At 30.0% G+C, this 72,089-nt stretch overlaps 8 protein-coding genes, 1 non-coding gene and 1 pseudogene across 11 annotated transcripts in view; 5 read left to right on the top strand and 5 right to left on the bottom strand.

Annotated features, from left to right (window-relative positions):
* The window catches only part of COI1 (coronatine-insensitive 1), a 5,792-nt gene extending 2,803 nt beyond the window's left edge, over positions 1-2,989 (top strand). Inside the window, exons 2-3 of the mRNA NM_001247535.1 lie at positions 893-1,400; positions 2,085-2,989. Of these exons, the coding sequence (NP_001234464.1) occupies positions 893-1,400; positions 2,085-2,906 (1,330 nt within the window). The 3' untranslated portion in view covers positions 2,907-2,989. The remainder of the gene's footprint in view (positions 1-892; positions 1,401-2,084) is intronic.
* A 2,680-nt stretch (positions 2,990-5,669) lies between these two features.
* On the bottom strand, positions 5,670-7,876 carry LOC101257376 (transcription factor DIVARICATA). Of its 3 annotated transcripts, none has more exons than XM_026031250.2 (4): positions 7,682-7,876; positions 7,373-7,418; positions 6,461-6,902; positions 5,670-6,254 (listed from the first exon to the last, which is right to left on the bottom strand). In XM_026031250.2, the coding sequence occupies exons 3-4, from the start codon at positions 6,847-6,849 to the stop codon at positions 5,912-5,914; spliced, it is 732 nt and encodes a 243-aa protein (XP_025887035.1). In that variant the 5' UTR covers positions 6,850-6,902; positions 7,373-7,418; positions 7,682-7,876; the 3' UTR covers positions 5,670-5,911. The 3 variants fall into 3 exon arrangements, with proteins under 3 accessions (XP_025887035.1, XP_004239940.1, XP_004239941.1); XM_004239892.5 differs by having other exon boundaries at positions 7,354-7,418; positions 7,682-7,875; XM_004239893.4 differs by having other exon boundaries at positions 7,354-7,418; positions 7,606-7,843.
* Positions 7,877-12,162: 4,286 nt separating this feature from the next.
* Positions 12,163-12,235, top strand: TRNAR-CCU (transfer RNA arginine (anticodon CCU)). Its single transcript has one exon. It is a non-coding gene; the product is annotated as a tRNA-Arg (tRNA).
* Positions 12,236-12,829: 594 nt separating this feature from the next.
* Positions 12,830-16,141, bottom strand: SBPASE (chloroplast sedoheptulose-1,7-bisphosphatase). Its single transcript, NM_001247656.1, has 8 exons — positions 15,965-16,141; positions 15,370-15,489; positions 15,088-15,273; positions 14,389-14,470; positions 13,954-14,175; positions 13,771-13,871; positions 13,573-13,644; positions 12,830-13,414 (listed from the first exon to the last, which is right to left on the bottom strand). The coding sequence occupies exons 1-8, from the start codon at positions 16,082-16,084 to the stop codon at positions 13,133-13,135; spliced, it is 1,185 nt and encodes a 394-aa protein (NP_001234585.1). The 5' UTR covers positions 16,085-16,141; the 3' UTR covers positions 12,830-13,132.
* A 4,417-nt stretch (positions 16,142-20,558) lies between these two features.
* LOC101250601 (putative serine/threonine-protein kinase-like protein CCR3) lies at positions 20,559-23,406 on the bottom strand. The gene has a single exon (XM_004240178.5). It carries the CDS (start codon positions 23,194-23,196, stop codon positions 20,812-20,814), a length of 2,385 nt encoding a protein of 794 aa, XP_004240226.1. The 5' UTR covers positions 23,197-23,406; the 3' UTR covers positions 20,559-20,811.
* Positions 23,407-25,847: 2,441 nt separating this feature from the next.
* LOC101257861 (uncharacterized) lies at positions 25,848-32,101 on the bottom strand. Its single transcript, XM_004239894.5, has 6 exons — positions 31,342-32,101; positions 28,571-28,699; positions 28,363-28,483; positions 28,186-28,267; positions 26,413-26,566; positions 25,848-26,305 (listed from the first exon to the last, which is right to left on the bottom strand). The coding sequence occupies exons 1-6, from the start codon at positions 31,669-31,671 to the stop codon at positions 26,165-26,167; spliced, it is 957 nt and encodes a 318-aa protein (XP_004239942.1). The 5' UTR covers positions 31,672-32,101; the 3' UTR covers positions 25,848-26,164.
* Positions 32,102-41,790: 9,689 nt separating this feature from the next.
* Positions 41,791-44,950, top strand: LOC101258155 (zinc finger CCCH domain-containing protein 29). The gene is made up of 2 exons (XM_004239895.5): positions 41,791-42,006; positions 42,542-44,950. The coding sequence occupies exon 2, from the start codon at positions 42,548-42,550 to the stop codon at positions 44,633-44,635; it is 2,088 nt and encodes a 695-aa protein (XP_004239943.1). The 5' UTR covers positions 41,791-42,006; positions 42,542-42,547; the 3' UTR covers positions 44,636-44,950.
* A 2,613-nt stretch (positions 44,951-47,563) lies between these two features.
* Positions 47,564-47,706, bottom strand: LOC112941608 (U6atac minor spliceosomal RNA; annotated as a pseudogene).
* A 7,450-nt stretch (positions 47,707-55,156) lies between these two features.
* LOC101250893 (xylan O-acetyltransferase 1-like) lies at positions 55,157-60,113 on the top strand. Its single transcript, XM_004240179.5, has 5 exons — positions 55,157-55,746; positions 56,485-56,656; positions 58,252-58,451; positions 58,847-59,005; positions 59,497-60,113. Exons 1-5 carry the CDS (start codon positions 55,244-55,246, stop codon positions 59,843-59,845), a joined length of 1,383 nt encoding a protein of 460 aa, XP_004240227.2. The 5' UTR covers positions 55,157-55,243; the 3' UTR covers positions 59,846-60,113.
* A 2,460-nt stretch (positions 60,114-62,573) lies between these two features.
* On the top strand, positions 62,574-67,278 carry LOC101251186 (endoglucanase 13-like). The gene is made up of 6 exons (XM_004240180.4): positions 62,574-62,833; positions 63,583-63,996; positions 64,651-64,737; positions 65,144-65,299; positions 65,627-65,914; positions 66,828-67,278. The coding sequence occupies exons 1-6, from the start codon at positions 62,639-62,641 to the stop codon at positions 67,146-67,148; spliced, it is 1,461 nt and encodes a 486-aa protein (XP_004240228.3). The 5' UTR covers positions 62,574-62,638; the 3' UTR covers positions 67,149-67,278.
* Positions 67,279-72,089: the final 4,811 nt, after the last annotated feature.

Below are 72,089 nucleotides of genomic sequence, written 5' to 3'. Positions count from 1 at the left end.
TATAAGGTGCCTACTACTAGTGTCTAAGCCGTTTGTCCATGAATGATTTTTCACTTTAATTCAAAATCCGTGTAGAGGTTAGAAAATTCCAAATCCAACTTGTAGTTAGATTCCATACTTAAAGGTGCTCCAAACCTGTTTTCCAATTCAATCCTTATAAGTTCCAAATAAAGTGGAAAACATTTGGAATCCATGGCCATGCCTACTTAAATTTCAACCATTACAGTCAACATATCACTCTAAGAATTTGTGAAATTGATCATTAGAGTCTACTTAGCTCACCTAAAGTAGGACACAAGGGGTACTAAGCATGTTATCCTCTAACGGATAGACGTGTACACGTGTTCACTAGATGTCAGCTTGTAAGGTGGAGACAACTGGTAATTATTAAATATGGTTGGAGACAACTGGTCAGATGTCACAGGTCATGCTGAAAGGTAAAGCTGATGAATGTGAAAAAAGTTGCCTGTTTTTGTCTTGTAGGATGGTCAAGTGATCTCAATGTTATTCTGGTGAAGCTGTAGGCCTAACTTAATTAATTGTCCTATGGTGACTTTGCCATTACCATTGCAGTGTAGTGTGTGATGAACCTATATTATTGTTTAGTTGATTGGAAGTTTGTCTTGATAATTGAGCTTGATTGATGTTGAAGTTGTTACGCTGAACAATTTCTTATATGGGAATCATATCACATGATAGGGTCTGAAAAAGTCAATTCTTCTGTGCATTATTTATAATATGTTAGACATTTTTTAATCATTTGCACAACTTGCTATGTTTTTGTGTTTTACTAAGTTATCTTTTTTGGGAAGTTTTAATACAATTGAGTAGTCGATTGAATTCTGTTGCCTGTTTTGTCTCAATGGGTTCTCATGTAGTCTGTGTCCTGCAGGAACTTAAGAACTTTGTTAATGGAAGAGAGTTATATAATTGAGAAAGATGGAGAATGGGCACATGAACTAGCATTGAACAACACTGTTCTTGAGAATTTGAACTTTTACATGACAGATCTTCTGCAAGTTAGGGCTGAAGATCTTGAATTGATAGCAAGAAATTGTAAATCTCTAGTCTCTATGAAAATTAGCGAGTGTGAAATTACGAATCTTCTTGGCTTCTTTAGAGCTGCGGCTGCATTGGAGGAGTTTGGTGGTGGCGCATTTAATGACCAACCAGAACTTGTTGTTGAAAATGGCTATAATGAGCATTCCGGAAAATATGCCGCACTAGTCTTCCCTCCAAGATTATGTCAATTGGGCTTGACATACTTAGGGAGAAATGAGATGTCCATTCTCTTTCCTATTGCGTCTCGTCTGAGGAAATTGGATCTTCTTTATGCACTTCTTGACACAGCAGCCCACTGTTTCTTACTGCAAAGGTGTCCCAACTTGGAAATTCTTGAGGTTAAGTCTCGGAAGCTTTTCTCACCCTCTTTTCTTTATGCCAATATCAATTTTATATTTAACGGGCTCACTTATATTGGTGCATAACACCAACACTCACACTGATTTTGTTGTGATTGCACCACTTTGATATCAGAAATTTAGGGTTAATGAAATTTACAGTTAGAAGTCCCACATCAGTGTTGGGATGGGTAATTTCTTTATCATAGTGTCAGAGCCAAGCCCATCCCAATTCTTTGTTCACCGCTGTTGGACCCCCATATTATAGAGTCCATGCTCCAGTTAACTAGGTCTGGACATGCTTGGGAGTGTTAGAAGTCCCACATCAAGTAGTTGGATAGGTAATTTGTCTGGGCAATTCTCCCCCGAGTTAGCTTTTGCGGATGAGTCAGGCTCAATTTCCATTTCTTATCATTCATTAACAAAAAAATATTTTTCTGTGGAACATGTGTCAAAGTTTTTATGCTTGGCAAGCTGTATTTTTAAACCTTGTATAATTTGATATATACCCTAACTTGATACTTCAACGCATCACATGGCTGTTTCTATAGAGAGCATTCTCTCCATCTGAATGATACCACTCCAGAATTTGGAGTGAAAAGAAGACTAGTAGATGAGTGGAAAAGATTTCTCTGAAGTTTATAACCTAATTCAGTTTTCTTTCTGTTATCATGTTTGAAACAGACTAGGAATGTTGTTGGGGATAGAGGATTGGAAGTGCTTGGCCAGTACTGTAAGAGGTTAAAGCGGCTCAGGATTGAGAGAGGAGCTGATGATCAGGAGATGGAGGATGAAGAAGGTGCGGTTACACACAGAGGATTGATTGATTTGGCAAAGGGATGTCTTGAACTAGAATACATGGCTGTTTATGTGTCAGATATTACTAATGAAGCTTTGGAAGTTATTGGTACATATCTGAAAAATCTGAGTGATTTTCGGCTGGTTTTGCTTGACAGAGAAGAAAGAATAACAGATCTGCCACTTGATAATGGTGTGCGTGCTTTACTAAGAGGTTGCCATAATCTTAGAAGATTTGCCCTCTATGTCCGGCCTGGGGGCCTTACTGATGTAGGTCTCAGTTATGTCGGGCAATACAGCCCAAACGTGAGATGGATGCTTCTGGGATACGTTGGGGAATCCGATCATGGCCTTCTGGAGTTCTCTAAAGGATGTCCGAGCCTGCAAAAGCTAGAAGTGAGAGGCTGCTGTTTCAGTGAACGTGCATTAGCCTTGGCTACCTTGCAGCTAAAATCGTTAAGGTATCTATGGGTACAAGGATACAGGGCATCTTCAGCTGGTCGTGATCTCTTAGCGATGGCTCGCCCATTCTGGAATATTGAATTGATTCCTGCAAGACGAGTTATTGCCAACGATGGAAATAATGCAGAAACTGTAGTCTCGGAGCATCCAGCCCATATACTTGCCTACTATTCTCTTGCCGGACAAAGAACAGATTTTCCAGACACTGTCAAGCCTTTGGACCCAACTTACCTTCTCGCTGAATAGGTTTGTAAATATAACTTTTCCTTGAGTGAAGTTGTTCGAGGTCTATTTGCTTCCTTTTTAGGTGTCTTGTCCATATGTATGCCTCTTCTTTTCCTCCCCTTTTTCCTTGATGAGAGTTTTTTTTCCACATTGATTTTGATCTTCTCTTTTAGACATGCATTCTGTAATAAATTTGCTTTCCTTGGGTTATCTGTAATCTAACATTTGGTGATCTACGTTCCTAATCCCCCCTGATCTCATCTTCTTCTGTGCTTTGGGTTAAACTAAACATTTGGTCTTCACTTGTTCGATTTTAAGGTAGGGGTAAGGTCTACCTCCCGGGACCCCTCTTGAGGGATTACACTCGGCATTGTTGTTGTTGTTGTTGTTCGATTTTATAAGGCTAGCCTATGATAAATGATGAAGGCATTAAGTTTTTTCACAAGTGGAGATAGAATCAAGTGTTCTTATTACAAGTGTTTTACTGTTTTTTCTCTATTTGACTGAGCACTGCATAGAGAAGGAAAATATTTGTGTCTTCTAATATGATTTTCACTTGAGTAGACTTTGTCAGCCCCTCTACCTCTCAAAGCAGTTAGGTGTACGAACACACTACTCTATCCCGATCTATATTGTGGGACTATACTGACTATGATAATGTTGACTACTCTTCGTCTAAAAGGGAGGAGGTGAATCTTGGTTATGAGTGATGCCTTGTTACCTTAAAAAACGTTAGAATTTAGAAAAGGAAAAATTACCTAAATACACATCTTATTTTACCATAATCCTTAAACTCTAGCCCATGTAAGCATCAGAACATGCATTCTCGCGATCTATACAGTCCTTATGGCTTGCTCCCGAAAAGAATAATCAAGCAAAACCTTCTTCTTCAGAACATACATTTCATTCTTTGCTTCCTCTCGCTACTACATCCTTTCCCCCTCGTTGATACATCTTTTCCCTATATATCTAGATGTCTTATCCCCTCTTGGATACATCCCTCCCTCGTGTATTTAGAGTAAAGTGATGTACACGAAATACATAAATTATAGGGGACTTTTGTAACTTAAAAAAAAGGACGAAAATAATGTAATTAACTCTCAGCCTTATGAGAGTTTTGTAATTTGAAAAAGATTAGGGAAATAATGTAATTGGTTCTTAACACTACGATATTTTCGTAATTTAAAAAAAGAGTAGGAAAATGATGTAATTAGCTCTTAAAATTTAAGAATTTCGAATATATCACTCAACATGTTGATACATCGCGTTTTGATTTTGGATACATCACTCAACGTCTCGGTACATTGCATCTCAGTTTCAGATACATCATTCAATGTTCCAATACATCTCATCCTGGTTTTGTATACATCAGTCAATGTCTGATACATCTCGTCCTGATACATTATCTTTGTTGATACTGATACACTTATCACAATGTATCACTTCATATCCCGATAGATCACATTTCAATACATTACCTTTCTTGATACAAGAAACACTGATACCATTGCGTACGAGTGATATATCCAAGAATAGGACAGAGTAGAGATTTTTATAAAAAAATTTCAAATGGTAGAAAATTTTAAAAAATATGGTAAAATACGTTGTATATTTAGGTAAATTTTCCTTAAAAGTATGCCCACATGAATATGCCTACCATTTGTGTAACAATATATATATATATACATATATTTATTTATTTATTTTTATAACGAGGATTATATCATTTCTAAATAACAAAATTAAGAGATATATCAAACCTTTTCGGGTATATACTATTTGAGTTAGGGAGGAATCTCAAATAAGTGGAATGCAGACTCAGCAATATTGTAAGCACCAACCTGGAAATAGGTAAGCAAATGAAATGAGAATTAAAAAATCAGACAACTTGGCCAAATTGAATGTATTTTTCCTTTTTATCAAATTCCCCTCATCTCAATCCAAAAAAAAATAAAAAGGAAAAAAAAAAACAAAAATTGAGAAAAAGAAGAACAAGAAAAGGAACCACCTCCCAATCAGATTTTTCAAATAGTGCTAAATGACACAACCCTAAATAAGCTAAATCTTGTCAGATAATAATTTATGTATATCGATTAGAAAAAAGTAATACATATGTACTTCATATATAATATATGTATATATAGTAAATAGTAAATTTGATTGTTTTATTCGATATATTAAAGCTGAACTCTTTTAAAAAAATAAAAAATAACGCTTGGTGCATATATGTAGAAACGAAACAAGGTTGTTAATAATCTTACATCATTTATAGAATGATCAATTGATCTCTTTATATAATTATGCAGTTTTAATTTCATAAATTAATTTTTGAAATTGAGTTAGAACACGAAAATACTTCCCTAACAAAGGTTCACTTTTCCTTTATGTAAAAGGAAAATACTATGCACTAAGCCACTAATATAAAAGTGGTACACCTATTGGCTATGTATGAAAAAATCCTTGGGAGTTGGGCCCAAGTACACTAGTTCACTAATGGAATGCAAGAGAGACATCATCTATTCTTGATAAGATGAAACAATACATACAATAATATAGATAAACAACGTAATTTCATAAGTGAAATCTGAAGAAGATAGAGAGACGGTTTTTAATAGATATTTATTAAAAATCAAGTATGTTAATGTAATTACCTCTAAGACAATTTTTGATAGACTCTTATAAAAAATCAAGTATGTTAAAGCAAATATAGTAGCAAAGAAGGTATATTGAAAACAATTGAAACGAGAACAATTACAACAACAAACAATAAAATAAGGATAAAAGAAAGGATAAATTCACGAAAATTTGATTGAAGATTTAAATGTGTGAAGTTTGAAAGCACAACAAAGAAACTAGGCATATAGCAAACTAATTAAACCCTTGATTTACATTAATACACTAAGATTGAAAACAAAATCCAAGATTGAGGTGAGAATAGCAACATTAGTTCAACATCCTCCAACGAACAATAGAGGGCTCTGATCTGACCACAATCAATCAGTCTATTTGTTCTGGTTCTTGAGTTGTCACACAAATTGACCAAATGCCATTAGGTCTTCATCGATCGAGTTGTTCCAACAGCCGATTAGTAAGTCTGTTGTGCTTGTTGAGGACATATACAACCTCTCTTCACACATGGATTTTTTGTCGTCGTTGTTGTTATTATTGAGAAACTCATCGTTTGTGAGATGAACGGTGGTGATATCGTGAATACTAGGTCTCTTCCTCTCTTTCTCCCTTGAAAGTTGCCTCAAATAGTACTTCTGAGCATGACTAGCCACTTGTGTTGGAGTTTTAGAGATCACGAAATTCCTCGATATGTTTCTCCAATCTCCTTTACCATATTTCTCTAACCCCATAAGAAATCGCCTATAATGCAACAACAACACTACTAATGTTAACATCAAGAATCAACTCAGATGATAAATAGAAAATGCATATATTGATATCTTCCAAAATATCAATACGTGCATGTCAGATTTCTTTACAACTGTGACATCATTTCTAGGAGTTCGAGCAACATAACTGACTACTACTAAAAAAAAGCAAGAATACTTATGAATTGTATGAATTACCTATGTTCTTCCTCTGTCCATGGTACGCCTTTCTTTCTTTCGTGATCATAAGACTTGCCTCTCTTATTAAACGTTTGAATGTTACGATGATCAACAAATTCCAACGCAAAAGAAGACGTATAACCACGCCTCGTATTTGGGAGCAATCCAGCCTCTATGTTACTAACATCTGCAACCAATTCTTTATACTGCATTATCACATCAAGAACTGATTTCCCAGGGATAATTTCTGCTACTTTAAACCATCGATTTGGTGTAGTCTCGTCGTATATTGCAAGTGCACTTTCAAATCTCTTGTTCTCTTCTTTAGTCCATTCTGTATTACTCTTACTCTGTTGCATAATCCAATTTGAATTTGGTACAAAACAAGTTGGATATAAAGTTTCCATATCCAAATCAAGAATCCTCAATTTTCTTCAAACTTCAAAAACTAATAATCTTCCTGTCAATTTTACAATGATTTAGTGGATTTTCATAAAGCCAAAAGCAAAAATTAAGTAAAATATTTAATTTTTTTCTCACCCCGAGCAGGGGAAGGAGATTACAAAATGGGAAATCGAACTCTCATTAATAAGCTAAAAGTTCAGATAATCAACCAATTGAGCTACTAAAGTTCAGATAGTCAACCAACAGAACTATTCAAGTTCAGATAGTCAAATTGAGCTAAGTTCAGATAATCAATCAACTGAGCTACTAAAGTTCAGATAGTCAAACCAACATAACTATTCAAGTTCAGATAGTCAAACTGAGCTAAGTTCAGATAATCAATCAACTGAGCTACTAAAGTTCAGATACTCAATCAATTGAGCTATTAAAGTTCAAATAGTCAACCAACTGAACTACTAAGATCTCTAGCAAAAAGATCACTTTGTTCTTGATAGTATTTTACTTACTCGGTAGATAGGAACATACTCTGGATCAGAATCGCGACGAGTACTTCTTGATCAACTCTATAAACCTACAAGCAGCAAGTAAAGAGAAAAAAAGATTACAAATTAAACAAAAATAACACAGATCAAACAAAAAGGTTCCAATTATTGGCCAAAATAGTAAGAAAAATTTCCAAGAAATGAAGGTAAAAACTAATATCAAATTTTCTATTTTAATTTTTTTTTAAAAAAAACAAAAAAACAGGGGAAACAAACCTTAACTGAACAATAGACAATGATTGAATGAATTAAGACCATATAGATAACTTAATACAATATAATAATAACATACCGTGTAATCTCACACGTCGAATATGATGATAATAATGTTTACGAAGATCTTATTTCTCTAAATAAAAAGACTATTTCCGATAAACTCTTAAATAGTCGAACTTAGAATCATAGAAAGAAAGTTCTATCTGTTTAATTTTCAATCTTTCTAGATGTATAGGAGTATATATATATATATATATATTTTTTATTTTTTGAAAGAAAAGGAGAGTTGAGCAATATATATAATAATTAAAAAAAAGGTGATGCCGAGTTGTCAATTAATGATTGGTTAAGAATTTATTTTATTTAATTAATATACATGTTACATGTTAGTGTGCAATTATTCTATTTGTTGGTCTTTTAAGGATTAATGTGACTGCTACTAAAGTGTGGTCTAGAAAATCACACTCACTTTTTAAAAAAAAAAAAAAAAAAAATCACACGTAGCAAGATTTATTTTTAGAGATTATACATATTTTTAATTAATTTTTATTTTCGTGTTCGAAAACTCAACCTTTAATTAAGATGAAAAAATCTCAACCGTCTTTTAACAATTTATGTTGATTATCTTAATTATTTTTATGTTAGTGAAAAGCATTACAAAATTAATTCCCTTTTTTTGAATTAAGATGAAAAAATTTCAATCGTCTTCTAACAATTTATGTTGATTATGTTAGGACCGAAAATAAGCAGGTGTAAACGCGGAAGCTAGCAAAGCAAACCTCGAAAGACCACGAGTAAGAAGACAATGAGAAATATACCAAAAGACACAAAGATTTAACGTGGTTCGGTCAATCGACCTACGTCCACAAAGGAGATGAGCAATCCACTATAAATATGAGAGTACAAAATACAGAGGGAAACAACCTCAACCAATTCACTCGAAATACATGAGAGGTTCACAAATTCTCCCTCTAACCAAAACTCTCAAAGCCCTTAAAACTACATTGTGAATGCTAATTAAGTTAGAAGTAACATGCCTCTGTTTATAGAGTCCTAAACCTTTTCCTACCCAAAAAAGAATATTCAATTCAAAACCTTTTCCTAAAAGAAAAACCTATTTATAGTAAGAAATCAGGGCAAATAAAACCCAACAGATTATCATAATTATTTTTATGTTAGTGAAAAGCATTACAAAATTAATTCACTTTTTTTTCTTTCTTTATGGGGACAACATTTTTTTTAATTTCTTTTATGGATCGTAGAAAAAGTTCTTATCTCAAATGGAATCGCCAATTGAAGAAAAGAACGAATGGGACGATTCGTCATTGAAATATCTTAAGAATAATTTGAATTTAAGTTTTATATATTGGTAATATAATTTTAAATTTTACAAGGCCGTTCATAGAATATATTAGAAAAATAAGTATATATATATACTTATTTACTTTTAGAAATTATATGATTTTTTTATTTGTTTTTATATATTAAACCCATAAATCTAGTATTTTGGATTATTCAAAAAAAAATAAAAAACTTTAGGAGGACCTTCGTAATGAGTGAGGGGAACATTATGTTTAGTCACACCATTTTAAAGGCATAAATCATATTGTAGCATTTAGGAGCGTACTTTTAAGAATTAAACAACATTCTTGTTTTTTCGTGTGTATTAACTCATGGATCTAGCGCCTTGGAGACCTAAAAATTTTATCTGAAAAAACTTTAAGAGGACCTTAGTAATGAGTGAACATTACACATAATCACACCATATTTAAAGGCATATTTTCATATTTACAAGCCCACTTTCAAAATTTATTGATTTTCTTAATTTTCGTGTGTATTAGCCCTTGAATTTAAGAACATTCAAATTTTTTTCGGAAAATTTTTATAACAACCTTCATAATGAGTTAGGGGAGCATTACATATAGTCAAACCATTTTTAAGGCATATTTTCACTTTTATAAATCAACTTTTAAGAATTATGTTTTTAATTTTTTTTGTATATATTAGTCCATGAATTTGAGGCCTTAGAGGGAAAAAAAAGTTCTACAAAAACTTGAGGAATTTTAAGAATTATATTTTTAATTTTATATATATATATATATATATATATATATATATATAACAGTAACTAAAAAATAAACTCAGCATAATTAATTTCAATATTATAAATATATCATATTAAATACTAACTTTGTAAAACAACATATAAATTACTTACTTTTCAATAACATAATTATTCATAATAAATATGATATGATAACCACAAAAAGCAAAGCAAATAATTTGTTAAAGAAAAAAAGGAAAACGCATCAACAAGAAAAGAAGATTATTCCACACCTTTGAAGGGGAAATTTAATTCTACTTTCTTTTGTAGAAAAGGCCTATGTTTTGAACTAAAATTTCATCAAAAATTTACATAAATATATTTGATCCTTGTTATTAATTGAGGTTAAATTCAGACTATTTCATAATATTTTTCCTAATTTATTATACCATCAAATTAAGTTACTTGCAATAATATATAAAACCATTGTCCACTCATAACAAACACAATATGAAAACTTTGAAAAAAACGAATTTAATTTAACATATTAAAATTACATAAATAGTTTAAAGTTTCTTCGTACTATATAGTGTATATATAACTTAAACTCGTAATATTTTCGAGCAAAAGCCTTGATCCAAAAAAGATATTTTATTTTTTTAAGACTCCCATTACGTAGACAATACTTTTAATCTTAACCAAAAATTAAAGAAAAAGGAAGTACACATCTTTTTTTTTTTCATACATAAAGGAGGGGATGTCTTTGATTGTTGAAACTTTATGATGCAAGTATCATTTCAATGGGAAAGCTATATGTTTTCTGCATCCCTATATGATCTTTTTTTTTTTTTTTTTAAATTTGTCATATATATATATATATATATATATATATATATATATATATAATTTATCATTTTATATCTGTTTTATAATTATTTATTATTTTAGAACAAACTTTACGAGATTCTTCATAAGGAATTGGGGGAGTAGTACATATAGCCTCATCATAATCTCAGGCATTTTTGGATATTTTGTAGGAATTAGGTGTTTTTTTTTTAATTTTGTATGTGTTAGCCCATGACTATTTGGTGAAATAACTTATTGGCAAACTTTTTTTGATTTTTTTTTCGAGACTCTCTTTAAGAAGTTGGGAGAACTGCGTATAGGCTCACCATGATCTATGACATTTTTGGGTATTTAGGAGTCATTATGTAGAAATTAGTTGATTTTTGTAAATTTTTCGTGTATGTTAGCCTATGAATATATGGTGAAAGGGCTTTCGTGCATTTTTTTTTAAAAAAAAGTTATGAAACACTCCAATATGAATTGATGAAAAAGTACGTATAACCTCACCATGATCCGCTGTATTTTTTGACATACAAGAGTCAATTTTTTCAATTTCTTGTGTATGTTAGCCCATAAATATATGGTGAAATATCGTCTGAAAAATTATTTTGGAAAAACCTTACGAGACCCTCCGTAAGGAGTCAGGGGAGAAGTATCTACAATGTCATCGTGATCGGCGACAGTTTTGGGCATTTAGGAGTTATTTTATATATAAAAATTAAACGATTTTTCAATTTTCGTGTGTATTAGCCCATGAATATTTGGTGAAATGATTTGAGGGCGATTTTTTACGAGACTCTCCGTAAGTAGTAAGGGAGCAATAGTATAACCTCACCATGATCCGCAATATTTTTGGGTATTTAAGAATCATCTTATAGGAATTAATTGATTTTTCGATTTTCCTTTGTGTTAACCTATGAATATTTGGTAAAACAACTTCCATACAATGTTTTTGAAAAAAATTTACGAAACCATCCGTAGGGAGTTTTCAGAGAAGTACATATAGCCTTATCATTATCTGCGATATTTTTGGGAATTTATAAATCATTTTATAGGTATTAGGCAATTTTATGTGTTAACCTATGAATATTTGGTTAAATGACTTTCGAACGATTTTTTTTCAAAAAACTTACGAGTTCCTCCCTAAGGAATGAGGGAGCAGTACGTATAGCTTGATCATGATCTGCGAAATTTGTGGCATTTAGGAGTTATTTTAAAAGACTTAAGCGATTTTTAAAATTTTTTGTGTGTATTAGCTCATGAATATTTGATGAAATTATATTCGAATGATTTTTTGAGAAAACTTTACGAGACTCTCCGTAAGAATTAGGGTGAGCAATATGTAATTCATGTGTTTTAGCACAAAATTATTTAATGAAATCGCTCTAGACCGAATTTATAAAAAAAAAAACATAAAATATGTATATTGATTTAGAATACCGGTGATTTCTAATATCTAAAGTTAATGTAATAAAATTATCATTTTATTTGTTATGTTTAAGGAGTGTAGTTAATAATATATGACAATTAAAATGGACGGAGAGTGTATTATATTTAACTAAATTATAAACGAGAAATATTCATATCAACGTCTGTATGAAAATCTAATTTTCATTTTAAATTATATAGTAGTTAATTACAATATGCAATAAACAAATACACCACAAGCGCCTGTAGCTCAGTGGATAGAGCGTCTGTTTCCTAAGCAGAAAGTCGTAGGTTCGACCCCTACCTGGCGCGGTTCATATACAACTTTTTCTTTTAAGACCAAAAATCTGTGAGCTTATACGTCACACCGACAAAACTTTATCATTTCCTAGGACCAAAAAACGGTGAACATATAGGCCACCGATCCCTACCTGGCGCGATTATAATATATCCTTTTTTATTCTAAACTCGAAACCGTAAACTTATACGTCACACAGAAACAATTTTATGATTTTCGAGGCCCACAAAATCGTGACCTTGTGGGTCATTGACCCCTAGCTGGCGTGATGATATTATACCCTTTCTTTAGTCTAAACTCGAAACCAAAGACAATTTTATGATTTCCGATGCTCACAAGACCGTGAACTCTTATAGGTTATGTAGAGACGACTTTATGATTGAAACCGTGAACTTATACGTCACACATAGGCAATTTTATGATTTTCGCGCCCCACAAATCAATGAACTTTTATAGGTCGTGGGGAGACAACTTTATGATTGAAACCAAGAACTTATACGTCATACGGAGACAATTTTATGATTTCTAGGGTGCACAAAACCGCGAACATATAGGCATGTGGAAACAACTTTATGATTGAAATCGAACTTTATATATTAGAATAGTAATGAAGCAATAATCAGACAAGTTGTAATACATAAATTTATCTTACATAATACTACAAATTATTTGTCTTTTTTTTAACCTTTTATATCTGAAATCCAGCATATTGAACACCAGTTAATAGAAACAACAATATACAAAAAAAAATGTTCCAATTCCCATTTCTTTAACAAGACCTTGTTGTCTTTAACCTATCTCCCTTTTACAACCTGATGGAACAGCATTTTCGCGATGCTCTAGAAAGAAAGCGCGAAAAGAAACACAAACAAACATTACGATTTACGAGAGGGCTGCTGCATTCTCAAGCCTCAAACAGCAGCACCAACTGGTGCACCAGCCTTAAGCCTTGATGAACCGTAGAGTGTTTCTTCAAATCGAATGATCTCATTCTTGGAACCATAAGCAACTTGAGTCCGGTCATCAAGATTAACGATCACCTTATCAAGGACGGATTGTTTCCCATCGCTGCTGTAACCTCCAGCTTTTTCGATCAAGAATCCTAACGGTGCCACTTCAAACAGCAATCTAAGTTTCGCCTTAGCTGTTGGAGATGTCACGTTTGTGAATATACCTTTCTCCTTTACAATTATCTGTCAGAAATCGAGAAGGGAATTCAACAACTTATACATATATATGTAAAAAGAATCATTTAGTATAATGTTCAACGCCCCGTTGCACCACTCTGCCTCTGCCTCCTGATCACATATTTGCAAAACGAGTAAAAAATGAGAAAAGAGATGACACATACCTGGTTTACATCAGGCACCATTCCTCCGGTGTATCTCAAGGTGTATTTCTCCTTCACATAGTATTCGATCAGCTGTTATCAAGAATCAAGAGTCAGAACGCGGAATTTCATTTTAGTAAGAAATGCAATTTGTACAAACACACATTCGAGTACAGATATAAGAAATTGAAGACAAAAATACGAGAAATGATAGTAAACCTTGGCGTAATCAGGATTGTCAAATGTGGCTCTTAAATTTCCAGGGGAGAACATCTTTCCTTCTCCGATTTCTGTTGTATCCTTAACATGTTGCCATTTTCCTATGAACATAAACAAGCATCGATATTGAGACAACTCGTAGCAAGAAAAGTCTAAACTATTACAAATCGATGTATGTCAAACCTTCGTCAAGGAGGAGGAATTCATGGGTCCCGGGAACATCTTTAAGAGCAAGAACGTATGTAGTTCGCGGTCCAAATATTCCCATAGCTGCTGCAACTTGCTCTCTTCCTGTGATCCCGGTTAACTTATCCCCGGGCCATACACCAAAGATGGTTCCAACTGTAAAGTTCGTGTCCACAATACTAGAACCATCAAGTGGATCAAAAGCAACACTAAATCCTCCTGTTTGATACAAATAGAACTCATCAGTGTCTTCAATACTATTATGTTTCTTCAAAGTAGTACTTGAAGTTAAAAAGTCGAAAAATGGTATTTCAAAGTTGACATTTTGTTTAGACATGCATTTTACTTGAAAAAAAAAGTTGACGTTTTCAAAAAATTCTAGTGTATAATCAAACAAGTCGTAAGTTGTTCCGAATTACATAATCTGCTAACCTTCAGCAGGGCCCCCCATGTCTTGGAGCTCAGGAACTTCCTCAGAACAAGCATATTTGCAAAAGTGTGAATATGTCAAGGCCTACACATCAACAATCAAAAGAACAAGTTTTTGTCAAACTTAGATAAGAATTACATCCACTGTTTCAATTCGTTTGTCTGGTTTTGACCTGACACGAAGTTTAAGTAAAGAAAATTTTTGAATATTGTGATTTTAAACTAAAAATACGTTAAATGTACCAAAATGTCCCCTTTAATCCAGTGATTTTAAACATGTCAGGTGAAAAGTTAGAAGTACAAAGTTGTCAAAAAAGAGAAGAGACGTTCTTCTTTTAAAACGGACTAAAAAGTAGAAAGGAAAATAAGACAAACAAATTGAAACGGAGAGAGTAACGCACATTGTAGAGAATCAGTTTATCAAGTAGCAATAGGCATAAGCCTCTTCTTGTCAAATAGGGTGGAGCAATATGTACTAAAGGTGATTTGATTGAAATCCCTTCATCGATAAATTATACTTTATAAGTAAAGTAAAAACAAATCGTTTAGTACATATTTAAACGGTTGAATCCCCTTGACATCAAGTATAATATCAAAGGTGGTCCAAAAACTTGTTTTTGCTCACACGTTGCGAATGTGTATACATGCATTTTTTTTATAAGAAAAATAAAATCCTGGCTCCGCCAGTGTATAGTTTTGTACCTCAAAGAGAAGCTTATCGGCAAGCATATCGACAGCAAGCTGTTCATCACCAAAAGAATTGACACAAGCTGTTCCTCCACAAGAAGCTGTTCTGACTTTGAAGGCAATTGTTCTCAATGCTTCTCCCATACACATCATTAACCTGATTAACCCCTTATCTGAGGTTGATTTTGAAAGAAATTCTTCCTATAAAATACACCAATTATAACAAGTCATTCTCATTAATTTCTTGTATAACAATTACATTAAATAAGATTAGTCAACAAACATGATCAAACTTACCAAGCTATCACCAATCTCACATTTTGTCACCAAAGAAGAATTTTTTGTCCTAGACACCTTTAGTGATGATTTAGGCGCAACGCGCAATGATTCCCCAAATAATGAGCTTGATTTCAAACTCTGCAAGAATCTCATGTCATACTTAAAAAGACAGAAGCGAATTCAGAATTTTAAAGTTATGAATTCTAAGTCCTTGGAAAGAGTCCTTAATAAATTATTTATACATATAATAATAAGTAGATTAAGGTCTAAGTCAAAGCTACTAGGCTATGCCAAATCCATAGACCACAATAAACTTTGAATTAAATGGTAATTTTACCGGAGATTAGTATGAAAATTCGTATGAAACTTATTTTCCTGCAAATTTTCATTTGCATACTAATTCCTAGAAAAATTCCATGTAATTCACATTTTTCTTATAGTGCGACAAGACTCATAGCTCTACCGTTGCTTATAGCTCATCTATACTTGCTTTGTTTAGATGTACAAGTTCATTATATCCAAGATATTTTTGAAATTTATGATAGTGTCCTAAATTTATTTAATTAGTATAGAAAAATGAAGAAAAATCAAATGGAAATCAATTAAGACATACCCTTGAGTTGAATGAAGGGGAAATGGATCTTGAAGTTGCAATTGAAGTTGAGTATTGTTGAGATGAAACATTTGGGAGAAGAGATGTTACTCTTGCACAACATGTAACACCAGTCTCCATTTTGTGTGTTTAAAATTAAGAATTTTGAGAATGGAGAGGGCAAAATATCAAACAATGAACAAATATAAAATTTTTATCTCAAAGTTGTTGCTATAGTTGAGTTAGTTTTAGCCTCTAACTTTTTTGGGGCATGGGGTCTATGGGGGTGGGGGTGGGGTATTAGATAAGTAGTTAATGAGACGTTGCCACGTGGATGATATTTGTATAGATAGGTTGATATAAAGGGGGTATGGGTGAGATTAATGACCATCACTCATATTTTTGTGACTCAATTATCTTTGTTACTAAAGAGATATGGTTTCTATTGAGTAATGACCTTTCTTCATTTTGTTTCTATTGGGCAACTTGACATAGCCCTATCATGCTTTTTTTTGGTTTAAACGATTCGTGTTAATTGGGTCAACTTCGTTTCAAGTCATTTTAAATGAAATTTAGTTTTTGAGTACCATCTATTCAAGCTACTAACAATCAAACTTTTAGATTATATAGTCGTTTCTTCTGATACTTTTTAATTGTGATAACTAAATGTTATTATAAAGAATAATATAATATTATATGAAAATTGAAATTTAAAGAAATTAGGCTATTTATAGGTAAATCTATAGAAAATGATTGTTATTAAGATATCTGATTATATATGTCTCTCTACCTACTTACACCTTGTCAAATGGATGGTTGTTATATTATTACATCGTACTTTTATTTTACTGTATTATTTTGATGAATATAATATCTGAATTTATACTGTTTTCTATCGTTACATAATACTTGTCATATCTCAACAATTTAAAAGGATAAGCATAAAAAAAGGTTATATGAGGAGCACCTCCCCAATCTAAGCACAACTTTATTATTTGGTTTGCTATGCAAAGAAGGTTGTTAACCGAGGACAGACTTTTTAGTGTCACGGACTTAGACTTCTACTAAGTATATCATATTGTATTTGATAACTTATTTACGAATCTTTAGAATGTGGCGGATTATCACATGAGGCTACATATTCCAGTGGGTACTCAAGTTTGTTCCCTATGTTCAAGTTGTGAAAACTCATCTAACATTTATTTTTTTGATTGTGAATATTGGACCAAGATGGTCCAATGGGCTTAAATAGTTAAGCAAGAAGATTTCATAACAAAAAAGCCCAAATAAAGGTGTAGGTAATCTTTATATTAATATAATTACCAAAAACGAAAGGGGAAATTGTATAAAATAACAAATATTTAGCCTATATTAAGATTATAGCTACAGTTTGAGAAACTAGTAATTTGTGGCTATAGTTTTTCCAATTCTTGTTATTCGCCTGATTTTTATAAATTCAGAATTTGCATAATTCGGTGTGTAATCATATAAATTCAGTATTTTGTTTATGTTTACCGTAGCTATTTATATACGATTTATGAAAAAATCATTATAAATTACCTTGTTTGTATATTGACAAGCGAAATATATGAACGAAGTTCTGAAAAATCCTAAATGTATAAATACAGAATGTCTATATACTTACATTATTTATATATTCTCGCAAGCGAAATATAAAAACGGAAATAAATATACAAACCGCAACCTCTATAGAAAACGGAGCTATGGAGCGCAATTATCAATACTATCTATTATGTTTGTTATTTCTAAAATTTTCTCAAAAACGAATTACCTAATCATTGTATATTAAGTTGTTTTAATATAAATATCTAATATGAATAAGTATTTATAGAATTCAGAATTATATGAATTGTTATATGTATTATTTTATGAATTTTTTAAAATATGTGATTGATTCTATTTGACTTGAATTTTATAGATCCTATGGTAATTACTTATTAATAGCATTATTTTTGAAAGACATGCATTTTGGAGTTTATGTGTCATGAAATAAGATTTTAGTTTTTTCTCGATTTTTGTGTGCATTACTTCATAAATTCATCAAAATTTGTGTGACTGAGTCGTTTTGAGCTCAAATTGTGTCCATGGGTGACGGTCTGTTAATGATATTTATTACTTTTAAATATCAGATATCACTTTTTTGAAATTACGAAATTGAAATTTATAATTGTATTAATTTTTCGTATGTATTAGTCCATGATTTTTCTGAAACATGTGTGACCGACTCTGTCTGAGCTCAAATTGTGGGTGCATTGGTGAGGATTTGATATTCATTATTTTTGAAAGACATATATCCTTTTTTTAAAAAAAAAAATTATATGGCACGAAATTGAAATTCAGAATTATCTTTGATTTTTCATGTGTATTAATTAGTCCATATTTTTTTTTAAATATGTATGATTGACTCTGTTTTTATCACAAATTTTGGTCCACTGGTGAAGTACCTATTAAAACAAAGTTAAATATTTGACTATTATCTAATTAATGATACCATAGAAAATTGAATTCCTTCAAAAGACTTTTTAGGGTTATTATATATAAATAAAGGACAAATTTTTAAAAATAAATTAATATGAAAATGATCGCTTATTTTTTAATTAAAATAAAAGGCTATGTTGATACTTACGCGGTACAATTTTAATTGTCGTTTTGTGTTTTTTAAAAGTTAATTTAAATAATTTTTATAGCTAAATTATATTTAATTAATGTGACATAAATAAAAAATTTAGATATTTAAAAATTAAATGAAAAGTAAGATAAATTGTAACTTTTTGTATATCAATATAATGAAAAATATATCGTAAAATATTAATAAAAATTCTAATCATTTAACTCTAAAAATGAAAAAAATTATGACAGCTAAAAATAAACGGAAAATAGTTATTAATTATTATGAATTGGAATAGAAGTATGTCTCATATACACTGCACTAATTATTCTAGCATGAAATATTTTTGCTCTTGGTAATTAGTGTTGATGACTAATCTTTGGAGCTAAAATCATTAATCTTCATAATTAAAATAATTCAATATTTTAAATTTAAATATTTAAAAACTATATGATAAATAACATAAGTTGCAATGTGACTTTTAAATAATGAAATCTGACAAGTAAAAGTAAACGGACGGAGTGTTACGTTGTTATAAGATGCTTCTTTCTTGACATTAATCCTTCAATTGCTTATTAAAATGATTAACGCCATTAATAATAACGTAGCCTAATTTTACCTTCTTCCACACGTTAAAATGATTAATTAACATCATTAATTAATTTATTACCTAAATAATTTAAAGTACAAAAACTAATAATCCATGGCCAAACGGTCATTGACAAATTCCAACATCATTATTAGTCATCAATTTTGCAAAAAAAAAAATGAACTTTGCATTAATATTACATATTAGAGTATTAATTTTAAGAAACAATATTATTTTACGAGTCAAACTTATATGAATTTGACTAATATTTTAAAATCAATTAGTCATTAACTTTTTAAAAATAAAAAAGTATTTTTTTTCTTTTTTGTTTACTATTAGTCATCAACTTTGATATATAATTTATCCAAAAGGGGCTAAAGGCAATTTTTGGTCCACAAGAGCTACATCATGCCCTATTTTCTAGTGACTGTCTTTAATAGAATGTTCAAAGTCAATATTTATCATCTACTTCTGCTCAACCAATAAAAAATAATTAATAATTTGTTAAAATAACTAAAAAATTTAAAATCTTGGACCACTTGTAGATTACTATTGTCTACTACATTAGTCCATCATCTCATGACATGGAAATCTGTGGAGGATACGAATTAATGGAGTATAAAATTACTTCACGTTTTTCTTTTTGGTAATGTATGATTATATCTCTTAACAATATGAAATTCGTACCTAAATCGTTACTAAAAAGGGGTTTAGGATTTGTATACTCGGTAGATTTGAGAAGAGGCGATCAAATAAGATTTGACATAATATCAGCTCACTAAGAATATATCTTTAAGATAGAAAGTTGTGTTATTGTGTAGGACATGAATTAGGGTAGTAGTGTGTTGTCCTATATTTTCCATACTAGTAATTGCAGTATTGCTCATGATGTAGTTTATTATCCTTCGATTTTTATTTTTCTCTGGGTTTTTTTTTACTTCGATTATGGTAATATTTGGCTTTGTTATGCTTTCACTTCTATTACCTTTTTTTGGACTATTTTTTCTTAAATCGAGAGTATCAATAACAACCTATCTACCTTTTGAGATAGGGATAAGGTTTGGACTACACCGAATATACTGTTGTTGTATATTCAATAGGTTTTTGAATACATAAAAAGTTTAAGCTAAAATTATTGAGATCAGCTGAACCCGTGACATCTATACATCCAACCCTAAGATTTAACAAATATGACATATCTGTGGTAGTAGAAGATAGGAGTACTCTCTGTATGTTAAGCTGATTCAAACACCGCCGTCATTTTTTGAAAAATAACAAATTCATTTACTGAGATAACTTATAAGGTTCAATAATTTCAAGATTGAAACATTCTCCTATGTACAACTTGCCTTTTGGCTTGCTGCTATTGCTCTTGAATTGTCTTTTCAACAATTGGATTTTTGTGCATTAGCCATCTTTACAAAAAAAGAACAACAATGGCAACAAGTCAATTACTCCAATCAAGAAGATGCTAAACACAACATAGTGAAGATTGTATCCTTCTTGGAAGAAAAGAACTTCATTCCGGCTATCGATAATTTACAGTTTACACTAACAACAAATTGTTACACGAATCGTACTATTCTAACTACCAAAACGTATCGTCTACTGATACTGGTGGGAGTCTTTCGCGGACATATACGTGGAATGTCAATCTGATTTAATGGAGTCTGGACTACTAGAGATGCTGTCATGGCTATCATCACATGCAGCCAAAGCTCTCTCTAAGTTAGAAACAATGTCAGTCATTGTAGGTCTATGTTTTCCTTCCAAATGCACACAATGCATTGCAGTGTATGCCACTAATTCGACTCCCTCTGCTTCCGTCAACTCTGGCAGCCCAACTCGGGGATCCAATATCTTGTTCAATTCTCCAGCCATGATTGCTGGTACTGCAAAGTCGACAACACTCATTGGCATGTCCCCGTTTTCACTAGTTTTGGATAAGGCTCTTTTTCCGGTCAAAAGTTCTAACAATACAACCCCAAGGCCATAGACATCACTCTTTGCTGTCAAGACATTTAGTCCATAGTATTCTGGATCGATATACCCAACTGTGCCTGCTGCCCTCATTGGCTGACTGAAACTGGTATCAGTCTCCGGCCACATTAACGATAATCCAAAATCTGACACCCTCGCGATCCAATTTGCATCGATCAAGATGTTGGATGACTTGATGTCCCGGTGAATTATAGGGGGAACTGCATAATTGTGAAGGTATTCGATGCCACGAGCAGCATCTAATGCAATCTTGATCCTCATTTTCCAAGAATTCACTACACTACTACTCTTCTCCACGTTGTTCTTATCGTGTAAATGATCATAAAGCGCCCCATTCTTCATAAACTCATAAACCAAGAGCCTTTCATCCATTTCTTCACAATAACCAACCAATCTAACCAAGTGTTTATGGTGTAGTCGGGACAAAAACGTCAATTCTGATTCAAAAGCCCTCTCTTTCTCTAAGAATTTCTTCATCTTCGGACTCGTTTCACCACGCTTAATTGCAACCTCACGGCCATCAGCTAATTTTCCCTTGTAAACAACCCCAAAGCTGCCAGCACCAATCTTTTTCTTTAAAGAGAAATTGTCCGTAGCTGCAACAAGCTCCGAAAACAGAAACTCCTCTGCTCTGTCACCATGTATAGACGAAGTTCCACTCCTTTGACGCCTCATTAACCTCGACCCTTGACGCCTAAGAGTAGACGATCTGGAAATTTGACCACTACTATAACATTGTTGAGCAGCATTATTAGTACTAATAGTAGGTTGAACAGAATTATGAATTTTCTTCTTCCCAAAACAAACACCAGTCCATAAACAATAAACAACAGTACAAATCCCTGCAATAGCCCCAACTGATCCAACAATCACAAAAGCTAACAATCCCTTTCTCAACCCCTTAGATGGCGACGATGGCACTATAATAAACACCCGTGGTGATGGTGGTGGAGCTACTCCAACCGAAAAATCACAAGGCCTACATATATTACCATTCCCCGAACACAACGTTTTCGATTGAGGATATACACCACAATCACATACATTCTCAACACATGGACCTGGAAGAATCATTGGTAAAGGAAGCTCAGTACCTGATGGATACATATTACTACTCCAACCAGGTCCCCAACAGATAACAGAAAAATTCCCACTTGTTAATCCACAAGTAAAATCTAAACCAGCAACAATTGATTCAAATGAAAGATCTTTCGTTAAATTTGTCGAAAATTCACCATTCCCACCCCAACAAACAACTGTATAATTCATTCTAAGAACCCCACAAGTATGATTTACCCCTAAAGCTAATCCATTATACTCATAAGCAAAATTAGATGGAATATCTAATTGACCATTTTCATTATCTCCTTTGCAAATTAAAAAACCTGTAGAATTCATCCCACAAGCATGTTTTCCACCTGCAAATATATTCATCACTGTAATATTACCAAAACCAGATTGAATAGCTGAAGCAATATCGCTATTGTTTCCCCAGCATATAACCCTATTTGAACTTTTCAAAATTCCACAAGAAAATCCCGACCCAGATGAAATTGACATGAATTGTGACGACCCATTTGGTTGTTTACCCAAATTCGAGTCATCTCTCCAACATTTAACATTTTGGGTACCGTTTGTTAAGCCGCAAATTTGAGTATCCCCCATTGTAACAGATGTTAACAAAGTTGAGCGACTGAAGAAAAGTCTTTTGGGTTGAAAAGTTGAGTTCCAGAAGAGAAGGGAAAACCCACCGGCTTCAACGCCGGTGAAGCCGTTAACTCCGCCGGCGATGGAGTTAAAGGAGACGTTAGGAGATATGGGGATGGATTCTGATTGATTTTCTGACCAGCAATGAATTCTTTGGATTGGTTGAGAAGCTACTATGCCGCAGATAGTGATGTTGGCGCCGTATGCAACGGCCAAAGTGGTGGCGGAACTACCGAGAGCATGAGAAAATGGTAGTAAAACAGAAGTTATCAGTACAATTACGGCGGCGAATAAACCGGCGCCGGTGCCGGAGATGGATGATGTCATCAGAGATTTTCTCTCATTTGTACCGAAGCAATGGTGGATTGTACTGTATATGCGTTAACAGTAGCTAAGCTTACTAAGAATTTTAATTTAAAGAATTCAAATTCAAAATATAAAAAAAATGGTTGGAAGGACTTATTTTAATTTTTTTTAAGACACAATTTGGTACCGAAAAAATAAGTGAATATAAGTAAAAAAAAAAATATTCCAAAAATATTTATACGTTATCTAGCAAAATATTATGAAAACATGAATCAGGATGAATCGATTGGGTGTTTGAAAGTGACGGATAATGCTCGAGGGGTGGAGGTAGGGGGATTAGGAGGGTGGAGAAAAAAACGAACTTAAAATATCACTTATGCAAATTATTATTTCAAATGTATGAAAAGATTTTTCAGGTACTTGATTATTTATTTTTTTACAGGCATATTAAAAAATCATGAATAAAATACATAATTTATTATTCAATTCATTTTAATTTATTTTCTTACTTTTCTTTTTAACACATTTAGGGGAAAAAATCTCTAATTTTGTTTATTTAATTTCAATTTTCTACATTAAATATTTAAAATGACAAAATTAAAAAATATTAAATAATACATTTTACATATTTTTTAAATTTATGATCACAAAAAAATATTTTCTAAAATTGTAATATCAAGTAGGAATCAGGCAAACCAATTAAAATGAATTATCGCAAATTAATTTGAGACAGGGACGGCTACGCCATTATGTTTGAATCGTTCTTTTTTGCAGAGTTCATATATGGTACATATCATAAATGCAATGTTGCCATATGTCTCTTTTTTCTTTTTGTTTTTAGGTAATTTTACAACTTTTTGTCGTATCAAATAATATGTTTTGATTTTTGCATTCTTTAAAAAATGATAGTTTTCTAATTTTATTTTATACGATATTATTTAATTTAATATGATATTTAAAAAAAAAAGTTTAAACTTATAATTTAGAACAATTCTTTGATATTTGTATAGTTATAAATTATTTTATTAAGATAACAGAGATTTTTAAGGTGAATTATTTCTAATTATAATAAAAAAGATTTTATTTTTTTGGAATGTATTAAAAGGAAAGAATGTCACAAGATTGAAGGAGTATTACTTTTTTAAAAAAAAAATTCTGTTTTTCTTTTTCTTTTTAGTTTACTTTTAAAAATAAATAAATTTGATAACTTTTTAATTTGAATTTTCTATAAGATGTACTAAAAACATAAGATTAAAGCATATTTTGATACACCTTGATATTTTACATATTTCAAATTTAAAATTACAAATTCAAAAATATTTGCTTTTATGTTTTTAAATTTTGTACGAAATTAAAACTATATAAATAAATTGAGACGGGAATAGAAATAAGAAAGATTTTAACTATTTTACTCTTCATTGATAACTGAACATCATAGCATCACTTCAACAACAATAATTATAAGCATGAAATTAATTAGTACTTTTTCCTGAACTTAAAAGAAAACAAATCATTCGAAATAACTACTTCTAAAAAATACGACAAACAAATTTTAACGAAAAAAACACGTCTCAAAGTACTAAAACTTTTTTTTATCAAAAAATGTATCTCAACCTACTTTTCACTTAGAAGTTTAAAATGATATCAATTACTAAGAATCATTTGATAGCTAATTAAAATTATACATATATTAATAATACGGATATTAGTTTATACGATATTTATTTCTTTGAAGTCAAAGGTTAAGACGGTGTGTGAAACGTTGACATATTTTATATATATAATTAAGTATGAATTGAAATAGGCAAGTACTTGAGAAGATATTGTGGATCCAAGAGTAAATATATACCACATAGTGCAATATGGTTGTTATATAGGGCCACCGGCCTCATTATCACACAACATATCTATAATTAGGAAGGAAGACAGGTATTTGATAGAATAGTCGATGGAGATATAAAACTTAGGCCTTATTATAGTAATAAAAAACTTATTTAATCCCATAGTATCATTAAAACTTCAAATTTTAATAATTTTAGTGATTATTTTGTTAGTTTTATCCCATCTTGTGCATCGTGGACTTATGGTCAACTAGCTTATTTAAGAAAATAATCATAGTAATTGAACTATAGGTTATGAATACCTCGATTAATTTTACAAGGTATGTGTTATCTCCCAGTAGCATAAATATTGTAATTCTATCCGCTAAAGTTTCAATAGATGGAAGAAACCATATCTAATGATAACATTTTGCCTCCACTATGATTTACCTTGTCCTCAACTAGCTTTATCATATATAGAGCCTCAAGGCTCAAACACAATCAATGGCATTGGAGGTCCATTCCTCTAATCTTTTGATTTCACCAGAGAAACCTTGATTAAAAAAAAAACGAAATAATCACTACGTATTTAGTTGTGCCAATAGCCTTGATATGTTTTTCCCAAGGGTGTATCAGAAACAACCTTTCCATCTTACAAGGTAGGGGTAGGTATAAGATCAACACACACTGCACCCTCTCGAGACCTCCATTGTGGAATTACATTGTGTTTGTTGTTGTTCTTGTTGCCTCTGGGGATTTTAGAAGTTGAAAAAATACACTTGCAAGACGAGGATAATATTGTAGCCGCTAAAAATATTTTAAGAACTGAGAAGGTATAAAACAAACTAAGACTTAGCAAATGCTAAAGGGAGCTACTACTCATCAAATCTATACATGAATTTTTGTGAGTGAAGTTATAAATATTGGAAATCACTATTTATAATAATTGCGCATACATGAATTTCTTCTCACAATTGGAAGCTATAAACAAAGTTACAAAAGAATCTATAGATAAGAAATTTGGGTCTTCATAGAAGGCGGATACTCCTGAACAAATAATCTATACAGAAATTTGTTCTTCCGGTGAAGAGGTACTAACCTTGTACAACAAATTTAGAGTATAGGTGTGTTGCACCTCCTGGAATAGCAAGAATATTTATTTGCCAAGATCATCGTAAATTTGTGAATTCACAAGTAGGGATTCCATGGTTTTGGAACCATTCGGGCATTTGAAACCTTTCGCGAAGCACAGGCCTTACATCCTTCTGCTCAGATAGATGCTTGAGAAGTGGAAGGATTTCTTCCAAAAGCTAATGTAGAAGATGAAAATGAAGTTCAACTCAGGGTCATAGGGGATCAAAGTAGATTAAAATTTGAGGAATAGACCTAATAATTATTTTCTGATCATTACTTATACCTGGTTGTCATAGGGTTGTCCAGGAGAAAATGAAATGCACGGGATTCCATTTAAAGGCTGTAACAAGAAACTAAATGGGTTGTTATCAACAATGACAACTCGGCATAAATCCTCTGATATGCATGACAGATCCTTCACATGTTCCCGGAATTCCCTGTGATGTGCATTTAGTGTCAACTTTACCGTAGTTATATTAAGCAGAAACGACAGTGACTTAAAACTATTTCAGCTGTTATAGGTGCATCAACAAAAAAGAGTTCACAAGGGGAAAAAATGCAAGAGAAATCAACTGATAGTAGTACGAGTGTTCATAATTCAGTAAAAAGCAAACTACCAAAATGAACTGAGCAAATTGGAACTGAATTAAATCAAAAAAGAGAAGAGGAAAACCATACCATACCGAACTTAATTAGGTTTGGTTCTGAATCCTATTTCAAGTAGCCAAAAGTACCAAATTAATATTTTCCGGATCCGTACTATCATCTTTAGTTTAAATTTCACACAGAATAGAACATATAAAAAACAAGAAACACATAACACAATACTCAGAAACCGTTCATCATTAGTGGAATACCCATATGAAATAAAATTAAAACCTATTAAGCAATCAATTTGGAAAACGTCATATATTTATCAAACCTCAACATCCACATGTATTCGACGTGGCTGTCATGTCATCTAAGCCGTCCTTTTTAAGGTGATGTCAACATGGTGTGCCATATCATCATATCCATTGACTTATCTACGTCCATGTTGCTCCCACCTCAACATGTAGTAGTGTTGTTTCTTTCAACATGGCTATTTTGAAAGAATTGCCCACAAAAAACTCTACTACAATCTGACTTCATTTATCGATGAGTGTTTATTATTGGCTATAGGTGGCAATATTCAACTCAATACCACCCTCGTATTCATCATGATGTATAACTTATACACCCTTCGTGTAGTGTAAAGTGTAAACTCAAACAGAACAAACCAAAAGGAGAACATTTGAACTAATGTCAGTATGACAGCATTAAACAACATTTCCACCTCAGTGAAATCCCACAAGTGGATCTAGGGAAGGTAGAGTATACGCAGAAAGAAGTACATCCAAGTACACCCTCAGCTCAAGTGCAGCACATCCAAGTACAAAGAAGAAAGTAGTCAATGTCGCCCTTTGCACAAATTAACTCGTGGATAGCAATTTAAACCTGAGTTTTCCCTCATTCGAGATGTATCCATTTCATTTCATTCCTGTCCTCAGCTTGTGTATTTCACAACAAGGTCACCAACACCTTCCTGGTTACCCATCAAGCAGCTATTGTCAATTGACATCACCTGAATCCAAGCCTTACACTTGTCACTTGGATACCGTTGATGAGAAACCATTATCAACAGAAATTGACAAGTTCTATTCTTCACTAAGCTCGTTGGATAGTCAATATGATTTAGAATTTTGCTTCTTGTTTCAAGCTCTAACGCACGATCTAGAATGAGAAGAATGAACGAGACAATCCTATAATCCATGTAGCCTTCTCGATACAAGTCTGGTGCACAACACACCAATAAGTACAACATTTACTTATTGAGCATCAAACATTTCCATGAATCCAATGTTCCTTCTAATAGCACCATATTTTTACTCCTTCTATCCGTTTACTTTCAGATTATTTCTTTACTCTATGACATTTAAAAAGAAAGAGAATATCCTCACATTTAACACGTCAAATGATGTCAGATAGGAAAGACAAAAAACACCATAAAGACAGAAAAACAAGTATCTATACTTACGTGCTAATAGTTGAAGGACGATAAAGTCTATGGCTAAACAGATTCTCAAGGTCAATTTTGTCAACAACAGGTCTAGCATATCCTGTATGCACATAACAAACATAAGATCAATATTATTGACTGAAGTTGCCAATGGAAAAGGAAGAGAACTACTGGAGTAGAAAGTAATGAGTTAACCTTCAAGTCCAGCAGTAAACAAGACCAGATTAGCGAACTCGCTAAGTTGTTTTAGGAACTCATGTAATCCAGGACGTTCAAAAACTGTGACATGGTTGATTTTAGGTTTCCCATCATATTCCTAAAACCTCCAAAAAATGAATCAGCATGGATGTCAAAGAAACTTGCTAGAATATTCTATCAGAATGTAGAAATTAGAAATGTTTACCTTTTCGGAAGATACGCACTCAAGCTCAAACCACTTCAACCCAGCCTCTGTTGCCTGGGTGCAAATGATGGTTGGCAAACTTGATGTCTCATATGCACAAATCAAAGTTTCATCCAAGTCAAGAACTACCTGCATCCAGAATCTAAGAACTTGAGAAAAACATAAACAGAAGGCAGTCATTTAAACAAAATATCTATTAAAAGATTGATCAACACCAATGACAGTCAGCAGTATCCGTGTTCCAAGAAACATCGGTTATCCAGTTCTACAAACATTTAATAATCTGGCTATCCGAAACCCAGCTAGGTTGTGGGTACAAATAGTTAAAGTGATTTTAGACCCTCTGTCGTCACTAAAATCCACCATCTCTTCTTGATACAAGTCAATTTTCAAATTCAGTTAGATGTCAATACACTAAAAATATTCTGCCAGAAACTTCTTTGAACTACAACTTTTATTCATCAAGTGAAGCTATGAAGGTATATTCTGAAACTAAGACATAGTCATTAGTCAGTCATGTGCATAGATAAAAATGATGAAGCAAAATGAATTAATGGAAAGACAGTCGGAACATTTTTATGGTCTGGCCAGCCATGTATTGACAGCCGATGACACAACGTTTATTTATGGAACACTTCAAAAATCCCGATACCTAAAATACACTCAAGATTGTTGATATAAGGTTCCTCTAGTATAAAAGAACAGTACCTACTACTAATATAGGGCACATTACATAAATAGCAGCCTTCAAACTTGCAACAACAGTACTTTGCTGGCTCAAGCCTGTATCACAGTCAAATAAAAAGCTCATTGGACTTGCAGGACTATAAACTAGCCAGCTAATTTGACAATCTGTTTGCTCAAGGGACATTGCTCACTACACCACCTTCCCAACAAATAAGGGAAGAAGTGATCAGAAGAAACCCAAAAGAAAACCGTAACAATGCAAAACATAGGAATCACCTTACAACACTTTCTATCCTTTGACATATTTTATGGAATATTAATGATTCTCCAAGGAACTCATGTCCTCATTATAGTTGCCCTGCTATAAAAGTTCCTCCTTTTACCAATTTAAATTTCCATAATACCATTCATCTATTCAAATTAGAAGCTAACTTTGCATGTTATATGCATATACTAAATTTTCAAGTTGACTTGTGATCATCCTGGACCAATCTGTACATTGTTTTCACACTACTTAACTAGCTTACAACAGCAGCCAAGGGTGAGGTCTAGTGGCCAATGAACTGGGTGAAAATCATGAGAGACCAGGTTTCAAATTCCAACACTGACAAGAATAAAAATAAAATATGTGATTTCTTTCAACTTGTATAAGTCTTGGCATCTGTCTTGGTATGTGATCAGGACATAAAAGCTAACATGATCTAATACATCGTTTGTAGGATTAACCAGACAATACAACACCAATGCATTTTGCAAAGAGATATTAGTAATTATCCACGCATTTTTATTCACTTATGAATCAATATGCACCTTGGCCAATCCAAAATTTCTTCCTACTATTCCAAGCAACAAATTAACTACATCCACTTTACTTATCATATTATACAATTCATTGTTACCTTAACATGTACTTGAGTTTATTATGGCATGAATCAAAGAATGGGGAAGAATAGTAAAAAACAAGACGTTCATGCACAAGCATACATTAGTTAGGTCGGCAGTTAATGAACTGAAGCATAGAGGCCCGAAAGGTCGAAGAATAGAAATCAAACATTGACCTACACAATGCTTCCTAAATTTTAGGGTGTCTACTTTGCATTTAGTCTTTCTCCAACACTAGATATCAACACTTCGAAACTTTCTTCGGAAGTGATCTTGTAATCATCCAACATCTAATCAGCATTCCTGTTAAAAGTTATACTGCACAACTTATAACTATTCAACCAAAATAGTTGTAGTTTACCAGCATATCCAAAATCGGTAAGAATTTCAGATTGTATTCCAAAGAAATATTCAATCCTCAATCCCGAAAAAGAAACTAAATACGCAAATAATCTAGTTTAGTGTTTTACAACAGGCCTAATTTACCATTTAGAATGAATTTAACCACTTTCACTACTGACTAGCAGTCTGGCACAAACCATGACAATTAAATACAACAGCATACCCAGTGTAGTCCCAGAAACTGGGACTTGGGGAGGATAGAGTTTACGCAAACCTTAACCCTACCTCAGAAGTAGAGGGGTTGTTTATGATAAACCCTCGGCTCAAGGAAAAACAGTTCAAAGCCTTACAGGGAAAGAAGAAACTGAAGCACAAAAAAGAGAAGATAATAACAAAAACATCAGAAAACCATGAACATTGAAATACACACAGGTCAATTGCCAAGTGCAAACCTACTAGATCCCTAATAAGTATTCAACTTTTGGCGACGGTAATCTGAGCAATTCGTGAGCGACCAATACAAGAGTGATTTATGATCCATTCTCACAAATAATCTGAATTAGTCAAGTTCATCTGAATGATAAGTAGTTCAATGATAATGTAAGTACATAGGTTGTTTTGTCGATGAACAAGTTAAGCAAAAGCTATACAAGCATTAGTTAAGCAGAGACTTACATCGGATTTAAACACTAATATAATACAGAATTCTACTAATAATGAAGAGTTTTGTTGCATTAATAGTACAAAGTTATATGCTGGGACTATTTTTCCTTATATAGCAAAACATTTAGTCATACGATCCAATAAAACGAAAACACAATACCTAAATCCAATTTCTACAGCTAATTACGAGAATTTACCGTGAGCTTCTGTAAATGTTCCTCCTCGACACTGATCGGGACACTTCCGGTTGTGATTTGCAGAGTCGATAGAGCAACGGATGACGGCGGCGGCGCCTCCTCCTCTTCCGGTGGCTCAACGTCAGGCAGCGGCTTGAACTGTGGAGAGGAAGAGAGAAGAGAGCTATTGCGAACGCCAAAGTAGGAGAGAACCTGAGTTACACAAGGCGTTCCTTTGAGGATCTGAACAAAGATCTGGAAGAAGAAAGCTAGCCAGTTCAGTAGCGATTTCCAAATTTGTAGAGTTCTCGTCGGCGCGTAGACTTGTGCTGCTTGAACAAGCTCCGGCATGGTTTCGGCCGGAAAACAAAAACCTGTGTATCTGTATAAATTCCGATGAATTCACCACTGTTGAAGTCAAAAATAGCAGATCAATTGAGAATTCAAAAGTTCATCTTTTTTTTTTCTAGTAATTAGTATATGCTGAGTGTATTATTGTTATTATTATTGTGAAATAATTATTTGACCACAAAATCTCTATCACTACTTTTCCCTTTTTTTAGAATTATAAAAAAAAGATAATTAATAAATTTAGCACTAAAGAATTTTTCTATGTAAATTTACAAATTCATTGACACATATTCAAAAAAAATAATTATGAAGATAAAATAGAAAAAAAATTAATTATATTTAAGTTTTGTAAATTAATTAATAATTGAAATAATTATTTATAATAAGACAATATTTAATGACGGGAGTATAATATATTATGAGGTTGAGAAAGAGAATATTTGACCCCATGAGTGGACAATTTATTTAGTTTCCAATCAATATGTGAAATTAGTATTGAAATTAAATTCAAATTCATATACTAAAATTAATTTTATGTGGACGTTTTAACATAAATTTTATTTAAAATAATTTAATTTAAAAAATTTTAATTAAAAATAAAGACACCTCAACCATTATGATTTTCTTTTTTAGTCCAAAAACAAAAATTTTAAATTTTTTGTTGGAAAATAAAAGGGTTTTGTCGGAATTGGAAAAGAAGTAGAGGCCTTTTTATTTTATTTTAAATTGGGATTCTAAAACCAAAGTTTTATTTAAGTAGGAATAAAGTTATGCTTTTTTAAGTTCTCCATTTCTTTTCCAATTTATATTTGACTGCTTTTATTATTATTACCTTTTTAGTAAATTAAAAATTTGAAAATTTTAAATTATTTGTGTTGATTGATAAACCATAATAACTGCCTCAAATTTATTGAATGCAAACAAAAATATCAATAGGAACAATTATGATGACACTTTGTCCATATGGTCAGACAAAATTTAGAAGTAGATCAACTACTCACTTTATTTATTCATTTTTATATAAAAGAGGAGAAAATGACAAATATATTTTAATTATCGTAAATGGTATGAATATATCCTTAGTAAAAGGTATAAATATTTTAATATTTGGACGATAAAAATATCAATATCTCAAAAGTATGGCAAAGAATATCTACATATCATTTATAATAGATCAGGGATATATTTATCTTTTTTTCCCTATAAAAGACGATGGTCATAGCTAAAAAATTAAATTGAGTCGAAATTTGAATCATATCGATTAAAAAATAATATTTGACGTGATTTGGTTATGTTGATTATAAATGTAGAAATCAATATTATTTGGTTTGATTTTGATTACTAAAAAAATTATAAAAATAACCAGATCGAATTGATATTTATATAGTATTCATAAATATAATATAAATATTTTGTGAAATTTTAATCAACTTTAGTCTTTAACTTTGTCTTTTTTCTCTAGCTCAACACTTTAAAATATAGTTCAACTACTAAAACCCTAAGGGATTGTTTGGTCTGAATCCAAACTATGTTGAGATTAATTATACTGAGTTAAATTATCTTAAGATTATTTATCATGAAATTGTTTTTTATTGATATTTAGTTTGTTGTATTAAAACTTTTTATATGTATATATTTTATAGAGTTTTATTTATTCACTTTTAAAAATAAATTACGTGAATGTCAATAGTTTAAATGTGTATTTTACATGAATTGAAATAGGCCCGTGGGAAGCTCCCCTTTTCACTATCATAAGTAAAGTATTAATTAAAAACAAAATTAATCAAAATTTGAAGTAAAAACTGTATCAAAATAATCAAAAATATTGGATCAAAACTCCAAAAATGCATCAAGAAAGCAGCAAAAAAGTGACCAAAATACACCAAAAAAAGGCTACAAAAGCTGCACTAAAATGGCTATTAAAACTGGGGAGAAAAAAAAGCAAAAACTCCAAAAAATTGACCAAAATTTCACTAAAACACATTCAAAACTAGAGCAAGCAATTATACTATACAAAAGTGATAATAAAAAGGATTTGAAAAAAATATTTGTTAGTGAAAAAACTTACGAGATAATAAAATTGCACGATTACAATTGAAAATAAAATGAAGAAAGTAATTTCTTCAGGCTGAGGCGCGGATATCTCGCTCTCTTTAAGGAGATTCAAGCCCACTGCAGCAAATGTTTTCACCGGTCCAGCAGTAGTCCTCTTTGACTTGTCCCCTCCAGGATATAACAGCCTTCGCAAAGTATAACTCAACAACTCTGAACAAGAGTTGAGTTCAAAGCTCCACAAAAAAGAACACCTTCTTTCAACTTATAAGAACTCTCTTTTAGACTAACTCTTTCACTCTTTGTTTTCTCTTATGAATTGTGTGTGCCAAACCAAATAAAGACCACCACTATTTATACTACAAGAAGTCATCCTAGCAATAAATAGGAAGATAATGGAGGTAGTAAATAGTGAAGATAATGGTTTTAGGAGTTTCATAGGTTACAATAGAAGTTACATAGATTACAAAAAGTAATGGAGGTATTAAGAATGAAATAAAGTGATGGACAACCAATGCTAATGGATGATGTAGAAGTCATCCATTCCATTGTTCATTCTTATAACTCCAAAATAAAGCAATTTAATATTTTAAATATTAATATTAAAATGCTAATAATCTAACAATATTTTTATCATTTCAATTGTTTTATTCGAGGATAAGTTGTTTTGGTATTGTTATTCCGTCAAGAATGAAGGATAACTTATCTCAGTACTGTTTGCTAATTCTGTGATAAGTTATTTCATACTTCATAATTAAACAAGAAACAAAAAAGAAACGAAGAAATTATTCCATGACTATTTTCTTTTATCAATCACACCAAACGACCCCTAAGTCTAAGTCCATCAAAATTCATTACTTAAATATTTATTTACCTTACTTCACATCACATAGTCACAACTTCTCTTAGTTAAATCACTTTGTTCATGTATCAATAACTCTAATATTACTTAATTGAATCAATATAGTTTTCATGTGACCTGTTCATAACTAGGTGTCTGTAGTCTTTCGAGAAAAGTATGTCCTCAACAAATTTATCACGACGATTATTTTTTTCACTTGATTTGATTTGGTTTTATAAATTTAAAAAGGGATAATGCACAAGTAACCCTCAACCTATGACTGAAATCTCAGATATACTTTTATACTATATTAAGGTTCATTACCCCCTAACTTATTTTATTAATAATTTTCTACCTCTTTTTGGCCTACGTGGCACTACTTGTAGGCCCAATACTGGTTGACTTTTTTTTTCAAAGTTAGTGCCACGTAGGCTGAAAAGGGATAGAAAATTATTTATAAAATAAGTTCAGGAGGTAATACGGTCTTAGTACAGTAAGTGTGTCTCTGAGATTTCGAGCATAGATTGAGAGGGTACTTGTGTATTTTCCTATTTAAAAATCAATTAAATCAATTTTTGATTCTGATTTTACCCTATAATAATCCAAATCGAATCATGAGTGCCTCTACCTGAAAGTTCCTCCCTATGAATGTTAGGGGCAAGGGTTGAATAATCTTTTTATTGATACGATCAGATTCAGTGATTTTACTCAAATGATATATTTTCATTAATAAATTATATGTATAAATATTAAATCTAAAATTTAATTATTGTCACTTAAAATTTTTCTAATAAAATTAATTTTATTTTAATTTCATCTCTAATGCTAGTTGAGTTGCCCATATATATGAGCCAACATATTACAACTACTAGTACGAACATATGGTGCTTTTAAAGCACAAAATCCCGTGTTATGTATCTCTTTGCGAGGGCTATTTCCATTTTTGCCCCTGGTTGTTTTGGTTTTTAATTATCTAGTTAGGATTTAAATTTTGAGAATTAAAAATAAAGACAAATAAAAAATAATTCAAATAAGGGGTTATCTAGCTATAAGCAGAGACGTATTCAAGTTTTTGAAATGTTGAATTTACTATTATGGAAAGGTAGACATACAATATAAATTTTGATCAGTATGACATTTTAGTTCTTATCACTGAAAATCATAAAAAATTTAACATTATAGGCCATGATAGATAAAATGTTCATATTTCTAACCTCACGTAGGTATATTCAATCACCATTGTACGACATTATATTATACTTCGGATGTGGATTTACACAACTTTCCTGTTGTCAATTGTTTTTTCTATTCAGTATTCTCATTTATTATTGTATTTACGCTTTACGATCAATTCAACGATAATAATTTTACTATTTAATTATTTCAATCTACATATTCTTAAATCACAACATCGAATTCAATTGTTATTCTAAATCACCTATACATGTTAACCAATTAAACTAAATTGATTGGGTAATTATCATTTTTAATCTGATTTTCTATAACATCAATCATTAATCAAATATTTAATTTTGTGGATTATATTTTTATTTTATTTTTGCTAAAAAGATAAATGCGCATGAAAAAAAACATAATACATAATTGTATCGTTTAATTTGACCCCATTTTACATTTATGTTCCCCAGTTTTTTATATGCACAATTAGACACTTAAATTTGTATAAAGTAGAATAAGTACATGAGGCCTACATAGCATAATACACGTAGGACAAAAAATAACATGGACATATGTTTCTATTTATCCAACTTTATACAAGTTTAAGTATTTACTTTTGCACATCGAAAATTGAAGGACATAATTGTGATTTAAAACCAAGTTAAAAAATATATTTATGAATTATGTCAAAAAAAAAATGAATAGAATAAAAGTGAGCATTAAAAAACGTGGGAAAATATACATATAAATATATATTGGGTGTGTGAGTAATTCAAGAAAAGTTAATTACAATATCCAATTAATCACTCTCTTCTTAATGATGCTGACTATTTTGTTTATGTTGTTTATTTATTGTTGGGGGGGGAAAAAACTTGTTCTTTGATTAATTGGGACCCTAGGGAAATATTCCTCAAATATGGATTATTTTTGTGCGTTTCATAAATATTTGGAGTTTTTTTTAATTATTATTATTATTAAGCTTAAAAACTCCCTTCAGTCTAAATATCACTTGGACCTTTTCCTTTGGTCTTTTGTAACGCCACCATAATTTGTTATATTATTTTACTTTATAACAAAAGTGAAATAATCACTGTAAAGGTATAATATATGCGTGTAAAAATAAAAAGGTTGCTTTTCAAAATTTTAATTTAAATAAAATATATCAAAATAGAATTGAAAATAAATATTTTCTCAATTTTAAGAATAATATAAAAGATTTTGGTGTAACATCCTATTTGTTTATCTAAATTCGATTAGATAATTAAAAAAAATGGTACCATAAAAGTACTAGATTTATATCTTTTTTTATAAAACAAAAAAATGCATAGACAACGTATTAAAAAGCTATTGTCAAAGAAAAGTGTCATTAAATTAAAAATAAAATAAAGAGTATTTAAACACACATAAATAGCTAATACGACAAAAATAATTTTATTTTTATTCTATTAATTTATTTATTTTATTCAGTATCAAATCTCACGCGGAAAGTGCCAGATTTTCAACTGGGTTAGAATACCTAGTAATCCATTAGCTGGTGCCTCCCAATCTCACGCGCACAAAGCCCACCTGAGCCCATTTGTTTTTTTTACCGAATGTTTGAAAGCTTGATTATTTAAATTTATATTCAAAAATCATTTAAATAATTTCTAATAAAACGACTTTATATTCAAAGGAACTCGAACTCTAGACAGCTGATTAAGGATGAAAAAACACTTATTACTACACTACAACCTTGGTAAGTGAGACTATTTGTTTATCAAGAGATCGTTTAATAACTGGTTTGAAAATAAGTTATGTAGGTATTACCGTATTAGATCTGGAAGAAGTAATATTAGGTATATAAAGTTTGTAATAAGAGAGTAGGTTATTCGCTCAATATATGACATTATGAGGATAAAAATATATTATTTTATGCAGGATAGAAGTTAAAATAACTAAGCTAGCGTTTGGCCATAGATTTCTAAATATTCTTGGCAAACATTATTTGAGTGAAAATTTGGGTGTAATTTCACCATGTGTTTGGCCATAAAATTTGGGAAATATATTTCACCTTTTTAGAAAAATATGATTTATACGCACAAGTTTTAAAAACTATCAAAACTAACTAAAAGTTTGTATTACAAGTCAATTGAATGTTCGTTACAACAATAACAAATAATGTCCATGACACTAAAGCAATGTGGTAATTTGGAGTGAGTGCAACAAGAATTATTCCATACATCATGAAGTAGACAAGTACATGACTTTGTTACCTAAAGCCAATTTTTAATAATTTTCATCAACAATCATATCATTATTTAATATTCACTAAATATTTTATCACTATTTTGGTGTTCACGTAAAAAATGATGTAATACAACGCAAGCAACAACTAGGGAGGGTGTTTTTGTAAAAGATAAAAGATTGGGGTAAAATTTTAATTTTTAAAATATCCCAAATAATGAAATTTGGCCCAAATACTAGAAAAAACTAGTATTTGGAAATTTGGGATATTTGCCAAAAATATTTGCCAAATAATGGCAAATTGTATGGACAAACATTATTTGCCAAATTTTTCCCAAATATTATTTGAAAAATTTATGGCCAAACGGGCCCTAATATCTACATGATATTACTTATGCAAGGTCTAACAGACGTATAATATTTTTCTTATTCAGCTATCAGACAATTTTTTGATCTATTATCTTATACGAGACTTAAAAAAAAAACTAATATATTTACATAACTAATATCTGCAATATTAATCACCAAATGACCCTTGTATCACATTTCATATGTTTCATGTCATGTTAGTGATGTTGCAAATTTTCTTCAAGTAAATATAATACAATTGAGAGATTATTTAGAGGGAAAAAATGATTAAATTAATTCCTGATCATATCTTAAAATTTTTTTGGTCGACAAGATAATAATAATCCTTGACATATTTTCGAAGTCATTATAAAAAAATAAGTGCATGTGTTGACCACTTGACCTTTTTGATTGAGAAAGAAAGGTCAATTACAAAAGCCTGTGTCTGAATTGGCAACTCAAGTCTCAAGATATAGATAAGAGTCAATAAAATTTGATGATTTCTCCTTTCTTAATATATAATATAAAGTATTTTGTGGTTGTGTGAGTCAAAAGTGTTCAAAACAAAAGACCATGAAATTGTCAAAACATTATGACAAATCAAAATATGATGATATAACAAAAAGTATAATATTTATATTATAGATTATAAACACATGACTTGATAAAAGATCAATAACCTTATTGTGTTCCTCGAAAATATGATCAATTGGTAGATCTTCCAAACAACTAGAAGTGACTTTGAATAAAAAATTTACTCATTATTTTGGATTATTGATGTGGATGATGTGCTCTAGTGATTAATGAAGTTTGCGAAGAATCATAAAAAAAAAAAAAGATGAACGGATAATTTCACATTCTTAAAGAAAACCAAATTGTGAAAGACATAGCACATAAACTTGATCGGGCCTTACTCATCAACATGAGTTTAGCTTTCACTCGTCGAGAAAAGAAAATCAGAAATTTCTAGGAAGAAGGATTATATTGCACCCTGATTTTGGTATATTAACATCTCAAGTTCAAAGTTCGAAGATGGATGCAATTTTTTTTACTAGATTTCATTTGTTCAATCTTAGTGAACCGAGTTATTTGATACAAGATTATGTTTGTAGGAGATAACAAGTATCACATTGAATCAATCATTGTGATTCTTATAGAATACTTTATTAAAAACATATTTAAAGTAAATCGTGAAATCATCCATTATTAATTAAATGTATATTGAGAGTAACTCAACTTCAATAGGTAGCTCATAAAATAATTATTATTTAAGCAAGGTACAAAGTCTAAAAAAATTATCCATCACTAATATCAAATTTCATTCATCACCCTTACGTGCTCAAAACACTATTTAATACGAAGTACATGAATAATCAAAAGTTAAACTCTATCAATATATTAAATCGAACTCAATTGCAAAAACTAGTTGTAGATGTTAGAACTATCCGAAGTCCACTATCCAATCCTCTCAAGCTTAATCTAACAAAAATATCATCTTTTTTTTGCAAAAGAACATCAAATTATTATTAAAAAAAAGTTGTACAAATTAATTTTATAACTTTTATTTTCTTTTTTTACCCTTTAGATTGTGACATATGAGTCAATTTATTGTCCTTAGAGGACCAATATGACAAAAAGTGGAAAAACATATTGTTTTAAGTGTTGATAACTAGCGGGACCATGGGCCGGGCCGGGTGGCGCGTCTGTCAGAATTCAGAAACCAAAATGCAGCCAATATCACACGTGATTCAGGACAAACCCGTTGAGCCAGTCTAAATTAATTTTTCTCCGATTATTTATTTTTATTTGTTCACTTTAAATTTTTTATGTTATTAAAGTTAATATATTCTTATAAGATTTTAACTAATCATATAATGTTAAGACTTAATTTCATCATATTTTTATTTTTTATTTTTTATAAATTATAAAAATCGCTCAAATTTGATGGGATCTAGATAAACCCCAAAAAGTCCGAGACATCGCGTCCTGATTTTAGAATACATCTCTCAACGTCTCACTATATCGCATATCAATTTCGGATACATCACTTGACGTACTGATATATCGCATTAAGTGATGTATTCAAGAGAATAGGAAAGAATAAGATTTTTTATAATTTTTATCGATAAATTATAAATACGATAAAATAAATTGTGTATTAAATAATTTTTCCTATTTTAGTTATGGTATTCTATTAATTGATTTTAGTTAAGTTATTGAAAAATGATTTGAAAATGAAGGATTGATACTATTTTAATTATGGTATTTCTATTAATTGATTTTAGTAAAGTTATTCAAAAAATGATTTGAAAATAAATAATTGATATTTTTATTGTGTTATATTAAAATAATAAATAAAAATTAATATATTATTTAATATAGTGAATGAGTAAAAATGAAACGGAGGCGAATGTAATGATATATTGGAGCTTTGACGTGGCAATTAGTTCCACTTTTAAGACGCGCTCAAAATTTCAATCATTTTTAATTTACATTTGCATTTGAATTTGAATTTCATTTTAATTTGCATTTGAAATTTTCATTTGCATTTAGGTGGGAACCAGTAAGACACACAAGTGGTATGTAATATAGTGAGAAAATGACAAAATTTGTCCCTTATTTTTATGGTAATGTTTAAAGTACTCCCTTAAGTATTCTTTGAATAATTCAAGTCATTTAAATTATTAAAAGTTATTTTATCGGTTTCAATTTGTTTGTCTGATTTTGATTTAACTAAAAATACAAGAATTATAGAAGACTATTGTATTCTATGATTTTAAATTAAAGATATATGAAACGTATAAAAAAAATTTATTTTACAGTCGTATACATGTCACATTAAAAATTGAAATTAAAAACTTACAAAAAAAATTATATTTAAAACAAACTAACAAACAAATCAAAGTACGTGAAAAAAGTACTTTTAGTTTTGGCTAAATGTTTAACAAACTTTATCTGCTAAATATTTAATTGAAATGTAAACCTACATAATCAAAACCACTAGAAAAGTTTATCAAATAGGGTATTTTGAATACAAAAAGCTACACTAAATCTCAAAAATATTAGAAATTGCACCTAAAATATTATATCAAACTCTCAAAAAAAAAAAAAACATCTGCAAAAACATTGCCTCTTAGATATATTAATTTTCACTGAATTCCTTATTTTCATTTTTTTCATTAAATCGTTAGAATTTTTCAATTTTGTCTTAGTTTCACTTCTTTTAAGTGAACAACCTCTCTAACTCAAAAAAAAAAGTATGTATCAATTCTACGTACATCTTACTCTGTTCAACCTCTAGTTATTCAAATATGTTATTGTATTTGACGAATATAACAAGTTTTAACTTTTGACAAACTTAAAAAACTAAAATGTTCATAACAAACTTTAGGGTATATTTTGAACTTACTCTAAAATATTAGTGACCATATCTATAATTTTATTGTATGTAGTGGACCAAATTTTGAAGATTTGACTTTGACCATTAACACTAAAAAGAGGAGAGAAAAAATTGAACTCACCAAGAAGAAAAGTCACCCTTTCCTCCTCCTTTCCTTTCTCTAACTCATATATACCTCTGAACCCTTCACTCATTTCTTCACAAAAAAAAATTACTCAAAACAAATAACAACTCCCAAATCTTACAACTAATTCAATACTTGATTTTCAAGTTTCTTGATCCATCCATCTCTAAGGTAATGTTTTGTTCTCAAAATTTTATTGCTTTTAGTTTCTTCTAGTATGGGGTTTTTGTCATTTTATGGTAAAGAATGCTTATGGGTTTGTGAAAAATATTGAAAGTTTGGAACTTTTTGGTGATGGGGTTTCAGTTCTTGTTGACTAGTTGAAGTTATGAGATGGGTTTCTAGTTTTTGTCTTTTTATGGTTAATTTAGTGTATGGGTATGGAGTATTTTGAAAAAAGATTGAAACTTTGGAACTTTTTGTTGACTAGTTCTGTGTTTTTTTCTTTATGTTGTTGAAGTTTTATGAGATCTATTCTTTTGGTGGGGTTTACTCTGATGGGTTCATTGGATTTAGGGAAAAAAGTTGGGATTTTTGGTTCAGTATTTCTGATGTTTTATGGGTTTGATTTAGTAGCAAATGTAAATCTAGGAAGAGTTATAGTAATGATTTAGGTTTATACTGTTTGTTACTTTTGGAATTTGTGATTTTATATGTGTTGGATGGAGTAGTAAATCTAAATCTGAAGCTTTTTGATGACTTGCAGGAATTGATGTGTACTGGTTCAAGGAGTAAAGTTTGTCCTTCTGATTTAAACATGGATAAGAAAGATGGGCATGGTAGAAATTGTTCAAAATTGCTTGAATTGTCAGCTTCAGATGATCTTGCTAGCTTCATATGTGAAGTTGAGAAAGGTTGTGCTGTTGATGAGTTCAGCTTTTGGTATGGGAGAAGATTTGGTTCAAAAAAGATGGGGTTTGAAGAGAGAACTCCTCTGATGATTGCTTCCATGTATGGAAGTATTGAGATTTTGAAGTATATTGTTGGAACTGGTAAGGTTGATGTCAACAGGGCTTGTGGCTCTGATGGTGCAACTGCTCTTCACTGTGCTGCAGCTGGTGGGTCGGAATCATCGGTCGAGGTTTTAAAGATCTTGATTGATGCTTCTGCTGATGTTAATGTCTGTGATTCTAGTGGAAACAGGCCTTGTGATGTGATTGCTTCTTATCCTAAGTCTTTGAGGAATTCGAAAAGGAAATCGCTGGAGTTGTTGTTGAATGGCTGCTTGGCTGAGCTTGCTGAGTTGGAGGAGGAGGAAGAAGGAAAAACAGCAATTCAGATGACGAAGGAAGGTAGCGAGAAGAAAGAGTATCCGGTCGATACTTCCTTGCCTGACATAAATGATGGGATTTATGGGAGTGATGATTTCAGGATGTATTGTTTTAAGGTTAAGCCATGTTCAAGGGCTTATTCTCATGACTGGACTGAATGCCCTTTTGTTCATCCAGGGGAGAACGCGAGGAGACGCGATCCAAGGAAGTATAACTATACTTGTGTTCCATGTCCCGAGTTCAAGAAAGGCGTTTGTGCAAAGAATGATTCTTGTGAGTATGCTCATGGTGTATTTGAGTCATGGCTTCACCCTGCTCAATATAGAACCCGTCTCTGCAAGGATGAGACCGGGTGCTCAAGGAAAGTTTGCTTCTTTGCTCACAAGCCCGAAGAGCTGCGCCCCTTGTATGCGTCCACTGGTTCAGCTATCCCTTCTCCAAAGGCTAGTCCAGTTGGGTCGATGGACATGTCAACATTGAGCCCTCTGGCTCTTGGTTCTTCATCCATGTTGTTGCCTGGTACTTCAACGCCACCGATGTCTCCTGCTGTTACATGTTCGTCTCCAATGGGTGGAAACATGTGGCAGAACAAAGCGAACATCACCCCACCTGCATTACAGCTACCTGGCAGTAGGCTAAAGACATCTCTAAACGCTCGGGACTTGGACTTGGACATGGACATGCTTGGCTTGGAAAGCATCCGCACGCAGCAGCAACTAAGACAGCAATTGATAGATGAGATGGCTGGTCTCTCTTCACCGTCTTATTGGAACAAGGACAATCGGATGGCAGATTTGAAGCCTACGAATCTTGATGATGTTTTCGGATCCATGGATTCTCAATTGCTGTCCCAATTTCAAGGCCTTTCTCCGAGAGTTACATCCACCACCAGCTCTCAGTTGTACTCTCCATCGGTTTCTCATTTGCAAGGTCTCTCACCTAAGGTGTCAAGTAACGGCTCCCAGATGCAATCTCCAACCGGGCTACAGATGCGACAAAACATGAACCAATTTCAATCAAGCTATACTAACATTCCTCAATCATCGTCTCCGATGAGGAAGCCCTCAACCTATGGATTCGACTCCTCAGCAGCAGTGGCTCAAGCTGTCATGAACTCGAGGTCTGCTGCTTTTGCAAAGCGTAGCCAGAGTTTTATTGACCGTAGTGGAATGGGCCATCGTGCTGTTCCCAATGGTGTTGCTAACTCACCACCTTTGATGTCATCAGACTGGGGCTCCCCTGATGGGAAACTGGAATGGGGCTTCAACAGTGATGACACAAACAAGCTCAAGAGATCTCAATCTTTTGGTTTTCGCGGTGGAAATGGTGCTCCAACAAGATCAACAATCACACCCTCTCCACTCAACGAGCCAGACGTGTCGTGGGTTCATTCCTTGGTGAAAGATGTGTCCTCCACTGGTACTGGACTATACAGTTCAGAGCAGCAGAAGCACGGTGGTGGTGTTCGCGACTCCATCCCACCTTGGCTGGAACAAATGTACATAGACCAGGAGCGTATCGTGGCTTAATTAATTATTCTTTTCGAAATTCTTATCGATATATTGGAAATTCTTATCGATATATTGGATATAAGTTTTAACCATTAGTTTCAAGGGAAGAAACATCAAACAATTCCCTTAGTTTTATGGGGAAAGAAAAATGGGGATAGAGAGGATAAACTAATCACATTGTTTCAACAATTAAGTGATTGAAAAAAAGAGTCATTTGTTATATTCTTATAATTTTTTATAATAAGTTCTTTATATTCTTCAATGAATTGAAGTTGTATTTCAATATATTAATTTGAGTTTATCAAAATTATTTCTATGTGGTTTGATCATTAATATTAGTAGTACTACTTTTGCTATTAATTTTTTTTTATATAGTCTATGGCTTTCAACAAATTGATGCATTATAGACTATAGTCAAGAATGGCTAATGAATTATTAATTTATGATAGTTACAAGTTGGGAAGTTAGTGTTGATATTTTGAATAGTCTTTTTTGTGTTGTTGAAGTCAATAAAAGCAACTCTTCCATGTTTTATGAAAATTTATTGGCATTTAGCTTAGTTTTTATTTATTTTTATGGTAGGCTATAGAATATGTTGCAAGTGACATACTTGATAAATTGTGTTACTTCTATTCTACATAAGAAATATGGTGTCATGTGATAAAGTATGGTGTGTGTTCTAGTTGGATGTTTTGAGTTCGAGTACTTCATCGATTTTTAAGTTGGGTCTTCTTGTGAATTTTGATTAGCCGTGCTTTAAAATAGGAGTTCGTTATGCTATGAATGAGATTTTTTTATGGGAATTCAGATTAGTAGACTCTAAATTTGAAGTACTTCATCTTTGAAATGAGATTTTTCGACATAAATTCAGTTTAATCAGGTTTCAAAACGAAGTAGCTATATATTTTAGCATGAATTCAAATTAGTTTTTTTTTTCTAAAATATACTTCTACATGTAAATTCAAATTAGTCATACTTTATCAAAATTGAACTTCTCAATCCAAATTTGAATTAATCGATCACTAAAAAGCTAGGAGCTCTTTATCTCGGAAGTGGGATTTGTGGACATGCATTCAGATAAAGTCGAGCTCCAAAATAAGTAACAAATATTGTGACATGAATTCAAATTAATCTTCTCAAAGCAGGTATTCGACACTAGGCGAAAAATACAACAAAAAAACCAATCTTTTTTCTCTCTTTAAACTCTGGGTATTAATTATGATTTTTAACTTTTTAAATATGTGAATCAAAGTGGTAAGATATATTCAACGCAACAAATAAAGTAATTTTCTTTTATAAACTAAACATATCACTTCTTAGGGTATAGAAAATGCCACGTTAACAATAATAATGGTGGATCTAACAATGGGATTAGTAGACAATAATATAAAATTAACTTTTGTTTTTTCATCTAATAATCCAAGAAGTCATATTTTATGGATAAAACATTTTCTATGTATATATAAAAATAATTTCATTTCAAAGAATTTTTATCTATAGCATGAAAGGTTTCAAATTTTATCTCATAATTATTTGTCATGATTTAATATAGGGTTATTTGATCTCATAAATTTATATTTTCGTAGATCAAATATCACTTTAATTTCCAAAAACTTATCCCTATTACATATAAATTCGATTAGTAGAAAAGTAAAAATTAAAAATCAATTTATTTAAAAAGCAAAACATAAAAATTCGATTATTCGAGATCTATGCTACTTAAAAGACAAAATTTATCGTTTCACTATTCATGTTCAACATTCAAAGGGAAAGAAAGGAACTAGACACTACAAAGTAGGAGTAACAAAACCATCGAGATTATGACAGAGTGATAAGTTATTTTTCATCTTTTATTAAAGTTTTTAAATTCAAATTCTTTTGAATATGAAATTATTCTTTATATGAGAACGCTTTAATCTGAATATGACTTTTTAAAATATAAATTTAAATTTAATTAAATTCTATTATAAATATCGATTACCAAAATGAAAAGAATATGATTATACTATTTTGAAAAGATAATGAAAAAGTATAACCATTAATATTGCTGGTTGGCAAAATTCCATTATCTTTTGGTTTGTGGGTTCTCTTTGTATTGCCAATAAGACACGTGTTCATCTACTAGCCGCCCTTACTTTGTCGTATTCTTTTGCTTTCATATTAGATTCTCTCTTTCCTTTTCATTCTTTTTTTTGTTTGGTTAAAATGATATCCTACTCGGTATAATTTCATAAGTGAATTTGATGAGCATGATTATAAATATATTAAAATTTGATTAAAATTTTTATTTTGAAAAGTTTTAAATCTAAAAATTTACATTAAGAATAAAGAAATATTTATGACTTGACAATCCTTATTAATAATAATATTTTATCATAGTTTTTAAGTATCATATCATATCAGATTATTCTATCTAGGGTCATGTTATGAGAAAGCTGCATATTGTTATGTCTTATTTAATCACCTTTGTTCAATATATATTATTTCGATCTATCTTAACTTTAATGTGAATTTATATATTCATTTTTATACTAATTTAAGTGTGTATTTATGCACACCAAAAGTTAGAGGACATAAATGTAAGTTGAGACTAAATTAAAAAATACGTTTATGTATTGTGTGTATTAAATATCAAAAAAACGTATCAAATAAAGTATTTATAAAACACAAAACTGATGCACATGTTATTTTTCCTAGTGTATCCTACCAAACCACCCCATATTGCTAATCTTTCATTTCATAGGATCTTGTGCCTATGCATAACTTTTTTTAGTATTTCATTCGATGTTCAGTATTTATATTAGAGTCTGACTAAATTTGAATTGCCTCTTGAAGTTTCACATTGAAGGTAAAATATTTCCTAACAAAGGCGACTTCGTATCCAAGGAGGTCCGAATTAAACACGAAATTTTTTGATTAAAGGTGAATGAAATACTTACCACTCCACTACAACCTTTGTTAGTTTATAACATTATCCATTGAAGTGGGTACCCTTAACAGGATGTGTCTGATCGATAACAGGTAAAACCCGAATGTTATTCCCGTCCCTGTCTGGGGAGATGCAAACCATCTCTCCTTTCTACGAACACTAAGTCTATGCATAATTGATAGACATCATATTAGTATTATAGAGTGTAGAACTAATACATAGCAAATAATGATATAAACACTGTATACACTATTATTATTAATAATAATAATGAATAAGCATGGAAAAAATAGAACTATCCTTATTACATTAATTAATAATATTGCATTATGTCACGACCCAAATCGGGCCGCGACTAGCACCCACACTTACCCTCCTGTGTGAGCGAACCAACCAAATCTAAACCTTAACATTTCAATGTACTATCAACATAAAGTAATGCGGAAGACTTAAACTCATTAATAAAAACCAATTCAATAACTATTATTTCCCAAAATCTGGAAGTCATCATCACAAGAACATCTACTTCAAATTACTAAATCTAAGAGTTTCTAAGAAGCTAAAAATACATAAAAGCTAGTTCATGCCGGAACTTCAAGGCATCAAGACATGAAGAGGAAGATCAGCTCACCCTGATATCCGGAGTAATGAAGACTGGCTAGAGTTACTGTTGAGTCGAAGATGACGGCACGTTTGCTGCAATCCACAATTAAACAAGAAGAAAACATAAAAGTAGGGGTCAGTACAAAACACGGGTACTGAGTAGATATCATCGGCCAACTCAAAATAGAAATCAATATATACCAAGTAATATCATAAAATCAACTATGATACTCAACATGTAGCAACAACAAGTACTATGTCATAATCAATTACCGTCAAGTTCACACATGAGGACTCAAGCCTCAATACCATACTCATTTAGGAATTATGTTCATTAGATTGAGTATATTAACATCTTTCAAGATTCATTATCTTTATTTCTCTTGTGTCGGTACGTGACACTCCGATCCCCTACATCTACGTGTCGGTTCGTGACACCCGATATCCTAAATCTACGTGTCGGTTCGTGACACTCGATCCCCTAAATCTACGTATTGGTTCGTGACACCCGATCCCCTAAATCTACGTGTCGGTTCGTGACACCCTATCCCCTAAATCTACGTATCGATTCGTGACACCCGATCCCCTAAATCTACATGTCGGTTCGTGACACCCGATCCCCTAAATCTACGTGTCGGTTCGTGACACCTGATCCCCTAAATCTACGTGTCGATTCGTGACACCCGATCCCCTAAATCTACGTATCGATTCGTGACACCCGATCCCCTAAATTTACGTGTCGGTTCGTGACACCCGATCCCCTAAATCTACGTGTCGGTTCGTGACACCCGATCCCCTAAATCTACGTGTCGGTTCGTGACACCCGATCCCCTAATCTCCTTCTATCAATTCATCAAGCCTTCTTTCTTACCAAGGCATCATCAATCTCATTATTTTAGTTCATCACGCCTTCTTTTATACCAAGGCCTCATCATTAACAAGGAGATTAGGGTTTTTCAAGATTTGGGATTCAATAACTTCATCATGCTTATATAATCACAATTATATAATTACGTTCATGCAAGCATACAATTAAGCACATAGCAGGGTTTACAATATTATCAATACATATCATTCGCTATTAAGAGTTTACTACGAATATCGTAAGAGAAACCATAACCTACCTCCACCGAAGACTAGTGATCAAGCAAGAATTCCCCAAAGCCTTGTGTTTTTCCTCTTCGTTCGTCTCTCTCTATCGATTCTCCTTCTCTCTCTTTCTGTTCTTTTCTTTTTCTTATTCAAACCCTCTTTCTTTTACCCTAATTAGCATATAATTAAGAATAAAAGATAACAATAATAACCCACTAATTTACTCAAGGTTACCTCTTTTAACCCCCAAGTAATTAGACTTATTAACATAAACCCACTAACTTTATAATTAAAGTAGGAATAGTCCAAAACGTCCCTTAAAACGTGTAAAAAAATCCGACCCAGACTGGGATTACGCAACCTGTGACGGCCCGTCGTGCCTGCGACGGTCCGTCCTGCAGGTCGTCGCAAGGTTCAGAGACTCAATTTCCACCAAAGAGTCTCTGACGGTCTGTCACGCCCGTGACGGTCCGTCCTGCCATTCCGTTACGAAGTTCAGAGAGTCGATTTTCAGTACCCAATTTCAGAATTTCTAAGTGTTTTGAAACGAGACCCCTCGACTGTCCGTCGTGCTCATGACGGTCCGTCATGGGTTCCGTCGTCTCAGCCTGTTTTTCCAGAAATAAAATCTGCTGCTCAAAACGACTAAACAGGTCGTTACACATTAATTGATTGTGAGTTGATGTTGATTTCAAAGAAAAAACAATAATTTCTTTGAGTTTAGCTGATAGTTCTGTTACTTTACTACCTCCGTCCACTTAATTGTTATAGTTTTTTTTTTATAAAATTAAATTATAAAGTTTTGGTTAATATTTTGTGATATATTATTTTGTTATATTGATACATAAAAAATTATAATTTATAATATTTTTTTTATAATTTTTAAATATATAAATATTTTATTTGAAATATTAAATTAATTTAATTTAACTTTAAAAATCAATAAAATTAACTTTTAAAAAATATAACATGATAAATAAAAGTAGAAAAAAATAACAATATTCTTAAATACCTTGGAAAAATTAATTATCCATTATCTTTCCTTTTCTTTCTTGGTTGTAATAAATTTTTATTTTGTTTTTCTTTGTCTGTTAATTAGGTCTTTTTGGATAATAATAGTCAGATGCAATTACAAGTTAGCAACTATTTGTGGCCGAATATATATTTTTAGGGCAATTAACATTTTTTATGAATGCCGTTAAAATATATAATGATATTAGATTTAATGACAATTAAATGATATTGATATACTTAAGCATTTATTCTTAATGAGCATATTTATTATCACTAAAAGTTATTTTTATTATAATGTTATACTCTATTTGACTTTTTTCTAAGCCCTAGATGAACGAATTTTAACATTTCCATTTTGTGTGTATTGATGAATTTTAATTATTTGCAAACACTTGTTATAGAATTTCATCAATCAATAATTCATTTTTTATCTATACTATTTATACATATACATTTTTTTATAAGAAATACATAGCTTGAAACATCAAAAGACCAAAAAAATTCGAAAAAAGTCTTTTTTGATTGGATGGGAATGAATGAAAAAATATTTAATCGTCCCATATTGAATTTGAAATTTTGGTTCTTCCCTGAATTTGTACTACTTTATAATGTCTATAAATAAAACCGTGGATTATATCAAGCAAATTCCTTCTTTTTAATTTGAATACAAATAAAAATGTTAGTCAAAATAAAAACCAAAACTTTTTTCTACCATCAAATAAAAAAATAAAAACAAAGAATCGAAGTCAAGAAGCAAAAGAACCCCCAAGTCAAAGAGAGCGTGGGTCAGATGTAGAAAACAAAGGAAATCTGAGCCCTGTTTTTTCAAAACATCATACCGATCTTGAAAAAGATTACGTGGAATCAGACACAAAAAAGGGTAAAAATAAAAAACAATACAAAAGCAACGCGGAAGCAGAACTAGATTTGTCCTTGAAACGTTATTTTCTTTTTCAATTGAGATGGAACGATGCTTTGAATCAAAGAATGCTCGAAAATATCAAGGTATATTGTCTCCTGCTTCGACTGATAAATCCAACCAAAATTACTATATCGTCAATTCAAAGGAGAGAAATGAGTATGAGTGAACTAATTAAGCAAATTAAAGATTTGACAAAATTTTAATACTAAATGTTTTTTAAAAATTGAGAATATTATTTTTATATCTTCCTTTTGCAAATGCATACATAAAAAAATAAAATATAAAATTAATTTAAAAATTAAAGTGGGAAGTTATTTTTTTATTTGGGCGGTGGACTTTATTTACCAAGAAAGTTGGGCTTTTGGTCTATGACAGGAGTATCCAGTTGGACAAATAAATTGTTTGATATTTTAGAAAAAAGGCTGTCAAATTGCTAACTTAGGAGCATACTGAAACTCTAAGTAACACTTATATTAGAAAAAAATAAGGTTTTTTTTTTTTTTCGAATCACGAAAAAATTTGCATTATGGAATATAATTTTTCCATCATTTTTTATTAAATTAGTTCACTAAAAAATTTATAGTGATATTTAACTTGTTATTGAAACAGCGAGAAACTTTTTAAGTTTTTCGAGATATATACTATGTTTTTCTTTTCACAACAATTTATCAAAATAACCTTTTTCAGTGGAAAAGTAATTATTTGACAATGAAAGGATTAAATCCCATCAAATATTGTATAGTACTAAAAGATGTTTGAACTATGTTATATGTTATTATTTGTATAGAGAAAATAACTGAATATACTTCTCGTTTTTATTATTTAGAACTAATATAATGTTCGTTATAAAAATTACTTATTTATATTTTTATTGTTATATAAATAGCTTATATATACTATGCCGTCTAAAATACATGAATTAAAGACATGTTGAAAGTTTGACTAATAAATCATCTAAAGATGTGTTATGTGTCATTTTTTAAAGGTGAAATTCTATCAGCATTTGCTTCACCTTGTCCTCGTGTATTCCTCGTACTTCTACCACATGTACAATTTCTAAATTTAGAATTTTTCATCACGAGTAAATTCAGGATTTAGAATTTATAAATATATAATGAGCATAATTTTATTACACATGTGTATTAGATTTATTTTACATATGTTTAAAATGCTATAGTAATTCTTTAATGAGACTAGGAAAAAAAAATAAAATAAAATAATTTTACAAATAATAAAAAGAGATATTATAGATTCTATTTAATTAGGAGGATAAAAGATTTCTTAGTCAAATCTAGTTATTCGTCAGACCATTCGATAATCTATTTTTAATGATCAAGTATATTAATAAAGATAAAATGATAAATATTACTTCATATTTAGCTAGAGGTCTTAAATTTAAGCTTTTAATATGTAATAACTCGATAATTCAACGCCCTAAAAGAAATTTCTTATGATCAAATATATTAATAATGATTGTGGTAAAGTGATAATTGTTTATTTATATTTAATTAGAAGTATTTAATTGGAGTATAGAATTATTCAATAGTTCCACGCACAACAAAATAATTTTCAATCGATCAAGTATACCATCAATAAAAATTGTGGTGAAGTGATAAGTGTTTCTTAATATTTAACTAGAGATCTCGAGTTTGAGTTTTGAATATAATTTTTTTTAATATGTTAGGAAGCACTTTGACTCCAGTGTTGCACTTCTCGATAGTATCTATCAAATTTTAGTAGGTTTCAATATAAATATCGAACACTCGTGAATTTGATTAAATAACAAAGGTCAAGCACATTTGACGATATAGCTCCTTCAACAATTTTGCATACATTTATAATAAATTCTTTCTTGTATGTCGTGGGAGATTGAAATTTAATATATTTTCATGAAATTGATCTACATACAAAAATCAATAAAAACGAAAATATTGAAACTATAATAACAATCTTTCCTAACGCGAAACTTTTCAAACGACTATATTATGAATGATATTGTGTTCTTGTATGACAAATCCTAAAAACAAAAATTCTTATTTCCTATAAGAAATAAAATATTTTTAAAAATTAATACCTACTATAACATGTACAAACTAACTTGTTAATAAGTTCCTATATTTGAAAGTTTTGCTCTTAGTTTCAAACTTATGGGCCAGACTATTAAGGGTAACTTTCACATATAGCAAACAAAAAAATCATATTTGTATAATATAGCAAATTTTGCATAATTGCGCTCCATAGCAAACATAAAAACTGTATAATTCGCTATACATATAAAAGTGTATAATTCGCTGGCCTAAATTGTATAATTCGCTGGCCTATTTCGCTGCAATTGTATAATTAGTTCTGCATATTGTTGAATCGAATTAAAATGTATGTATATTGCATAATTATAAGTGTATAGCAAGAAGATATATGTTTTTCTCGCTTTATACAAAAACAGAAACACAATATATTCACTTCTGTTGTATAAAGCTAGAAAAAATTGTATTTCACTGCAATTGTATAATTCACAATTGTATAATTCTTTGGCCTTTTTCTCTGCAATATTTGAAGTAAAATGTTTGTAAATTATATAATTAAGTGTATAACACGAAGATATACATTTTTGCATGTGTATATACAATTTTCTCTCGCTTTATACAAAACAGAAACAGAAATTATACACTTCTGTGTATAAAGCGAGAATGGGAGAGTGGCGAGCGAGACTTCTGGGAGAGAGACGCCTGGCAAATTTTTGCCAACGTTTGCTATGGAGCACAATTAAGTCAAACCCTAGCTATTCCATTTAAACGAGGCTAATCCAATAAGACAAATAATATCACTTTATATTAAAAGTATTTTTAAATTGACATAATTCGATAATTGACAATAGAGTGAATAATTTTAGCGATGAAATGAGTACGACTGAGTGACCTGATCTGAAACGCTGTTTAACACCTTTATCATGCCAAATAGCTTGGAACACATGCACAAAAAAAGGAAATTTTATTCATATCAAATATTTAAATCAGATTAGCATATATATACCACATTTTTATACGTAATACTTCTAACACTAAGTTAATTTTTATTAAATCATCATAAACACATGATACAAATATAAATTTATCTAATTAGATCCTTAACCTTAATAATAATTGCTTAATCGTGGCATCAACTCCTCTTACCCCCTAAGGACCTAACTACCCCTCACGTAGAGTTGTTGGTGACAAGATATTAAATACTCATTTAATAATCCATTTATCAATTGTTGGTAACAAGATATTCTATTTCATTCATAAAAAAAAAATATGAGTGTTTTTAATTTACATAAGGACAAGATAAATGATATATTTAGCTCTAAAATATAAGTTGATATATTTTATGATCGAATAAATATTGTGACAATCCAATGTAAATTTCTGTGTAATTCAACGGAATAGTAAGGTTACACATTCATGAAGTCATATTAATGTCTTGTGTTTATTTCATTCTTAATCTAAAATTCTAAAAAATAACGATACAATAAATTTTATGAGTTATTAAATAAAATTTCTAGATTAAACAATGCATCTGATAGGATAGTTGAATTATAACGAGAAATATATCAATTTTATATCTTAATTAGATGCACTAATTTTCTTTAATATAAATACAACAAATTGAATATTCTTTTTTTTTTTTTAAGTAGTAGTTAGTTTTCTAAAGTAGTTTTAAAAATATGGAAGGTGAGAAAGACATGCTTCCCAATCACCAATACTCAAAAATCAGTTTCTTGCAAGAAAAATAAATACATTTCACCAAAACTCTTTAAATAACAAAAAATTATAACTAAAAAACAATTCATAATTTTTTTACTCGATATTCGAAATAAATATTAGAGTGTGATTAAATTTAAATCGAACATTACAGAACTCATTTAAAGATGACCCTTGCAACAATAGTTCTTCATCATCATGATTCAAATTCGAAACCTAAAATTAAAGGTAAAACGATCCCACCGATACTCCACGACCCGTATCTATATGTTAGTATTTCTTTCACTCTTTTCTTACTTATATAATAAGTATACTACTTTCACCTCATGCATTCATTCCAACTCAAAATTAGCAAAATAGCCACTTTTTTTTCTCCTCCAAAATTATTCAACATGAAACAAAATTGCAGAAATAGCCACAAATCATGCATAATACTTTTCTCAATCTTCTTCTTCTTTGTGTTCTTCATGTACAATGAAGATATCAAGTCCATTGCTCAACTCCAATTCATCTCAAACCCCAAAATTCTTGAAAATTCTTCAAATAAATCAAATGGGGTTCAAGAAATTTCCAAGATTCTTGGAAAACAGAGCAAAAACACCTCTGTTTTGACAAATTCAAGAAGTGAAAATGATGATGAAATTGAATTGCCACCAGAAAGTTGTGATCTTTTTAATGGGCAATGGGTTTTTGATAATGTTACTCATCCAATTTATAAAGAAAAAGAATGTAAATTTTTAACAGAACAAGTGACTTGTTTGAAGAATGGAAGAAAGGACTCTTTGTTTCAGAATTGGAGATGGCAGCCAAGAGACTGTTCTTTACCCAAGTAATTACTCCTTTCGTTTCGATCTATCTGTTTTACTTTATCCCTTTTTAATACGTTTTTTAAACGTTTATTCCCTTTTTCTCTTTTGTTAAAAGATATTTTAATATATTTTACGTAGCTTTAATTTAAGACGAACAAATTCAAAAGTCTCTTTTCTTCTTAGTTGGAAATGGCAGCCAAAAGATTGTGCTTTGCTTTATCCAAGTTATTAATAGCTTTGTTTGAATTTGTTTATCATACTTTATTTATTAACGCTTTTTGATAACTCTTTTGTTAAAGAATATTTTGATATATTTTACCTATATTTAATTTACGACAAATTCGTAAACTTTTGGTACATTTTACCTTTTCTTAGTTAATGATGAGAAGATTCAAACGCCATTTTTAGTGAAAATGGCAGCCAAAAGATTGTTCTTTACCTAACTAACTAATAGCTTCATTTGAATTTGTTCGTCTTATTTTTCCTTTTGTTTTTAGTATGTTTATCAAAAGAACATCTATCTTTTTTTATTAGCTCTTTAATTTTAACTTTCCACGACATGTTGACAATAACCTTAAAGGATATTTTGATACATCTTGTGTAGCTTTAATATATGTCTAGAAGATTCAAAGTGTAAAGTAAATTCGTATAATCAAATTAAAATGGATAGAGTAAAAAGAATCATTTTCTTGAATTTTCAATTAAAAATGTTATTTTTTTTAAACAAAATATTTGTGTGATTAATTTTTTTTTTTCAGGTTTAGAGCAAGATTGCTACTTGAAAAGCTGAGGAATAAGAGATTAATGTTTGTGGGAGATTCATTAAATAGGAACCAATGGGAATCTATGATTTGTTTGCTTCAATCTGGGGTTCCTTTCAGCTGGAATAAATATAAAAAGATTGGACATTTATCAGTTTTCATAATTGAGGTATTTTTATAATTAGTTTGAGTACATTTTTGTTTTTCCTTTAATTATTCGATATTCAAAATTTATTCACGGAGCTAATGAGGTATGTGGAGCGGAGAAAATACAATACAATAGAAAAGTAAGATCCTCGAATCAATCATGAGTACTATAATTAGGAAGGAAAATAATTTTTCTAAAGGAATCTTTTAGTGCTTACTATCTTTATTTATGATTACGAGATGTATTTATCTGAATAATGCTCGAAGCTTCTGGAGAGAGTTACTAAGATTGATATAACATGTAAATTATAAGTTCATCAAATTTTAGTAATTTTGATTCAAATATTTTATATAAATAAGTGATCTCAATAATTAAAATTTTAAATTCAAGATTATAAAATTTTGAATTTATATGTTAAAATAATGATACGAAGGATAGATACTCAATGAAATGATTATGTTTTGGTACAAGACGAAATTATATTTCCATTTTTGGGATGTTGAGACTCTAAGGATAGTAGTTTTGACTTTTGATTATATGTCTAATTAATGATTTAGCATCACTTAATTAGATAATCTATAAAGTAAGAACATGGATTAATTAAATTATTATTTATATAGTTAGCTTTTCTATTAGTATATATCCTTGTCAGCTATGACACTTAAAATTTCCAAAAGTTGCTAACTTAGCACAATTTTTGATATTTTAACTTAGCCACACCATTGTTGTCTGGTTGTAAAATAGTTTGCAACTTTCTTTTATTACATAGTTACAACTAAAAAAGTTTGTTATTCTCTTCGTTTTAATTAATTAGAGTTGGAATTTAATAAATATAAAAAACTTTATATTATTTCTAAATTATATATCCTTAAAAAGATCGAATATACTTTTGTGGATTTTTTTCTATCAAATAAGTGGAATATACCATATTAAAATATTGATACTCTCTTATGATTATGGGATGTATATATTCGAGTGATGCTTGAGGCTAACTAAAGGGAGTTAGGATAGATATAACGTATAAGTTATGAATATTTATCAGAATTCAGTAATTTTAACTTGAGTTTTTTGTGTTTATAAATTTTTTTTAAAAAAAGTACAGATAGATAAATAATCTTAATGATGAAACGTCAAACTCAAAATCATTTTCATTTTGACAGTCTACTATGATAAATATATGAAGGATAGATACTCAACAAAATAAATATGTTTTGGTACATGAGGAAATTAAATTTCTTTTGGAATGTTAATTAGACTCTAATGATACTTAATGAATTATTCCTAATGAACATGGGATAGTAGTTTTGACTTTTGATTATATGTCAAAATTTATGATTTAGCATCACTTAAAATAAATAATCTATATGGTAAGAACATGTATTACTTGGCTGTTTAAGCCATTTTTTCACCTATTACTTGTAAGTTGCTTATGTCTAGTTGCAACTTTCTTTTATTTGTTAAACTACTCACCAGCCAAAAAAAGTTTATTTGTGTTTGACATTCTTCCGATAAAATAATCTATCCACCCTTATAAGATATGAAAAGTTCTACGTATACATCATTCTTTTCAAATCTACTTATGGAGTAATACTGAATATATGGAGTGAATATCGCAGAAATATAATGCCACGGTGGAATTTTATTGGGCTCCATATCTTGTGGAGTCAAATTCAGATGATCCAGCAGTACATAACATTTTGACCAGACTCATCATGCCAGAATCAATTGAAAAACATGGGAATAGTTGGAAAAATGTGGATTATCTTATATTCAACACTTACGTTTGGTGGATGAATGGTGGCACCATGAAAGTTTTGTAAGTATACTTCTTTTTTAAAAAAAATTATTTATTTTTAATAAAATAACCGAAATCTTAACATTTTTGTCTAAACAGTGAAAATTTCACTATCTTAAGTAATAAAAGTCACGATTATACATTAACTATGTCATGATTATACACGGTATACATCTAAAATTTGTAACTTCAAGGGTTGCTTTTCAATAAGGTGAAAATCCAGGTAAAGGATAGTCAGTCATCAACTAAGTTATTAAGATTTCTTGAGATTTATTTTAGTTATAAGCTTTGTTAGATTCAAAAGTTTGAAACAATTTTTTTTGAAATTATTTTCAGCCATCTTCATTTTCTTATGTGCAATCATAATTTAATTTTTATGTTTCTAATTTTTATTCTATTTTTCTTTTATAATATAGACGAGGATCATTTGATAAAGGATCAAAAGAATATGATGAAATTGATAGGACAATAGCTTATACAAGAGTTTTAACAACATGGTCACAATGGGTGCAAAATAATGTAGATCCCAAAAGGACACGTGTCTTCTTCATGAGCATGTCACCTATGCATATCAAGTAATTTTCTACCTCCCTTGTGTTTGTGCTCCTCCTTGCTTTTAACTTTTTTGTTTCTCGAATATCGTGTCTAGTTAAACAGTGTTGTTATATAAACGAAATAAAAAAATATCATTTATTGGGTTATATACTTTTTGATTTTTTATATATTGTGTTCAGTCAAATAATTTTGTTATATAAATCAAGACAAAAAAATATCGTTGATGTGATTACATACTTTTTATTTCTTGAATACTGTATCAAGTCAAACAGTTCCGTTACATAATTCGGGACGAAAATGATTATGTGACTACATATTGTATATATAGGTTACGTTATCTTTCATTCTAGGTTACAAAATAATGCTAGAATCACTTAGAATTATGTTTTAGATAATAGGATGATTGTATCAATATTCTATTATGTCGTCGATGCATATAACTTTTGAGTATAATTCTTGTAAAGTGAACTAATAATGGTTGTATATTATATGACAAAATGCATGAAAACAGGAGTATGGATTGGAATAATCCAAATGGGATAAAATGTGCAAAGGAGACCACACCAGTATTGAACATGTCAATGCCACTAAATGTTGGAACAGATAAGAGGCTATTTGATATAGCATCAAATGTGACAAAATCAATTAAATTACCTGTATATTTCATGAATATCACACGTATATCAGAGTATAGAAAAGATGCACACACTTCGTTATACACAATTCGACAAGGCAAAATACTAACGCCAGAGCAGCAAGCTGATCCAGCTACGTATGCTGATTGTATTCATTGGTGTCTCCCGGGATTGCCCGACACGTGGAACGAGCTTTTGTATACTCGTATAATGTCAAGTTCTTGATGTTTTGTAAATCGAAGAACGTCGATGAGAATTGAATATGTTTATATTGTATGAGAAAGTCTAACCGATATACCATATTTGTGTATACATTTTTTTTGTTGGTTCTTCTTAGAACTAGTTGATTTAGAGTTGGACAATGTGATTTTGTGCTCATTTGGGCTTGTAAATTTGAGAAAATTATGCAAATTGTAAGTATGAAGATGAGCTAGAGCTTGTGTATGTGAAATGTCATTATTATACATTATATTGTATACATCCAAATTCGCCACGAGAAGTCCTAATTGGATAAAGTACTACCTAACAAAGTCGATTTTGTATCTAGATGGACTCAAATTCAAGACTTCTGATTAATAACGAAGGAGTAGTTACCACTCCCCCACAAACCATTATTGATAACTACAAACTTATTTGATATGTTATATATAGCTATAATACTAGAGATTTGTTTGATATGTCAAATCAAATAGTTGTAATAAATAGAGAAAATATTTTTGTCTAAAATTTGGTAAGAGTTTTATGAATTGATCTATGATATGTTACTTAACCAATGCTCGGCCCAACTAAACCCATATAATATATATTTTACACAAATTTCATAGTGTTATGATATATAATTGTTTCCTGATTTCGAATATATCGTGTTTCTACACATAGATCAACGTGTTCAAATTATATGAATTATGAAAATCTCTTAAAATTTAAGAATTTCGGATACACTGTATCCCGATTCTGAATACATCATCCTACGTCCCGATACATCACACACCAGTTTGGATACATCACTCAACGTCCAATACATTGTGTTCTGATATATTTACCTTTATTGATAAAAACATACACACTTGTTTCTATGCATAGCTCAATGTCCTGATACATTCCGTCTTGATACATTATATTTGTTGATACAAGGCACACCTATCATGATACATCATTCCAATACATCACATAAGTGTAATGTTTTCGAGAATAGAAATGAGTAGAGATTTTCGTTATTTTTAAAAATGATTAAAAAAAAATTAAAAAAATATATATGGTAAAATAAATTGTGTTTAGGTACTTTTCCTATAACTTTTGGATAAACTTAAACAATGACTAATTTATGAAATCGATTTATTTTAATGTGTCGAAATTCAACTCAAACGGCTCATTTGCCGCTCCTAGCAATAAGGTATCTATCGAAGAAATGTTAAAAATAAAATAAAAATTGAACTCCTTTGTTTGTGTGGAATTATATAAGTCTATAACTGTTAATTTATGTCTATAAGTCTATAACTGTTAATTTGAAATTAATTTCAAATTAATTTGTCAATGCAAACTTTGAATTTTAAAAAAGTTGATTTTTTTTTAAAGAGATAAGCTGGTTATAACTCAAAATGAGAAGAATGTGATATTATTTTCCTTATAGATATTTTCTGTTATTAATGTAGAATTTAGATTTGAAATGAAAGTGAATATTGTAAAATATTATTAAAAACTAAAAAAAATAAATATAGAATATGGATCATAAAGGAGAAGGAAAATGAATTTTAACGAATCGACACAAGCTATATGATCCAATTTCAATTTACCTTTATTCCTTGTTTGTATTTTTTACGAGTGAAAAATTAAATATTATTATTTTTAATTATATCTAGTTATTTAATCGCATACTTATTTAATATTTTTAAGATAATTAAATATTTTATATCTTAGCTTGATATTTTTTTCTTTACTCAATGTTTGCTACCTATTTAGCTCTAATTTATTCGAAGTTTCATCTCAAAATTTTACTTAAAGATAAAACGTTTTCATCAAAAACAAACATCTCAAATGGTTAAAACATATGCATGGTACTATCTTTTTTCAAAGTTCACATGGATTGCAACAATGTACTAATCTTTTCTAGAAAAATTCAAACCAGTCAAAATCTAAAATTTCTTTTTTGTATAAATCTATTTTTGGAAAAAAGTAACTTTTTGAAATTCATATATGATAAACTCTGAATATATTTTCTTTTAAAAATAAGGTATTCCATGTATTTTAATTTTTATATAAAAAAAATTATACGTTTTAAGTGAAACTTTTACAACGTTTTATTTTTGTCTTCTCTCTTACCGCTAAAGTTAGATTTCAAGATAAATAATTTATTTGTTCCCGAATAACTACTTTTCAAAGAATATTATATACATGTTAAAAATAAACTACGAATAAAATATATACGTTAAGTATTAGAATATAACACTCAAAATAGAAATAACTTATAATCAAGAAGGGAAAATGAGGAAATGAACCATATTCCCTTCGACTTGTGATATTCCTCGACTCTAGCGTTAAATTAAAGATAATTTTAACTTGATATAAATAACGATGCTGATAAGATTATTTTTCTTATCGTTAGTATATTTGAATTAATTTTTTTCAATGATTAAGATTGTCTATACGTAGTAGATAAAGATATTCTTTCCATTTTTCCATTTCATTGATAGGATCCTCCAAATTCTCTTTATATATATATATACACACACTATTATTATTATTATTTTAACAATGAATTTTGTGGATTCTTCAGACAATTTATTTAATAATAAATAAAGTGTAAAAAAATCTTTCCATTTTTACAATCTACATAAAGTACTTTCTAGAATTTTTCTTAAAAGGCAAAAAATAATATCTCATAATTAGAGTTTTTGTCTTACATATAACTCTCAGCATATATATATATATATGCTTATCATGCAATGTCCTCAAACCATATTATAAGAGAAATCACAAACTAAAAAAAATTCTCTTGAATTATATAATTTTATTATAATCATGGCTTCAACAAATAATTTTATGCTTGGTTTTTGCCTTATGATTTTATTTGTAAATGCAGCTTCAATTGATTATGGAGAAGCACTTACAAAATCTTTATTGTATTTTGAAGCACAAAGATCTGGAAAATTGCCTCATAATCAACGTGTACAATGGCGTGGAGATTCAGCCCTTCAAGATGGCAAAGATGACGGGGTAAGTAAACGCTAGAGACAGATTCAGAATTTTAATTTTATCATTTGAGTTCGAAATTCTAAAATCTTGTATGTCACATTTGATCATTTTTCGAGGTATCAAATATATGTGCTTAGTAATTTTTCTTAATATATATACATCGATCGATAAACAAGGTTATTAAAATTAGATGAATCTATAATTTATAGATCTAAGCAAAATCTTGGAAGTATTTTTTTTCCTTACTAGGGGAATCTAAAATCTATAGTTATAGATTTATCATTGGCATATATAAATCACCCAAACATTTTTATTTTTTTTGCACAAGTACACAAAAGACTCTTTTGTTTTATGAGAATTTAGTGTAATCAATAAACAATTGAAATATTTTTGATAATATATAAGAACGATTTATTATCATCTTTGTGTATTAATATAAAAATATCGTAGGATAACGGCTTTAATAATTATGCTTGTATACGTTTCTCTTTAAGGAGCGATCAATTAGAACAAACAACAATAATTATTATTATTATGTTAAATTTCCAAATAAATATGATAAAATTTTTTAATTTTATTACTCCTAATGTTAGTACTTATACTTTTATTGATTTTTCACATATTCCTATGTTTTGTTTTTAAAATTCTAGATTCAAATGAACTCATCAATTATCAACCGTTCATTTATTTTTACAGATTATATAAATCTTTATTAATCATGTAATTTTACGATATATAACTTTTTTTTTCTTTTTCATATTTCCAATTAGATTGATTTAACAGGAGGATATTATGATGCTGGAGACAACGTAAAATTTGGATTTCCGATGGCATTTACAACAACATTGCTAGCATGGAGCGCAATTGAATTTGAATCTCAACTAAATTCAAAAACTGAGCTGAAAAATACTCTAAATGCAATTAAATGGGGAACTGATTATTTCATCAAAGCACATAAAGAGTCTCATATTTTATACGGTGAAATCGGAGAGGGAACTTCCGATCATAAGTGTTGGGAGAGGCCGGAAGATATGACAACACCGAGAAGTGTTTACAAAATTGATGAACAACACCCAGGTGCTGACCTGGCTGGAGAAACGGCCGCAGCTTTAACTGCTGCGGCCGTTGCTTTTAAGAAATCTGATTCGAGTTACTCGAATCATCTTCTTACTCATGCAAAAGAGGTGACAACTAAGCTATGACTAATAATATTTATATTTAAATTATATGCGCTGATTATTTGATTTAGTAATTATTTTTAAAATTTATGCTCGTTATAAAAATCTTTTCATTTGTTTTTTATATTAAAAAAAGGATATATATTTTTTAACTTGCAAATTTCAGTGAATCAAGCTATTTTGCTTGATATTTTAAATATAAATTTTTTATTATTAAATAATTATATAAAATACTAATTGTTAAATTTTCAAAACGTAATTAATTACATTAATTTTGACTCCTAATAAATACTTTTTTTAAAAAGACAAGTGTTAAGGGTCAAGTAAAAATGTAACGGACGGAGTAACGATTATGAGAATTAATTAGGTAATAAATCATACTTGAAAAATTAACTTTTTTGGAAGAGAAAAATATAACCTTGTTCACATAATTAATTAAATTAAAATAATTAACATCACATGATATGTGTATAATCTATTTATACATTTAGAAAACAAATAGTAATCTATTCAATTGTGTAAAGATTCTTTTTATTTTAAAAAAAAGAAAGTATTATATGCTAATATTGATCAATTATATTTATTTGATTTAATTCAAATTTACGTATTACATAGCTATTTGTGAGTCAAATGTTAATCAATTATTGCATTGTTTTGCAGCTATTTGATTTTGCTATAAAGTTTCCAGGCGTGTACTCAAATAGCATTCCCGAGGCCCGTATATTCTATGGTAGCTCCGGCTACGAGGTAATCTCAATTTATATGACGATATTGAAAATAAATATTTACATTTATTATAAATAAAGAGTCGTATTGTCTTGTTGATTAAATTATAAATTCAATTGTAATTACTTTTTTTGTTTTAATTAATGTGATATATTTAATAAATCTTTGAAGCTTAGACTGGGATTAAATCAAACTTATTGTTTGACTTTTCATATAGTGATATCTACTATCTACTATCAGACCTCACTATAACAACATTTCAATATAATAGATAGTTTTTTACTGAAATTGATTTTCACATTATTATATACTATATGTTCTTGATGATAACATCTCGCTATAACTGTCAACGATATTTAAACAAATATTATCATTATAAAGAAATTTAATTATGTATATACATGTTTTTTTTTTCCCTTCTTAACAGGATGAACTATTGTGGGCTGCTGCTTGGTTGTATAAAGCCACCAAAGAGCAAACATACCTTGATTACATCAATGAAAAATCCACTAGTTGTGGAGGTACCAGATTAAATTTATCATGGGATGACAAATATATTGGTGCTCAAGTACTCATTGCCAAGGTTAGTATTTTATATTAATATTATTTGTGACAAAATCCGAAATTTTTTATTAGAATATCATTTTCAAAAAATAAAATCATCTTTAATAATTAGAAATAACTTTACTTTATAATTTCTCTTTTCCCGTAATGAAGTGATTTACATTCACACCTTTAAGGATTCTTAAACTTTATATCAAATTAAACAGTGCTACATAAATTAAGATACAGAAAGTATTAGTTTTAAGCTCAAATCATGAATTCGCTTCTTATCGAACCAACTTCATCAACTTTAATTTATTTAAGTTAAACTCGCGCGATTCGTTCACACGTTATTAATTTCTTGCAGGATCTGCTGGAGAATAAATTTGCAGGAAATGAAAGTACTTCATTGAATGAGTACAAAAAATATGCAGAGGAATTTATATGCAATTGTATACAAAAGGGAAATAACAACATAAAGACAACTAATGGAGGACTTTTATGGTGGGGTTATTGGAATAATCTTCAATTTGTCACAACAACAACATTTGTTATAACAGCTTATGCCGATACATTATCTGCCACTAAAAATTCTCTACAATGTTCTAGTGGAAATGTGGAGCCTTCGGAACTTATAAGCTTCGTTAAATTTCAGGTAATCTATTTTATTTTTAAAATTAAAAATCTGACAGTTCGTTAAATTTCAGATAATCTATTTTATTTTTAAAATTAAAAATCTGACAGTTAAAGAGACATTTACTTATGGATATTCTTTTAGTGACATGAAAATGGCATTAATAGTACTATCGATTTTTTCACAACTTTACATCTTGCTATTTTATTGTCTGAGTTTTTTTCTATTTTCATATTCGTTTCTTTTTGGTAATTTAAGGATTTGTTGAAAACATTCTCTGCATCCCACAAAAGTATATGTAGGGATAAGATTCAGATCCATCCTACTAATCTATCCAAACCTTTATAGAGTTATATTGAATATGTTATTATTGATTATTGTTGTATCGATGTCAGATCCTATTTATTTTTGTTATTTTGTTGTCAGATTTTCTTGTTGTCCTTTTCGTATTGCTTTTTTCTGTGACTTAAAGATCTATTAAAAATAGTCTCTCTATCCCACTAAAATACACACAACGATAAGTTCAGCATACATCTTACTAATCTACCCAAACCCTATATCCTACTAACCTACCCAAACTCCATTTACAGAATTACATCGAACATGTTATTATTAATTATTATTGATTCTTGCTATTTTGTAGTTAGTTTTTCTTGCTACCTTTTCATATTTATTTCTTTTGTGCGATCCTAAGATCTATTGAAAACAGTTTTTCTATCCCTCCCAAAAAATAACAATAATATATATATAAATATATATATCGATTAGATCAGCATACATCCTACTGATCTACCCAAACACCAATTATAGAATTATCAAGGTCAAACCCTTTTTATAAATTATACTAAATATGCTATTATTATATTGGTGTCTATAAATAGAAAAATCAAATTAGATTATCATTTACTAATAACTTTCTAATTATTATTTTCAGGTGGATTATATACTTGGTGAAAACCCCCAAAAAATGAGTTACATGGTTGGATTTGGTACACATTACCCACAAAAAGTTCATCATAGAGGAGCATCAATTGTTTCAATTAAAAAAGACAAAAAAACAGTGGGTTGCCAAGAAGGTTTTGATCAATGGTTCAAAAGAAATGCACCTAATCCAAATGATTTAGTTGGGGCAATTGTTGGAGGACCAGATAATAGTGATCAATATAATGATTCAAGAGATAATTTTAAGCAAGGTGAAGCTGCTACTGCTAATTCAGCAGCATTAGTTGGAGTTTTAGCAAGATTAGCTAGTTAGCTAAACAGATTAAATCTTATTTAGATGGATTAATTAAGATTAGGGAAGAAGGCTAGCTAGTTAATTGTTGAACATGCTCTATATAGTTTCCCTTTTGGGTATTATTATTATGAGTAGTATTTTCCTACTATTTTTATTCTTCGATTTACTATTACTTGTTCATTTATATCGTATGATTTTTTTGTTGTGAGTTCCTACGAAAGGTAAAAATAAAACGACGTATAGATTATCTCGCCATAGTATAAATTATTCTCGTCACACCATATATATGAAACTACACCTACTAGTATATGCACGATTTGATATCTCATGCAAAAACAAATAAACACATGTCTTACATATCAAATTTCAGATGATCAACTTGCTATATAGAAATTTATCATATAACACAAAACACATGTGTCTACTAATTGTTAACTTTATAATATAGTTTAAATATCTTACTTATACACCTTCTAAACTAAAAAATTGACAATTGAGACCAAATTTAGAAATACCATATATTATGCCATTTTAAAATTTAGCTACAAGCTATTAACCGGCTTAATTTTATTCATATGAATTGTGATATAATGGTGAAACTGTTTTCTCCTTTATCAAAGTCTCGAATTTGAGTATGAATATTTTAGTCTTAAAAAAGGAACTTATTGAAAACGCCACCCAAAAATTTAGAACTATCTAACGATGAAATTAGACTCGATCTCCGTCCACATCCTTCTAACCCTCTCCTCACCACCCTCATACTCTGCTATATTTTTTTGCCTACCTATCAAACACATAAATTTCACAAAAATAAAAAAATAAATATCCACATACCAAACACACCTATAACGTACATTACACTATAGACGTAACAAACCAAGCATTCAATATCATTTTTTTTTCTAACAAAAAAAGGTTAAAAAAAAATTAACACTAAATTATTTTTTGGTAATCAACTTCAAACTTGTTCATGATCAAGTTTTGGTTCTATACTTGGGACTCATCAACCGGACCACCCTCCTCCTGGGCACCCTCTCCACCCGAGACGCCGCTTGAACTGAACCCGCCTTTGCGACCCATCTCTTGTAACCCTCCTACTCCGATTTGCTCCGTCCTCGTTTGCCCCCCTCGCATCCTCCCCAATTTACGAAAAAAAATCTAGAGAAAAAACGACTCAATTTATGTGAACTTATTTATCTAATACAAAGTAAATATGTTTTAATATTTTGTGTATATATAATAATTGGAAAAAGGACAGAAATCACATACTCTTAAGGTAAAATTATCATTTGTCTATCGTAAGTTTATAATTACAAAAATCCCTCAAATTGATACAATAATATAAGCGTTGATGCATTAATTTGATGCGTGAAATACATTAATTGTGAAGTAAGATATATTATATATACATGATACACTAATGTGATGTGCATTTATACACGATACACTAATTTGATGCGCGAGATACATTAATTTAATGCGCCAAATACATTAATCTGATGTGTGAAAATGAGAGATTTTGAGAATTTGTAAAATTAATAAGGATAATGATAATAAGAGAAGTTAAATGTGAAATTTCCGTCATTTATCCATAATTATAAGCACGATTTGTATTGTTTTGAACATATCATAAAAATCCAAGTTATAATTTCATAAATTATCACTTCGTTCGTATTATAAATCTAAAAGATTAATTATTAAGTAGTTTTGAGGTATTAACGCCAGTGAGGAAATTATTTTCCTACTTTTGATGAAAATACTCATTAAAATATATATATTTTAAAAATAACTTATATATATATTACTTTTTTCTAGAAAAAGAATTATTTTAAGCGTGGCAAGAATTAATTATCAGAAAACGAAATATCGTGTGAAAGAGAATTTAATACAATAATTTATTTTCCCTCGTATAGAACACGTATACTCTAATAATACTTGTTTGATACTTTTCAACAATTAATTAATCATTTATCACATGGTATGTTCACTAAAATTTATTTATTTTATATTCATATATTTATATAGATATAGAAAATGCTTACACGATGTATAAACTACCACGTACTTCCCAATCAAAATTATTTAAATATATTCCAATTTATATAAAATTTAGTCAACCATGCATGCACATGTATGTACTAATCCTCTAGTTTCCTTTTCGATATCCAAGACTATATTAAAATTCGATTAAATTTATATTTACAAGTTACGACTAGAAAAGTCTCATTTATGGAGGAGATTTCATTCTATTTGATACTTATTTTGGGTGTGCCTTAATTAATTAGAATACATGCGCGTAATGTATAAAATTGAAAAGTACAAATTTTGAGTGTATGATATTTTTATTTTCGAAATTTAAATTTAAAATCTTAACAACGAAGATATCATGATATCTATATATTCTATCACATGTTCTTGTATTATGAAAACTTAGTAGTATACCAACTAGCTAGACGTGTTCAAAATAATTATTCAAACATATAAATTAAAAAAAGTAGAGAAATAAATAAAGAAATAGCACATTAAGATCAAAAAAAATATATAATGATAATAATATAAGCAACTTTAGTTTCACTTGTACGAAATCTTCAATTTTTTGAAGTGTTCAAAGTAATTATTGAAATTAAAAACAAAAACAAAAAACAAACAGTTAGGTACTTTGGCATAAAACAATAGTTATAATATAAAATTGTAAATATTAATTAGACAAAAACAACACTAACCAAACACTTTGTCACAAAATAATAATTGTAAATTGAATTTATTAAATTAAACCACGGTGAATCAGTCAAAGTTAATGGTGAACTATGAATCATTCATAAAAAATGTTGCACCATTTTATACACCCAATATAAAATAAAAAACAATGAAAAGTAAATATATCCATAAGAAAAGAAAAGCAGAGATAACAGACAAATTAAATCAGAGGCTGTTGAGACTATTTCCTCAATTTTGGACAAATTGGAATTGTTGTTAAAATTTGAATGAAGATTTGTAATTTTGAATTTATATATATATATATATACTGAAGAATAATTCATAATTAGACAAAGTATTATTGTGTATGTAGAAGCCCCACATATTTGAAACTTTATTTTTTTATTTATTATTTAAAAGTTGTTGTAATACTATGACTTAGCTCTCAGTCCAACCAAGTTCAACCTTCTCAATGACTGAATCACATAAATTAGTGCTTGTCAATCATGCTATCTTTAATTTTGATTGTATAAAAAAAATACTTTTCCTTCGATTAATTATTTTATCGTAACTCTTCAATTTGATCATTCGAATAGAGTTGTGATAAAATGATATGTATCTTTTCATTTTAGGGCGATACTAATTTTGATATAATCAATTTCAATTCACTGTATCAAATTTTTATCAAAAAATATATCTTTCTCCTTTTTATTTATTATATTATTATTTTCTTATTTCATAAAGCTAAGTTTTTCTAAAACAATCACCATATATCATTCATATGTTTGTGTTTATAATTTTTGTGAAGATTAAGTATAATTATATCCAATTATAATTTATAGTCAAATTAACATAAATTTTCATTTTTTAAAAAAGTTATCTATAGAAAAATTAATTTATAAAAAATTAAATTTTATATCTAAAATTAATATTATAAAAGCACTATATGAAAATAATTAAATATACAAGAGATTTAATTAAAACATACAATTATATAATATTTAATTCAAAATTTGTATGATAAAATAATATTTAAATATTCAAAAAGTGAATTGATGTAATGAATAATGTTACACCAAATTTGATATAACACTATTCGCACTTCAAATTTGATATAAAAAATGGTGTGAGTTTGAAGTTCCAAACACCAAATTTTATAAAATTTAGCATAAATTAAAGATGATCTTAAGACAAAAAGTATTGAGTTCAGAGTCTTATTTAATATAGACTTGCCTTTGTTAGATATCTCCTTATAATATGGAACTTTTTGATCAAAATTTAAAACATGCTTCAATACAAACTTCAACATTGAATATGAAAAAAATAATAATTTATAACTAATAAAGTGATTTCATTTTTCTCTCTTCTAATAATCTAAAATAATAGAAAAAAAAGGTAAGTATTTTATCAAACTATGAGATCCCAATAACCATGTCACTAAAAAATATGAGAGTAAATCGATTTTTATTTCATGAAAATATAAAACATATCCTTTATTGGAGTTTTATTTTATATGAAATTACATTTAAACAGACAAACAATAACATTTCTTTTTAAAATACGTCTCAGATCAATAGATATATGACACGTATTTAGCGATAGAAACTAATTTTGATGACAAAGCAGGCAGGTAAAATCGGCCAAAAATAAAACCAAATGGCAAGGAAGAAACAAAGACCAAGTATTACAACTTTATATTATATTTATTAAAAAAAAATAACACTTAAATAGTCAGTTCAGTACTTAACTAACTAATAAAACACTATACACTATTAAGTACTAAGTGTGTGTGAATTTTGTGTTGAATTGTTTCATTTTACTATTTTATAATATGAAAGCAGCCACACCACAGCCAAAAAGAAAAAAACGAAACGTGTTTGACCATTTAATTCTAATTTTTTGGTCTTATAAAACGCATTTTGACGGCCAAATGGATGTTCCCCACTCTCACCCCATATTGCGTATAACCCAAATCGAATCGTGATGCGGTGGTGGATTATTTTAATTTTATTCGAGTTTTAAGTATATTGAAAATTTTATTAGAAATATTGATCGTATGGTAAGTGATTTAAATAAGGAGTGCGTTATATTTATATAGATTTTTTTACTAAAATTTAAATTTAAATTAATATTTTAAAATGTATCTTTTATTATAATTAATAAACTCATGAAAAATGAAATTTTCGTACTTTTTATTGTACGTACTAATGAACTTTTTATGATATTAATACAATAATGTTTTGTTTTAATTTATTTATCTGA

This window comes from Solanum lycopersicum, chromosome 5 (assembly GCF_036512215.1).
Source record: "Solanum lycopersicum chromosome 5, SLM_r2.1".
Classification (NCBI taxonomy): Eukaryota; Viridiplantae; Streptophyta; class Magnoliopsida; order Solanales; family Solanaceae; genus Solanum; species Solanum lycopersicum.
Note: the sequence above shows the minus strand (reverse complement) of the source record. Positions and strands in the feature narration are given on the sequence as shown.

Coding starts and splice junctions, on each gene's coding strand:
- LOC101257376 (XM_026031250.2), bottom strand. CDS start 6,849: ATGGAAACTTTATATCCAACTTGTTTTGTACCAAATTCAAATTGGATT. Junction 6,255..6,460: donor TGGACAGAGGAAGAACATAG/GTAATTCATACA, acceptor GTTGCATTATAG/GCGATTTCTTATGGGGTTAG.
- SBPASE (NM_001247656.1), bottom strand. CDS start 16,084: ATGGAGACTGGTGTTACATGTTGTGCAAGAGTAACATCTCTTCTCCCA. Junction 15,274..15,369: donor GTGAGATTGGTGATAGCTTG/GTAAGTTTGATC, acceptor TGTATTTTATAG/GAAGAATTTCTTTCAAAATC. Junction 14,176..14,388: donor CATGGGGGGCCCTGCTGAAG/GTTAGCAGATTA, acceptor TGTATCAAACAG/GAGGATTTAGTGTTGCTTTT.
- LOC101250601 (XM_004240178.5), bottom strand. CDS start 23,196: ATGACATCATCCATCTCCGGCACCGGCGCCGGTTTATTCGCCGCCGTA.
- LOC101257861 (XM_004239894.5), bottom strand. CDS start 31,671: ATGCCGGAGCTTGTTCAAGCAGCACAAGTCTACGCGCCGACGAGAACT. Junction 28,268..28,362: donor GTTTACTGCTGGACTTGAAG/GTTAACTCATTA, acceptor ATGTGCATACAG/GATATGCTAGACCTGTTGTT. Junction 26,306..26,412: donor GACAACCCTATGACAACCAG/GTATAAGTAATG, acceptor CTTCTACATTAG/CTTTTGGAAGAAATCCTTCC.
- LOC101258155 (XM_004239895.5), top strand. CDS start 42,548: ATGTGTACTGGTTCAAGGAGTAAAGTTTGTCCTTCTGATTTAAACATG.
- LOC101250893 (XM_004240179.5), top strand. CDS start 55,244: ATGCATTCATTCCAACTCAAAATTAGCAAAATAGCCACTTTTTTTTCT. Junction 56,657..58,251: donor TATCAGTTTTCATAATTGAG/GTATTTTTATAA, acceptor TGAATATCGCAG/AAATATAATGCCACGGTGGA. Junction 59,006..59,496: donor ATGTCACCTATGCATATCAA/GTAATTTTCTAC, acceptor GCATGAAAACAG/GAGTATGGATTGGAATAATC.
- LOC101251186 (XM_004240180.4), top strand. CDS start 62,639: ATGGCTTCAACAAATAATTTTATGCTTGGTTTTTGCCTTATGATTTTA. Junction 62,834..63,582: donor AAGATGGCAAAGATGACGGG/GTAAGTAAACGC, acceptor ATTTCCAATTAG/ATTGATTTAACAGGAGGATA. Junction 65,915..66,827: donor TAAGCTTCGTTAAATTTCAG/GTAATCTATTTT, acceptor TATTATTTTCAG/GTGGATTATATACTTGGTGA.